The sequence below is a fragment of the Colius striatus genome, chromosome 3 (assembly GCF_028858725.1).
Source record: "Colius striatus isolate bColStr4 chromosome 3, bColStr4.1.hap1, whole genome shotgun sequence".
NCBI lineage: Eukaryota > Metazoa > Chordata > Aves > Coliiformes > Coliidae > Colius > Colius striatus.
The window spans coordinates 1-68321 of record NC_084761.1 but is presented as its reverse complement, the minus strand read 5'-3'; the positions used below and the strand labels follow the sequence as shown (position 1 = coordinate 68321).

Genomic DNA, 68321 nt, shown 5'->3' with positions numbered 1-68321 from the left:
AAGCAGTGAGCACACTGAGTGAAGGAATAATTAAAAGGCATCAAAGGGAAGAAAGTAAATGTAAAAATAAGGTTTTAAAAGTGAGGAGGGTGAGGTAATGGATAAAAAAACCAAAAACAAACTAAGAAGAGGGACAGCCAGGTTCAAAGTTCAGAGCTCACTCCTCCCCTGCTCAAGTGTGGGTGGTAAATGCCAGGTGTGACCAGGGGTATATGAGCCACAGCTGCTCCACTGGGAGTTCATTCTGCTCCTGGGACTCTTCTGGGTCTGTGTTCTGATGGTGGGTTTGGAGGCTTCCGAGTTGCATGTGCAGAATATTCTGAGCTCCAGTGAAAGCTGAGGTAAGAGCGTGGGTACGGAGCAATGTGGTGAGATGCGATTGGGCAGCGATTCTGATGTTCTTCATAGGGAAGATTCAAGCCAGATGTTTCTTTCCTTTTGGGATATTCTCACGTGTGAGACTATTCAAGTTGGAGTTGGGGAGAGCGAGGGTGCAGAATACTGGAGCATCCCATGGGGGCTCAGTTGAAGGCCGGAAAAAATCCGTGGGCATGAAGGCAGGTTCGGCATCACCCGGCCCTCCTGTTTTGTCACATTTTCTAGTTGTCCTGTTAGACTTCCCTTGGGGTTTTTTTTGGGTCTTGCACATCTACATTTTTGAAATATTTATGAATAGGTTTAGCTTGTGTAATAAAGGACCAATCGATTAGAGCGATATAATGTGTAAAAGTAACAAATAACCAATCCAGGTAAAGGGTAAATTTAATGAACAATTCTAAGCGGGCTTTTATGCAGAGTAATAAAGAAAAAAAGAATATTGAGGATAAATATTTGTTAATTCTAATACCTTGTCAGCCATTCTTTGGGAGTGATCCCCTCTCTCCAGTGTGCATCGTCAAATTAAGGATGTCTCTACTTTCTGACTTTGTGTAGATAAGTTTTTCTTCCCCAGCAGATTTTCAGCAGTTTTGGTGAGTCTGATAGAATACTGAGCTTAGTGTGTACATTTATCTTAAAGAATTTCTCTCTGATTGGAGAGAATTGGAGAACTACTGAATTTATTGTGTGCACATATCTACACCTTAAGGAATTTCTGTCTGATAGAATATTCCTTTTAATATATTATGTGCACAGAGTTAAAGATGTTACCTTAATGAGCGACAGTGCTCCAGATGTTATAAGACATTGGAGGAGTTCTTTCACAGTCCTTGGCATTCCGTGAGAGAGAAAAACTGATAATGACTCGGGACATATAACCAGTATAACACATACATTTCTAAACTTATGGGGTGTCAAACATACTACTGGAATCCCAGGCAATTCTACCAGTCAAGCCGTTATCGAATGTACTCATCAAGCTTTAAAAGGACTGCTAGAAAACAAAAAAAACGAGGGAAGAGGGGGTGAACCCTCAAGGTAGACTTATGAAAGCCATTAATACAATGCATCATCTAAGAATCGTGGCAAACCAGAATGAACCACCGGCATTAACACATTTTGCCCAAACAAGTCAGGATTAATAGATTTTACTAATAAACCTAAAGTTTGGTATAAGAATCCCACTACTGGAGAGTGGCAAGGACCTGCTGATCTGTTAATGTGGGGAAGAGGCTATGCTTGTATTGTTACAGATCAAGGTCCCTGGTGGAATCTGGCAAAGTGCATCAAGCCATATCAACCAAAAGGACTTAATGACTGTAAGACCAATGGAAAAAACAATCCCCTAAATGATCCACCCTCAATCCATCACCCTATTAAAATGTAAAACCTGTCAATGGTGGTACCACGTATGTTGTTGTAAATTCCTCTGGCAATCTGTATCTCATTAGAAGAATTGAAGAACTTAACAAGACAGCCAATGGAAACTTGAAAGCAAAAATGGTGTGTTTTTACAGATGTGTAATAAGTAATGGTAAAAATTGTTATTGTTGAGCAAATCGAGTGGGATTCAGTTGTGTTGTGCATGTTGTTATAAGCAATGACTCTGTTTGTGTAAGTTTTATTATGTCTTGTAATAGTAGTTAAGTGGTTAAGCCAACACCTGGGCAGCGCTGGGAAGGTGCAACAAAATAGCGAAACTTCAAAGGCAGGAACACCCAGCAACATTTTTCACCAATCTGGAGCTGGTAGATGAGCCAGGACGACGCGTGGACACTGCCAACTGACCAACCAGAGACCAACCTCGCAGTGTCCCAGCCCATGAAGGGGGGGGGAAAACATATATAAGGACATGCAAAGAATGAATGTGTGTGCCGTGGCGGAACTGTTGCAGTTCCCCCGGTCACCCAGCGCTGTTTGCCCTTTTATCGCTTGCTACAATTGGTTTAATAAAATTCCCTTTGGTTAAGAAAGCTTTAGAGGCTGATTCCTCTATAACAATTTGGTGCCGTGACTCGGATTCTCGAGCTTCGGCGGAGGACCCTCGCACATCGGGACGGCGCCTCGTCTTTTTTTTGACAATCCCGGGGTGAGTTGGGAACTCCTCGAGGCCCTTGAATTCTGAACCCTAAATTTCGATAATTGGGCAAAGAATTGGACCCCGTAAACTTTGTGCACGAAGAACCGGACGAAGACCCCAGGGAGGGTAAGGATTCCTCCAGAACCGGACGAAGACCCCAGTGAGGGTAAGGATTCCGTTCAGAACTGGACGAAGACCCCAGAGAGGGTAAGGATTCCGTTCGGTTGGGGTGGGTTTCCTGGAGTGTGCTTGAGTGAGACGCCCCCTTGGGGGAAGCGAAGCGAGTGTGGACCCTGCCGTGAGGCAGGGCGGGACTCTCTTGTAGTGCGGTTCTCATTGCCCGCGAGGGCGTGAGCCACGAACGAGGGGTGCGTGTGTGTGTGCGTAAGAAGGCACTCCGGAAGATGGGACAGAAGAAGAGCAAGCCTTCTGATCTCATGGGGAAGGGACCCAAGGAGAGGTTACCAGATATTCCCCAAGATTCCCCATTGGGCCTTATGCTCAGGCAATGGGAAGGTGCGCCTTGCACAAGAAACAAAAGTAGGGAAAAGATGGTTTATTATTGCATATGTGTCTGGGGAAACCAGCAAATTAGACCAGATCACTTGTGTTGGCCAATTTTTGGGACATATGACAATTGGATTTGTCAGGCTCTAAACCTTTATGTAAACGATAAGGAGCCCTTTAATTCTGAGGAGAGCGAGTATGCGCGCTGTTGGCTATCTTCTGCTACTCGTGCTAGGATTTTCGCTTTAGGTGAAAATAAATCTGGCCGTAAGAAGAGGGTCCCTGAGGAACCTCCACCCCCTCCCCCTCCCTATGATCCCCCGCCAGTAGAAAATCCAAGACCCCCCTCTCCTCCTGTGCCTTCGGCCCCTGAGGAGGATCCCGATTCTTCGGGGACAGTTGGGGGGACCCGAAGACTCACGAGGAGTCAGGCTAGACAGCAAATAACATCAGAAAAGGGGCTACAAACATCATCAAAAACAGGGCTATACCCACTAAGAGAAATAGCAATGGGAGGCCCACAACCCGGGATGGGGTTTGTGTCAGTGCCTTTAAACTCGGGAGATGTAAGAGAGTTTAAGAAGGAAATGGGGAGTTTGTTAGAGGATCCCTTAGGAGTTTCGGAAAGGATAGACCAGTTTCTAGGACCTAACCTATATACCTGGGATGAACTGCAAGCCATTTTAGGGATACTATTTACTGTGGAAGAGCGGGAGATGATCCGAAGGGCTGGGATGAGAGTCTGGGACCAGCAACACCAACAGGGGCCGGGTGCTGACATTAAGTGGCCTCAGCAGCGTCCTAATTGGGATAATCAAAACCCGGAACACAGGGGCCATATGGGAGATCTCCGCACTATAGTCGTACAGGGGATTAAGGAATCGGTCCCTCGAGGGCAGAACATAAATAAAGCCTTTAATGAACAACAAAAGAAAGATGAGACTCCCACAGAATGGTTAGAAAGATTAAGAAAGAGCTTGCAGCTTTATTCTGGGATAGACCCTGTGACACCGGTCGGGCAAGCCCTTCTAAAAACTCAGTTTGTGGCAAAGTCATGGCCGGATATTAGAAAGAAGTTAGAAAAGTTGGAAGATTGGCAGGAGAAAGGATTGGACGAGTTGTTAAGGGAAGCGCAGAAGGTTTATGTGAGGAGGGAGGAAGAGACCCAGAGGAAACAAGCTAAAATTTTAGTAGCGGCAGTTCGAGAAGGACAGAGGATGGCTCCGCAGAAGGGAGGGCCACCACGCATAGTGGGAATGGGCCACCTCAGGGAAGCCAAGTCGGACCGAAGGATTTAAGAGAAATAGAATGTTTTTACTGCCAGAGGAAGGGACATATGCGTAAGAATTGTAGGAAACGTATACAGGATGAAAAGATGTATCATGCGGAATAGGGGTGTCAGGGGCTCCATTTGCTGGGGACCTTTAAAACAATGGAGCCCTTGATAAAATTGAAGTTAGGTCCTCAGCGTCAGGAAATGGAATTCCTGGTGGATTCGGGGGCAGAAAGATCTACTGTCCAAACTGTGCCCCGGGGATGCACCCCGTCCTCGGAGAAAATACAAGTAATAGGAGCAAAAGGAGAACCCTTTTTTGTACCCGTAATTAAAAGAGTAAAAATAGAATCCCCATCCAGGATAGGGGAAGGGTCCTTCTTACTAGTACCTGAAGCCGAATATAACTTATTAGGAAGGGATTTAATCATAGAATTAAGAATTAGCTTGGAGGTAAAAGATCAAGAATTGAAAGTGAAACTGTACGCTTTAACAACCGAAGACGAAGCTAAGATCAATCCTGAAGTATGGTACACTCCCGAGTCAGTGGGAAAATTAGATATCCCACCGATTACAGTGACAATAACGAATCCAGAGGTACCGATACGTGTTAAACAATACCCTATATCACAGGATGGGAGACACGGGCTTCAACCTGTAATTGATCGATTATTACAACAGGGGCTGCTGGAACCATGCATGTCGCCCCATAATACCCCCATATTGCCCGTAAAGAAATCAGATGGGTCCTATCGTTTGGTGCAAGACCTCCGCGAAGTAAATAAAAGAACGGTAACTAGATTCCCAGTAGTGGCTAACCCCTATAACCTGATGAGCCAGTTGTCCCCAGAATTATCCTGGTATAGTGTAATTGACCTAAAGGATGCCTTCTGGGCCTGTCCATTGAGGGAGGAGTGTCGTGACTATTTCGCCTTTGAGTGGGAGAACCCTGATACCCATCGGAAACAACAACTTAGATGGACGGTTCTTCCACAGGGATTTACTGAATCACCAACCCTCTTTGGACAGGCTCTGGAACAAGTCCTGGAGGATTTTGAACCGGAACCTGGAGTAATTGTGGTACAATATGTAGATGACCTATTAATAGCAGGGAAAGACCAAGATAGCGTGCGAAGTACCAGCATTAAGTTATTGAATTTTTTTGAGTCTAAAAGGTTTAAAAGTATCAAAATCTAAACTGCAATTTACCGAGGAAGAAGTAAAATATCTAGGGCACTGGCTGAGTAAAGGGACTAAGAGACTAGATCCAGAGCGAGTAAACGCTATTCTGTCCCTCCAGCCTCCCAAGAATAAAAGGCAAGTGCGACAACTTTTAGGTCTTTTGGGCTACTGTAGACAATGGATTGAAAATTACAGCAACAAGGTTAAGTTCTTATATCAGAAGCTAGTGGGGGAAGGTCTGATGAAATGGAATACAGAGGACGAGCAATTAGAGAGTCTAAAAACTGATTTAGTAAATGCCCCAGTATTAAGTCTGGTGGATACCCGGAGGCCTTTCTATCTATTTGTTAACACGGAGGGTGGAACGGCCTTCGGGGTCCTAACGCAGGAATGGGCAGGTAACAAGAAACCCGTGGGGTATTATTCCAAGTTATTAGATCCAGTTAGTCGGGGTTGGCCTACTTGTTTACAGGCCATAGTTGCTACCGCCCTGTTAGTCGAAGAAGCTGGGAAAATAACGATGGGAGGAGAATTAAAGGTATACACCCCTCATAATATACGAGGAGTATTACATCAGAAAGCTGATAAATGGATTACGGATGCCAGGTTACTGAAATATGAGGGGATCTTATTGCACTCTCCCAAGTTAGAGCTTGAAACAACTAATTTGCAAAATCCAGCTCAATTTTTGTATGGAGAACCGAGCGAATCTCTTTCCCATGATTGTATCAGGGTAATAGAATATCAAACCAAGATAAGGGAGGATTTAGAGGAAGAGGAGTTGTTATGTGGAGAGAAATTGTTCGTAGATGGATCATCTCGGATAGTGAACAGGAAAAGGAAGTCAGGATACGCTATAATAGACGGGAGCAGTTGGACAATTAAAGAATCAGGCCCCCTTAATATAAGTTGGTCGGCACAAGCCTGCGAACTATTCACAGTATTGAGGGCATTACAGTTGTTAAAAGATAAGAGAGGAACAATATTTACAGATTCTAAATATGCATTTGGGGTAGTTCACACGTTCGGAAAAATTTGGGAAGAAAGGGGCCTAATGAATTCTCAAGGTAAGGGATTAATACATGAGACCTTAATAAAGCAAACTTTGGAGGCATTAAGAGGGCCCAAACAAATTGCGGTAGTTTATGTAAAGGGCCATCAAAAGGGAACCTCCACACAAATAAGAGGGAACAATTTAGCAGACGAGGAAGCTAAGAAAGCTGCGTTACTGGTGATAAAAGCAATTGAACAAGATCCTGTACAAACTAAGTATGCTATGAAATTCACAAATCAGGAAAAAGGAAAATTGGAGCAAATGGGAGTAGTTGAACGAGAAGGAAAGTGGTGGTTACCTGATGAGAGAGAAATGCTCCCGAAAGGAATAGCTTGGCGAGTTTTGAGAGAGTTTCATAGGCAAACCCATTGGGGAGTGCAGGCTCTAGTTGATCAATTTGCCAATAAATATATGACCCTGGGGGTGTATGATCTAGCAAAAAGAATTGTTGGAGAATGTTTAACATGTCAAAGGATAAATAAACAGCACCTTAGGGAAAGAGTCCCTGGGGGAAGGCAACTAGCCAAGAAGCCATTCGAAAGGATTCAGGTAGACTTCATGGAGTTACCGAAGGTAGGCAGATATAAGTATCTCCTAGTTTTTGTAGATCATCTAACTCACTTTGTAGAGGCCTTCCCAGTAGCTCGGGCCACTGCGAGGATGGTGGTAAAAATATTATTAGAACATATCATACCTAGATATGGAGTCATGTCAGCTATCGATTCGGACAGAGGGCCTCATTTTACTTCCAAAATAATTCAAGAAACGTTAGAAGCTCTGGGAACCAAATGGGAGTATCATACTCCTTGGCACCCCCAAAGCTCAGGGAAAGTTGAAAGGATGAACGGGGAAATTAAAAAGCACCTAACCAAATTAATGATAGAGACCAAAATGAGTTGGGTGAAGTGTCTCCCCTTAGCCCTCTTGAACATAAGGACACAACCCGAGGGCTGATACAGGACTTTCTTCCTTTGAAATGTTATACGGAGTGCCCTATGATTTGGAAAAACCAATAGAACATCCTAAAGTGGAAGAAAAGATGTTGCAAGAATACCTTATAGAGCTCATGAAAAGGAGGCAAGAACTGTTAAAGCGAGGCCTGGTGGTTCAAAGACCACCCTTAGATATAGCAATACATAGTATTAAACCAGGAGATCAGGTACTCATAAAGACATGGAAGGAATCATCATTAACCCCTCGCTGGGAGGGACCTTTCCTTGTTTTACTTACCACAGATACCGCAGTCCGCACCGCGGAAAGAGGCTGGACACACGCTAGTCGGATAAAGGGTCCTGTCCTGCACACAGACTGGGAGGTCACCGGGAAACCAGACGATTTGAAGCTGACTCTCAAGAGGAAACAGAGACGCGACGCATAGCCCTGGATACTAGGTTTCTTATGGACAATTGTAAAGAATCATATGAGTCGCACATCGCGTGTCATGTATGTAAGCAATGCAATTTGTGGGTATGTCACATGTGTAACGGGTGCGGGATACAGCAGTGAAAAAGCTTGAAACCTTAGATAACGAATACTGTAGAGGAGGTCGGTAGAAAACGGTTCCACAATTAGAGGAGGAATTTATAACTAGGGATATAGAGTGTAGCAAACTATTTAGGTACCTTCTAGACTATAAGTTCAGGCATTTGGGAGATAACCAAGAGAAAGTGTAAGAAGCGTTTTGGTAAGAAAAAGATACAGGGAACATTCCAAACTTTGTGGGGATTCGGGACGGTGACTAAGCCTTTGTATTCGAAAACAGCCCTATTGGGTTGAATATTGGAAAGTGGATTGTGGCAGAACAGGGAGAGAATTTAGGAGGCAGTCCCCTGAAGACTACAACTGCTGCCGAGAAGATAACTCACCCGGCTATTCTAAAGCAATGGAATAGGCCCAGGGTAAGGCAGAGGGGTATCCTTGTGGGGATCAGCAAGTGCCTCCGAAAACTTCTAAAATAAAGTAGCTCCATTAAATAGAACAACCCTCAACAAAATGAGCCTTCGCTGGCAGACTTTCAGCCAACCAGGGGCTGGGTCGCTCTCCCTAATCCTCCTTACCTTACCAGTAATAATAGCAATAAATCAGGAGAGTTCCCACCAACCTTTTAAATGGACCCTCTATTGTTGGGAAGACCAAACGATAATACAACAACAGACCACATCAGGATCACCCTCTTTTACTTCAACCTTATGCCAATTAGCTCGGATTAAGCCATGCCTTAACAAAATAGGGTTTTATATGTGTCCCAGTACAGGGCCATCATACTGTAATGCCCCAGGACACTATTATTGAGCTTACTGGGGATGTGAAACAATTGCCTCAAACTGGCCAATTCCTTCAGCAAAAACTGATAAGTTTTTAAGGGTCGGATGGGGACCTCCAGGATGTGCTCCCCCTACAGGAGTCCGGAGTCGGTGTCACCGTCATGCTTGCAAGCAAAACGAGCAAGAAAAGGACGGCAACTGTGAATATATATTCCTTAACTTAACAAATCCTGAGCATGGTGGGTGGCTTGTTGGAAAAACCTGGGGAATGCGGTATTATGAACCGGGAGATGATAGGGGAGGCATGTTCATCATAAAGAAGGAAGAAATTAAATTGACCCCTCGAGCTATAGGTCCCAATCCAGTAGTGAAATCCTCTTCCCCTCTGAGTAAGGATACAAAGGCAGTAGAAAAAGAGAATATGATAGTAAGAGAGGAAACTGTCACTGAAGTCCTGAAATTTCTAAATACTGAAGCCTCGGAATCTTTGAATCCTTTATGGGAAATTATTCAGGCTACTTATCAAACCCTAAATTATACTCAACCCAACCTAACCACTGGTTGCTGGTTGTGTTATAACGTTAATCCACCCTTTTATGAGGCTATAGGGGATAATCGTCTGTACACCATAAGCAAAGAGTCTGTGCCTAATCAATGTCTCTGGGAAAAGCAAAAAAGGGGAATAACTATGCAACATGTAGTTGGGATAGGAACTTGTATAGGTAAAGTACCAAATTCCAGGAGGTCACTTTGTGGGAATATCATACCAAGCCTTAATGAAACCACAGGATATATTATTCCCCCGAATGGAACAAAATGGATATGTTCCAGGACGGGACTTACCCCATGTGTATCTTTAAAAGTGTTTAATAGTTCCCGAGAGTATTGCATGTCAGTTACCATTATTCCAAAGATATTGTATCATCCGGAAGATGTGATGTATAGTATTTGGGAAACAGGGATCCATCATACCAAGCGGGAACCCATTACAGCCATTACCATAGCCACGTTGTTAGGGTTAGGAGCAGCTGGCGCAGGAACAGGGATAGCTTCACTTGTTCAGCAAAATCAAGGATTCAACTCCTTAAGAACTGCAATAGATGAGGACCTAGAGAGGATTGAAAACTCCATAACCGCCTTAGAGAGATCTCTAACATCACTATCTGAAGTGGTGTTACAAAACAGGAGAGGGATGGATCTCCTCTTCTTACAGCAAGGGGGATTATGCGCAGCCTTGAAAGAAGAATGTTGTTTTTATGCGGATCACACAGGGGTGGTCCGAGACTCAATGGCAAAATTAAGAGAGAGACTGGAACAGAGAAAAAGAGAAAGGGAAGCTGCAAAAGGGTGGTATGAGTCTTGGTTTACTCAGTTCCCGTGGTTAGCTACATTGTTATCCACAATAGCTGGACCTTTGATAATATTATTACTTATCCTAACCTTTGGACCCTGTATCCTAAATCGATTTATTGAACTAATTAAAAGTCGTATAGAGCAGGCACACCTTATGCTGCTACAGAAACGTGGTACTAATGAAGAAGCCGGAATGGCCTTATTAGCCCGAGACGCAGTAACTCAATTTGATCAACAAATAAAAGAGTAAAAAGGAAAGGGGGGAATTGTAATAAGTAATGGTAAAAATTGTTATTGTTGAGCAAATCGAGTGGGATTCAGTTGTGTTGTGCATGTTGTTATAAGCAATGACTCTGTGTAAGTTTTATTATGTCTTGTAATAGTAGTTAAGTGGTTAAGCCAACACCTGGGCAGCGCTGGGAAGGTGCAACAAAATAGCGAAACTTCAAAGGCAGGAACAGCCAGCAACATTTTTCACCAATCTGGAGCTGGTAGATGAGCCAGGACGACACGTGGACACTGCCAACTGACCAACCAGAGACCAACCTCGCAGTGTCCCAGCCGATGAAGGGGGTGGAAAACATATATAAGGACATGCAAAGAATGAATGTGTGTGCCGTGGCGGAACTGTTGCACTTCCCCCGGTCACCCAGCGCTGTTTGCCCTTTTATCGCTTGCTACAATTGGTTTAATAAAATTCCCTTTGGTTAAGAAAGCTTTAGAGGCTGATTCCTCTATAACAGATGAAGAGGTATTTCCAACTCACAGATAATGCTCACAGATAAGCACGCTAAAGAAGTTGAAGAAAAGTCCGAAATTGCATTCAGGAAACAGAAACATCAGTTGAAGTACAGAGAACTCATCCCTTCTCACCAGTAGGCGTCCCTCCTAGCAACAGATATCAGATTATGTTTATTTTGAATTTATAGATTTCTGTGTTATATTGTTCAGTGACGTAGCTGTTATGACTTTTTGTTGTAAACTAATGGCCATGGGTAAAAATACTTATAGTTTCTTCATGTACCTTTAATTTTGAAATGTGTTGCTGTCATAAATTGAGACCACAATGGATCATAAGCCAATTATAATTTTATTAATTGTAGCAAGTAGAAAAAGAGCAAAGACAGCGCTGGACGACAGGGGAGTCTGCGCTCCGCCAACTGCCGTACTGATTAGTTTAAACAGTCCTTTTTTATACATTTTGCATCCGTGGCCGTAAAGTAGGAGAACTGCTCTGCGCATGCTTCAGTTACTGTGAGGGGTCTTTTTTCTGTCTTTCGGTGCTTGCTGAGTAAGAAGTTTTCCTTCTTTGTTTTATAATTGATCCCTCACTTAGATAGAGTTGTTTTTCTTATCTTCGCCAGTCCCTTAGAACATCTTGTAGTCATCCTTGAGCAGTATCTCTCCTGTTTACACAAATGGTGTCTGGTATGTGAAGGCAATTGCAGTTATCTTATCTCACGAGTGATGTCCTGCAGCTGTTTGCATAAGCACTTTCCTTTCTTTTGTCGCTTAACCTTTACATTGGGCTTAACATAAATTTTAATAAACAATACCCTAATTCATAGTTTCTTACATTGCTGAAGGCTGGCTGGTCCAAAAAGAAAAAAGGGGGGAATTGTAGGTACAAATATGATTTTGACCAGCCAGCTTGAATCAACATGGTAGGGACAAATTAATGAAGCTGGCAAGCTACTTCCAGTTATCAGAAACAGGTGCTGCAAGTTAATCAGTTTGTTTCTGAGTGATCACATAGGTGGAAGCAGCATATAAGTAAGTAGCTAGCAAACGCAGGGTGGCTTTGAGTCAACTCTGTTGGTTGCACTATGTTGCCTGCATAAATCTCTGTATGTGCATTACCTAGCTTCTCTACATCTTTGAATGAATATTGCTTGCAACGTTACAACACATACAGCATTTCTGTGGGATAATTGGAGTAGTCTGCTGAATTTGTTGTGTGCACACAGTTAAATGTACAGAAATTTTTGTCTGAGATTTGGAGTAATGTAATTTATTATGTGCACATACCTGAAACTTAATGTTCTGTGTGAAAATTGGAGCACTCTGTTGAATATATTTTGAGCAAATCTGAAACTTTTACGACTTGTGCCTGATACAGGACTCCTTTGATATATTGTGTGTACAGAGTTAAACATGCAGCACTTCTGTCTGAAAATTGGAGCAGTCTGCTAACTTTCTTGTCTACATACATCTGGAGCCTAAAGGATTAGTCTGATAATTGGAGGACATGGTTGAATTTACTGTGTGCACATAATTAGACTGATAATTAGACATGTCTTCTGGCTTGATATCTGGTAGCTGTCTGAAACTGATAGAATGTGACTGAAAATTGGAGGAGTCTGTGGTATTTAATGTGTGCTTAGAGTTAAACAATCAGAATTTTTACGTGATAATTGGATCACTCTTCTGAAGTTAATGCTCGTATAGCAAAGAAACTGACATGATTTGACTGATAATCAGAGGACGCGGTTGATTTTATTCTGTGCAAACAGTGAAACATACAGAATATATATGCCTGAGAATTGGAGAACTCTTCTGAATTTATTTCAGGTAGATGCCTGAAACTGAAAGGATTAGACTGATAAATGGAGGATTTGGTTGAATTTGCTGTGTGCACAATAAAACGTAGAGACTTTACTGCTAACTAGTCCATTGTTCTGAACTTAATACTGGTAGGTATCGGAAAGTGAAAGGAGATAATTGGTAATTGGAGGACTTGAATGTTTTTACTATCTTTCCAGAGAATTGGAGTGTTCTTCTGAGTTTATTACAGGTAGATTTCTGAAACTAAAAGGATTTGACTGATAATTGGAAGACTTAATTGATTTTAAAGTATACACAGATTTAGACATACAGAATTAGTTCCTAGTGACTAGATAACTCCTGTGAAGCTAATGCTGGTATATATCTGAAAGTTACAGAATTTGGCTGATAATTGGATGGCTTGGTAAAATGTAATTTGTGCACACAGTATAAAGATAAACAATTCTTTCCAGAGAATTGGAGTATTCTTCTGAATTTATGACAGGTAGCTTTCTGAAACTGAAAGGATTTGACTGATAATTGGAAGACTTGATTGATTTTACAGTGTGCAGAGATTTACACATACAGAATTTGTGCCTGATAACTAGACTACTCCTCTGAATTTAATGTTGGTATATATCTGAAAGTTGAAGAATTTTGTCTGATAATTGGATGGCTTGGTAAAATGTAATTTGTGCACAGAGTATAAAGATAAACAATTGTTTCCAGAGAATTGGAGTATTCTTCTGAATTTATTACAGGGAGTTTTCTGAAACTGAAAGAATTTGACTGATAATTGGAAGACTTGATTGATTTTACAGTGTACACATATATAGACATACAGAATTTGTGCCTGATAAGTAGACTACTCTTCTGAATATAATGCTGTTATATATCTGAAAGTTGAAGAGTTTTGTCTGATAATTGGATGGCTTGGTAAAATGTAATTTGTGCACAGAGTATAAAGATAGAGAATTATTGTCTGAGAATTGGAGTATTCTTCTGAATTTATGACAGGTAGCTTTCTGAAACTGAAAGGATTTGACTGATAATTGGAAGACTTGATTGATTTTACAGTGTGCAGAGATTTACACATACAGAATTTGTGCCTGATAACTAGACTACTCCACTGAATTTAATGCTGGTATATATCTGAAAGTTGAAGAATTTTGTCTGATAATTGGATGGCTTGGTAAAATGTAATTTGTGCACAGAGTATAAAGATAAACAATTGTTTCCAGAGAATTGGAGTATTCTTCTGAATTTATTACAGGGAGTTTTCTGAAACTGAAAGGATTTGACTGATAATTGGAAGACTTGATTGATTTTACAGTGTGCAGAGATTTACACATACAGAATTTGTGCCTGATAACTAGAATACTCTTCTGAATATAATGCTGGTATATATCAGAAAGTTAGAGAATTTGGCTGAGAATTGGAGGGCTTGGTTGAATGTACTTTGTGCACAGAGTATAAAGATAGAGAATTATTGTCTGAGAATTGGAGTATTCTTCTGAATTTATTACAGGTGGCTTTCTGAAACTGAAAGGATTTGACTGATAATTGGAAGACTTGATTTATTATACAGTGTACACATGTATAGACATACAGAATTTGTGCCTGATAACTAGACTAGTCCTCTGAATTTAATGCTGGTATATATCTGAAAGTTAGAGAATTTGGCTGAGAATTGGAGGGCTTGGTTGAATGTACTTTGTGCACAGAGTATAAAGATACAGAATTATTGTCTGAGAATTGGAGTATTCTTCTGAATTTATGACAGGTAGCTTTTGGAAACTGAAAGGATTTGACTGATAGTTGGAAGACTTGATTGATTTTACAGTGTACAGAGATATACACATACAGAATTTGTGCCTGATAACTAGACTACTCCTCTGAATTTAATGTTAGTATATATCTGAAAGTTAGAGAATTTTGTCTGATTATTGGATGGCTTGGTAAAATGTAATTTGTGCACAGAGTATAAAGATAAATAATTCCTTCCAGAGAATTGGAGTATTCTTCTGAATTTATTACAGGGAGTTTTCTGAAACTGAAAGAATTTGATTGTTAATTGGAAGACTTGATTGATTTTACAGTGTGCAGAGATTTACACATACAGAATTTGTGCCTGATAACTAGACTACTAATCTGAATTTAATGCTGGTATATATCTGAAAGTTGAAGAATTTTGTCTGATAATTGGATGGCTTGGTAAAATGTAATTTGCGCACACAGTATAAAGATAAACAATTGTTTCCAGAGAATTGGAGTATTCTTCTGAATTTATTACAGGTAGCTTTCTGAAACTGAAAGGATTTGACTGATAATTGGAAGACTTGATTGATTTTACAGTGTGCAGAGATTTACACATACAGAATTTGTGCCTGATAACTAGACTACTCCTCTGAATTTAATGCTGGTATATATCTGAATGTTAGAGAATTTTGTCTGATTATTGGATGCCCTCGTAAAATGTAATTTGTGCACAGAGTATAAAGGTAAACAATTGTTTCCAGAGAATTGGAGTATTCTTCTGAATTTATGCCAGGGAGTTTTCTGAAACTGAAAGGATTTAACTGATAAGTGGAAGACTTGATTGATTTTACAGTGTGCAGAGATTTACACATACAGAATTTGTGCCTGATAAGTAGACTACTCCTCTGAATTTAATGCTGGTATATATCTGAAAGTTGAAGAATTTGGCTGATAATTGGAGAGCTTGGTTGAATGTACTTTGTGCACAGAGTATAAAGATAGAGAATTATTGTCTGAGAATTGGAGTATTCTTCTGAATTTATTACAGGTAGGTTTCTTAAACTGAAAGGATTTGACTGATAATTGGAAGACTTGATTGATTTTACAGTGTGCAGAGATTTACACATACAGAATTTGTGCCTGATAACTAGACTAGTCCTCTGAATTTAATGCTGGTATATATCTGAAAGTTGAAGAATTTTGGCTGATAATTGGATGGCTTGGTAAAATGTAAATTGTGCACAGAGTATAAACAATTGTTTCCAGAGAATTGGAGTATTCTTCTGAATTTATTACAGGGAGTTTTCTGAAACTGAAAGGATTTGACTGATAATTGGAAGACTTGATTGATTTTACAGCGTGCAGAGATTTACACATACAGAATTTGTGCCTGATAACTAGACTACTCTTCTGAATTTAATGCTGGTGTATATCTGAAAGTTAGAGAATTTGGCTGATAATCACAGGGCTTGGTTGAATGTACTTTGTGCACAGAATATAAAGATAGATAATTATTGACTGAGAATTGGAGTATTCTTCTGAATTTATGAAAGGTAGCTTTCTGAAACTGAAAGGATTTGACTGATAATTGGAAGACTTGATTGATTTTACAGTGTGCAGAGATTTACACATACAGAATTTGTGCCTGATAACTGGACTACTCCTCTGAATATAATGCGGGTATATATCTGAATGTTACAGAATTTGACTGATAATTGGAGGGCTTGGTGGAATATATTTTATGCACACAGCACTCGGCGCTGCCACCCAGTGGCGGAAATCGAGATCGTAGCCTGGGAGGCTCGACGCTGCCACCCAGTGGCGGAAAACGAGATGGCAGGCTTTAATCTGCGTTTCATGTGTTTGTTGTGGCTTTCTCTTCTACCTTTTCCCTACCGATTTTCTACCGGTTTTCTGCCTTTCTTCTGTATTTCTCCTGCCTTACTTCTTGCTTCCTGCCACGTTTTAGTGCCGTTGCTCAGCCTTTGAGCTGCCGTTTTTCCTGTCGTTTCAAAATTCGTTTCCAACGTTTTCTGTCTCTCTTCTGATATTTTTTTCCGCCGTTCTCCTGCCTCTCTTCTGTCCTCCCTCTGCCTTCTCTCAGCCTTTTCTCTGTGCGTTTTCTGCTTTTTTCCCGCGGTTTTCTATATTTTCCTGCCACTTTTCTGCCTTTCTTCGCCAATTTCTTCTCCCTGATCGCTCCCTCGCTTCCGCCTTTAATCTCCCTTGCTTCTGGGTTTTTTTTCTGCTTTTTTACTGCCGCTTCTTTGGGTTTTTTCTGCTTTTTTTCGAATGTTTTCGGCTTTTTTACCTGCCGGCCAATCGGAATCGCGCGTCGCCCGTTCCCGGTTCACGTGTCCGCCCGCGGCCAATCGGAAAGCGGCGTCGCTTCGTCCGCCATCTTGAATTTCTCGGCCAATGGGACTCGCGCGTCGGCGTCGCTTAGCAACGCCCTAGCCAATCGGAACGCCGCGTCTTTTCGCGGCCATCTTGCATTTTTCGGCCAATCGGAATCTCCCGTCGGCGTCGCTTAGCAACGCCCGAGCCAATCGGAAGGCGGCGTCCTCTCGCGGCCATGTTGGATTTTTCGGCCAATCGGAATCGCCCGTCGCCCGTTCCTGCTTCACGTGCCCGACCGCGGCCAATCGGAAAGCGCCGTCGTTTCGCCGCCATTTTGAATTTCGCGGCCAATCGGAATCGCGCGTCGTCGTTGCCCGGCAACGCTGCCGCCAATCGGAACGTTGCGCTCGCCGCTGCCACCCGGTGGCCAAAAGCCATACCGCAGCTTTTTTTAAGCTCTCTCTCCTGCCGGGTGCCGCGCGCGCCAGCAGCCAATCAGAAAATTCCCGCCGTTTTCGCCGCCATTTTGAACGCCATTTTCTCTTCTCGGCACGGGGGAGAGGAGACTTTCCCAGCCCGATCTGAACCGCAGCTGGACGCCTGAGAGGTACGGGCGTGTTGCTCCACCGACCGTCCCTCCGCTCGGGCTGGTGTGTGCTGATGGGCTCTGGCTGGTGGGATGCACCTGGCCGTGCTGCTGCCTGCTAGCATGCTCACATCTCCTCTCTTTCCAGAGCGGCAGCCGAAAGCTGATTCTTTCACCTAATTCAGGGACAGAAAAGCTCCTGTCCATTAGCCTGCTCCAAGCCAGGAGCTCTGTTCCCCAGAACGAGTTTTTCTACTTTTCTGAGGTGTTTTTTTTTTTTTTAAGCTTATTATCTAGTCAGTTAACATCTCGGCAGCAGCTTTTGTTGAGGTTTCCCCCTGAACTGAAGAGGGTCTTCCATAGAGTATTTTGAAAGGACTTAATGTCTCCTCAGTCCTCAGTTTGGTTCTTGTTCGCAACAAGGCTAGAGGTCGTAACAGAGGCCAGGCTAGTCCGGTTTCTCGGCACAATTTTTCAATCTGTCATTTAAGGAAGTGGTTCGTCTTCTTTACCTGGCCCGTTGCTTGGGGTCTTTAGGGAGTGTGCAACTGCCAGTCTATCCCCAGAACCCGACTAATTTGTTGGGTAATTTTGGTCACAAAATGAGGGTCTCTGTCTGAGGATATTACTGCAGGGATCCCAAATCTCGGTATTACTTCATGTAGTAAAGCCTTAGTTACCTCTTTAGCCTTGTTTGTTTGGCAAGGGAATGCTTCTGGCCATCCTGAAAAGGTATCAGTTAGTACAAGAAGATATTGGAACCGCCTTTTTCTTTCGAGTTCTGAAAAGCCAATTTGCCACCACTGTCCAGGGGAAGTACCCTTTCCAAATCTCACATTGTTGTGTTTCTTGTTTGATGGTTGTGTACAAGTTATAGGCGACAATGCGTTTGCTCAGATACTTACGTAGGGCTTTGACTCCTCAGTGAGACTTTCTATGTTCAACCAGGATTATAACCCAAAAGTAATGTGCTCGGCACCGCTACTGTCACCTGTGGTGGTGTAGCCCAACCGTTGTTCTCTGGTTTTCCCCCTAAATCCTGAATCGATTTCTGGTCTTCTTTTGAATGGTTAGGAATTTGGTTGATTGGGATTTTTCCATCCGGAATCAGAGAGGGTATCTCTGCTGTACCTTTTTCAGCTGCTGTCTTTGCTTCCTGATCTGCCGCCGAATTGGCTACCTCTTGTGCAGCTGTTCCGTTTTGGTGAGCTTTGCAATGCATAATCGCTACTTGCTTTGGTAACTTTAGCCATGCTAAAATATGCACGGTACCGGTACAGCAATTCTGCAAGCAATTATATACCACACACGTTGCCCCCGCTGTCCCAGCGAGGAGCGCCCAAGTTACCGTACCAGCGAACTCGCTAATTCCCCAGGGGCGAGCAGTATCGCTCCCTCACCCGGGCGCAAGGGGTACTTATACCCCCCTTTACAACTTACAGGGTCTTGGTGATCTCCACTACTCCCCGTCACAGCGTGAGGTGTCCCATACGCGGCTTATGGACTCATCCCCTCTACCCCTGCAGGCTTCCCAGTTTACGTTCCCGGCCCGCTCGGTCTCTTCCCCTGCAGCGATGGGATGGGGATGGGAGACTCTCTGGAGAAGCAGTCTGGTGGCGCACCCAGAATGTCCCACGCCCCACCCGGTCCAGCAGCCGGGCCGAGAGGGTCTCCTGCCTGGCTTGACAATTGACGTGCGGAACAAACTCTACCACACGGTGAAGGGTTATGAACCAGGTATGTATTGCGCCGGTGGGTGCGAGGGAGATAATTCTGCCCAGCTCGTGCACCTTATTGTATAACAAAGGGCTACGTACAGGGTACAGGTAGGGGTACGCAGAAGTGCCTATTACATATTTATGACCTATCCCCGCTTCGTATTGTGGTGTAAGGCTCCTTCCGGTTTGTACTTGTGCAGCGTCTCCGGTAGATTTCCATGCCACGGAGCAGAACGCAAGCAATTCTGTTTTCCACATTCCGAGTCCTTCTTATCTGCAGCTGTCTGCCCTCCAGCTTCTTTGTTTTCAGCATTCGGGGTCTTCAAGGCCTCTACTGGTTCGAATTCCAGTGAGCTGAGGTTTCTTATCATGGTGTTATTTTACAGTGAATCGTGTCTTTCTCAATTTCTGATTTTCCCTTTATTCTGAGTAATAATACTGAATCCTGCAGCAGCAGCGCTCGGAGGTCCTGACTCTGGCCAAGTCTTTGTTACGCTTGACTGTTTTTAACTGATTGCTGCCAGAAAGATGTTGGGAGCTGTGGGTACACGAGGCTGCGCAGGGCGGGAGCAGGGAGTGCTGCCTGGGGCAGGTGGGGGCAAGGAATGGCCAGGGGCTTGTGGCAGGGATGTGCCCTCCAGCTGTGGGGGCTGTAGGGTGCCCACGGAGGGATTTGGGGGAGAAAACAAGGGTCAGAGGAGCCCTTCTCGCTCTCTGCGACTACCTGAAAGGAAGCTGTAGCGAGGTGGGAGTGGGTCTGTCCTCCCCAGTAGCAAGCAATAGAACGAGAGGAGACGGCCGCAAGTTGCACCGGGGGAGGTTCAAGCTGGATCTGAGGAGGAATTTCTTTGCTGACAGGGTTGTCAGGCGTTGGAGCGGCTGCCCAGGGAGGTGCAGGAGTGACCGTCCCTGGAGGGATTTCAGAGCCGGGTGGATGTTGCACTACGGGAAGTGGGCTGGTGGGCGATAGGGCTGGGACAAAGGCTGCGCTCGACGAGCTTCAAGCTCTCTTCCAGCTGAAACCGTTCTGTGACTCCGTGCTGCTGGGTGTGGGGTGGGCAGAGGGGGGCTGGGCTGGGCTGTCCACTGGGACCCCCACCAATGGCTGGAGCGGTAGGACGTAGCCCAGGCTGTGGCTCTGACCGGGGTGGTTTGTCCTTCTGCTCCCCAGGGGAGGCCTGGCGCCTGGAGGATGACTGCACACATCCCCCCTGCGACCCCCAGCTCGGCACAGCCGTGCAGGACGCTCCCTTCAGCTGCTTCCGCACCTGCTCCTTCGAGGAAGAGCCCGTCTGTGGATAAGCAACCGCATGGGTGCCCTCAGCTACGCCCCGCACCCCGCTGAGAGCGAGGCCGAGCGCGTCAAAGCCAAGCTCGGGCGGCAGTTTGTGAGTATGAGGCTGTGCAGCCCCACTGCCTTCACACACACACACAAACACGCAGCTTCCTAACAGCACCCACAGGGCACAGCTCTCTTGATGTGCAACGTAACCTAAACAGCAGAAAAAGAGGCTTTTCCAGCTTGGTGGAGGAGCTGGAGGCAGCAGGTTGAGTTTGGTTGTGCTGTGGCAGAGTCCTGCCTGGCCTGGGGAGTGCCTGGCTGCCCACATCCCACCGGGCTGTGCTGGCGCTGACTGGCTCTTACCCAGCTGAGTGATGCCTGGGATCAGTGCCTTGCCTCCGAGTACTGCTCTCTAAGGTAGCAACCAAGTAGGAACTGAGTTTTCCTGTCCTTGTCCCCACGTATATGAGCAACTGAGTCTTTTCAAGGGTTCAAGCAGATTGGCTCAGTGAGGGGCAGGGGTGAGCAATGAGACCTTGGGGCAGCTCAGCCCTTTTTTGTCCCTTCAGGGCGTCTCGGTTGCAGGATGGGAGAGCCACGTCAGGCGTGTGCCACAGCTACAGGATACTGATCAATGTTCAGTGGGCTTTGCTTCTCCTCTTTCCCAGAGGCACCTGATCCGGGGATACACGTGGCTTTCCTCCTGCTGCGTTACTGGCCTCGGCCTTGTAATGAGGGCTCCGGTGTCCTGCTGCTGAAAAGAGCTCGGTGTTGGTTAAAAATGGTAACTAGACTACTCCTCTGACTTTAATGGTGGTATATATCTGAAAGTTACAGAATTTGGCTGATAATTCGAGTGCTTTATTGAATGTACTTTGTGTACACAGTATAAAAATACATATTTCTCGTCTAAGAATTGGAATATTCTTCTGAATGTATGAAAGGTAACTTTGTGAAACGGAAAGGATTTGACTGATAATTCGAGGACATGTTTGAATTTACTGTGTGTACACAATACAACATACAGAATTTGTGCCCGATAACTAGACTGCTCCTTTGAATTTAATGCAGGTATATATCTGAAAGTTATAGAATTTTCTGATACTTGGAGAGCTTGGTGGAATATAATTTGTGCACACAGTATAAACATACGGAATTCTCGTCCAAGGCTTGGAGTATTCTTCTGAATTTATTACGGGTAGCTTTCTTAAAGTGATAGGATTTGACTGATAATTGGAAGACTTGATTGGTTTTACAGTGTGCACACAATAAAACATACGGAATTTGTACGTGATAACTAGACTACTTTTGTGAATTTAATGCTGGTATATATCTGAAAGTCACAGGATTTGGCTGAGAATTGGAAGGCTTGGTGGAATGTACTTTGTGCACACAGTATAAAAGATAGAGAATTCTTTCCAGAGAATTGGAGTATTCTTCTGAATTTATGACAGGTGGCTTTCTGAAACTGAAGGGATTTACTGATAATTGGAAGCTTTGATTCATTTTGTAGTGTGCTGAGATTTACACATAAAGAATTTTTGCCTGATAACTAGACTACTCTTCTGAATGTAATGCTTGTATACGTCTTAAATTTGCAGAATTTGGCTGATAATTCGAGGTCTTGGTGGAAAATATTTTGTGTACACAGTATAAATAGATAGAATTCTTTCTAGAGAATTGGAGTATTCTTCTGAATTTATGACAGGTAGATTTCTGAAACTGAAAGGATTTGACTGATAATTGGAAGCTTTGATTCATTTTGTAGTGTGCTGAGATTTATACATAAAGAATTTTTGCCTGATAACTAGACTACTCTTCTGAATGTAATGCTTGTATACATCTTAAATTTGCAGAATTTGGCTGATAATTCGAGGTCTTGGTGGAAAATAGTCTGTGTACACAGTAGAAATAGATAGAATTCTTTCTAGAGAATTGGAGTATTCTTCTGAATTTATGACAGGTAGGTTTCTGAAAGTGAAATGATTTGACTGATAATTGGAAGCCTTGATTGATTTTACAGTTTGCACAGATTTAGACATACAGAAGTAGACTACTCCTCTGAATTTAATGCTGGTATATATCTGAAAGTTAAAGAATTTTTTGATTATTGTAGGTCTTGGTGGAATGTGCTTTGTGCACATAGTATAAAGATATAGAATTCATTCCAGAGAATTACAGTATTCTTCTGAATTTATGACAGGTAGCTTTCTGAAACGGAAAGGATTTGACTGATAATTGGAAGACTTGATTGGTTTTACATTATGCATATATTTAGACATACAGACTTTGTGCCTGGTAACTCGATTACTCCTCTGAATTTAATGCTGGTATGTATCTGAAAGTTGCAGAATTTGGCTGATAATTGGAGGGCTTGGTGGAATGTACTTTGTGCACACAGTATAAATATACAGAATTCTTTCCAGAGAATTTGAGTATTCTTCTGAATTTATGACAGGTAGCTTTCTGAAACGGAAAGGATTTGACTGATAATTGGAAGTCTTGATTGGTTTTACATTATGCATATATTTAGACATACAGACTTTGTGCCTGATAACTCGATTACTCCTCTGAATTTAATGCTGGTATATATCTGAATGTTACAGAATTTTGCTGATAATTGGAGAACTTGGTGGAATATACTTTGTGTACACAGTATAAAAGTACAGAATTGTTATCTAAGAATTGGAGTATTCTTAAGTTATTGCAGGCAGCTTTCTGAAACTGAAAGGATGTGACTGATAATTAAAAGACTTGATTGATTTGATAGTGTGCACAGATTTAGACATACAGATTTTGTGCCTGGTAACTAGACTACTCCTCTGAATATAATGCGGGTATATATCTGAATGTTACAGAATTTGACTGATAATTGGAGGGCTTGGTGGAATATATTTTATGCACACAGCACTCGGCGCTGCCACCCAGCGGCGGAAATCGAGATCGTAGCCTGGGAGGCTCGGCGCTGCCACCCAGTGGCGGAAAACGAGATGGCAGGCTTTAATCTGCGTTTCATGTGTTTGTTGTGGCTTTCTCTTCTACCTTTTCCCTACCGATTTTCTACCGGTTTTCTGCCTTTCTTCTGTATTTCTCCTGCCTTACTTCTTGCTTCCTGCCACGTTTTAGTGCCGTTGCTCAGCCTTTGAACTGCCGTTTTTCCTGTCGTTTCAAAATTCGTTTCCAACGTTTTCTGTCTCTCTTCTGATATTTTTTCCGCCGTTCTCCTGCCTCTCTTCTGTCCTCCCTCTGCCTTCTCTCAGCCTTTTCTCTGTGCGTTTTCTGCTTTTTTCCCGCGGTTTTCTATATTTTCCTGCCACTTTTCTGCCTTTCTTCGCCAATTTCTTCTCCCTGATCGCTCCCTCGCTTCCGCCTTTAATCTCCCTTGCTTCTGGGTTTTTTTTCTGCTTTTTTACTGCCGCTTCTTTGGGTTTTTTCTGCTTTTTTTCGAATGTTTTCGGCTTTTTTACCTGCCGGCCAATCGGAATCGCGCGTCGCCCGTTCCCGGTTCACGTGTCCGCCCGCGGCCAATCGGAAAGCGGCGTCGCTTCGTCCGCCATCTTGAATTTCTCGGCCAATCGGAACTCCACATCCTCTCGCGGCCATCTTCGATTTTTTGGCCAATCGGAATCGCGCATCGCCCGTTCCTGCTTCACGTGCCCGCCCGCGGCCAATCGGAAAGCGCCGTCGTTTCGCCGCCATTTTGAACGGCATTTTCTCTTCTCGGCACGGGGGAGAGGAGACTTTCCGAGCCCGATCTGAACCGTAGCTGGACGCTTGAGAGGTACGGGCGTGTTGCTCCACCGACCGTCCCTCCGCTCGGGCTGGTGTGTGCTGATGGGCTCTGGCTGGTGGGATGCACCTGGCCGTGCTGCTGCCTGCTAGCATGCTCACATCTCCCCTCTTTCCAGAGCGGCAGCCGAAAGCTGGTTCTTTGACCTAATTCAGGGACATAAAGGCTCCTGTCCATTAGCCTGCTCCAAGCCAGGAGCTCTGTTCCACAGAACCAGTTGAAGAAAGTTGAAGAATTTGTCTGATTATTGGATGGCTTGGTAAAATGTAATTTGTGCACACAGTATAAAGATAAATAATTCTTTCCAGAGAATTGGAGTATTCTTCTGAATTTATTACAGGGAGTTTTCTGAAACTGAAAGGATTTGACTGATAGTTGGAAGACTTGATTGATTTTATAGTGTACACATATATAGACATACAGAATTTGTGCCTGATAACTAGACTACTCTTCTGAATTTAATGCTGGTATATATCTGAAAGTTAGAGAATTTGGCTGATAATCACAGGGCTTGGTTGAATGTACTTTGTGCACAGAATATAAAGATAGATAATTATTGACTGAGAATTGGAGTATTCTTCTAAATTTATGACAGGTAGCTTTCTGAAACTGAAAGGATTTGACTGATGATTGGAAGACTTGATTGATTTTACAGTGTGCAGAGATTTACACATACAGAATTTGTGCCTGATAACTAGACTGCTGCTCTGAATTTAATGCTGGTATATATCTGAAAGTTGAAGAATTTTGTCTGATAATTGGATGGCTTGGTAAAATGTAATTTGTGCACAGAGTATAAAGATAAACAATTGTTTCCAGAGAATTGGAGCATTCTTCTGAATTTATTACAGGGAGTTTTCTGAAACTGAAAGGATTTGACTGATAATTGGAAGACTTGATTGATTTTATAGTGCGCAGAGATTTACACATACAGAATTTGTGCCTGATAACTAGACTACTCTTCTGAATTTAATGCTGGTGTATATCTGAAAGTTAGAGAATTTGGCTGATAATAGGAGGGTTTGGTTGAATGTACTTTGTGCACAGAGTATAAAGATAGATAATTATTGACGGAGAATTGGAGTATTCTTCTGAATTTATGACAGGTAGCTTTCTGAAACTGAAGGGATTGACTGATAATTGGAAGACTTGATTGATTTTACAGTGTACACAAATTTACACATACAGAATTTGTGCTTGATAACTAGACTACTCCTCTGAATGTAATGCTGGTATATATCTGAAAGTTAAAGAATTTTGTCTGATAACTTGAGGACTTGGTGGAATCTATTTTGTGCACACAGTATAAAAGATACAGAATTGTTTTCAGAGAATTGGAGTATTCTTCTGAATTTATGACAGGTAGCTTTCTGAAACTGAAAGGATTTGACTGATAATTGGAAGCTTTGATTCATTTTATAGTGTGCTGAGATTTACACATAAAGAATTTTTGCCTGATAACTAGACTACTCTTCTGAATGTAATGCTTGTATACATCTTAAATTTGCAGAATTTGGCTGATAATTCGAGGTCTTGGTGGAAAATAGTCTGTGTACACAGTAGAAATAGATAGAATTCTTTCTAGAGAATTGGAGTATTCTTCTGAATTTATGACAGGTAGGTTTCTGAAAGTGAAATGATTTGACTGATAATTGGAAGCGTTGATTGATTTTACAGTTTGCACAGATTTAGACATACAGAATTTGTGCCTGATAACTAGACTACTCACGTGAATTTTTTGCTGGTATATATCTGAAAGTAAAAGAATTTGGCTTGTAATTGGAGGGCTTGGTGGAATGTACTTTGTGCACAGAGTAGAAAGATACAGAATTATTGTCTGAGAATTGGAGTATTCTTCTGAATTTATTACAGGTAGCGTTTTGAAACTGAAAGGATTTGACTGATAATTGGAAGACTTGATTGATTTTACCGTGTGCACAGATTTATATATACAGAATTTGTGCCTGATAAGTAGACTACTCACGTGAATTTTTTGCTGGTATATATCTGAAAGTTAAAGAATTTTTTGATTATTGGAGGTCTTGGTGGAATGTACTTTGTGCACACAGTATAAATATACAGAATTCTTTCCAGAGAATTGGAGTATTCTTCTGAATTTATTACAGGTAGCTTTCTGAATCGGAAAGGATGTGACTGATAATTGGAGGACGTGGTTGAATTTACTGTGTGTACACATATATAGACATACAGAATTTGTGCCTGACAACTAGAGTACTCCTCTGAATTTAATGCTGGTATATATCTGAACGTTGCAGAATTTGGCTGATAATTTGAGTACTTTGTGGAATGTACCTTGTGCACACAGTATAAAGATACAGAATTTATTCCAGAGAGTTACAGTATTCTTCTGAATTTATGACAGGTGGCTTTCTGAAACTGAAAGGATTTGACTGATAATTGGAAGACTTGATTGATTTTACCGTGTGCACAGATTTATATATACAGAATTTGTGCCTGATAAGTAGACTACTCCTCTGAATTTAATGCTGGTATATATCTGAAAGTTAAAGAATTTTTTGATTATTGGAGGTCTTGGTGGAATGTACTTTGTGCACATAGTATAAATATACAGAATTCTTTCCAGAGAATTGGAGTATTCTTCTGAATTTATTACAGGTAGCTTTCTGAAACTGAAAGGATGTGACTGATAATTGGAAGACTTGATTGGTTTTACAGTGTGCAGAGATTTAGACATACAGAATTTGTGCCTGATAACTAGACTACTCCTCTGAATTTAATGCTTGTATGTATCTGAAAGTTACAGAATTTTGGCTGGTAATTGGATGGCCTGGTGGAATGTACTTTGTGCACACAGTATAAAAGATAGAGAATTCTTTCCAGAGAATTGGAGTATTCTTCTGAATTTATGACAGGTGGCTTTCTGAAACTGAAGGGATTTACTGATAATTGGAAGACTTGATTCATTTTGTAGTGTGCTGAGATTTACACATAAAGAATTTTTGTCTGATAACTAGACGACTATTCTGAATGTAATGCTTGTATACGTCTTAAATTTGCAGAATTTGGCTGATAATTCGAGGTCTTGGTGGAAAATATTTTGTGTACACAGTATAAATAGATGGAATTCTTTCTAGAGAATTGGAGTATTCTTCTGAATTTATGACAGGTAGATTTCTGAAAGTGAAATGATTTGACTGATAACTGGAAGCCTTGATTGATTTTACAGTTTGCACAGATTTAGACATACAGACTTTGTGCCTGTTAACTCGATTACTCCTCTGAATTTAATGCTGGTATGTATCTGAAAGTTTAAGAATTTTTTGATTATTGGAGGTCTTGGTGGAATGTGCTTTGTGCACATAGTATAAAGATATAGAATTCATTCCAGAGAATTGGAGTATTCTTCTGAATTTATGACAGGTAGCTTTCTGAAATGGAAAGGATGTGACTGATAATTGGAAGACTTGATTGGTTTTACATTATGCATATATTTAGACATACAGACTTTGTGCCTGGTAACTCGATTACTCCTCTGAATTTAATGCTGGTATGTATCTGAAAGTTGCAGAATTTGGCTGATAATTGGAGGGCTTGGTGGAATGTACTTTGTGCACACAGTATAAATATACAGAATTCTTTCCAGAGATATTTGAGTATTCTTCTGAATTTATGACAGGTAGCTTTCTGAAACGGAAAGGATTTGACTGATAATTGGAAGTCTTGATTGGTTTTACATTATGCATATATTTAGACATACAGACTTTGTGCCTGATAACTTGATTACTCCCCTGAATTTAATGCTGGTATATATCTGAATGTTACAGAATTTTGCTGATAATTGGAGAACTTGGTGGAATATACTTTGTGTACACAGTATAAAAGTACAGAATTGTTATCTAAGAATTGGAGTATTCTTCTTAAGTTATTGCAGGCAGCTTTCTGAAACTGAAAGGATGTTACTGATAATTAAAAGACTTGATTGATTTGATAGTGTGCACAGATTTAGACATACAGATTTTGTGCCTGGTAACTAGACTACTCCTCTGAATTTAATGCTGGTATATATCTGAAAGTTGCAGGATTTGGGTGATAATTGGAGGGCTTGGTGGAATGTACTTTGTGCACACAGTATAAAAGATAGAGAATTCTTTCCAGAGAATTGGAGTATTCTTCTGAATTTATGACAGGTAGCTTTCTGAAACTGAAGGGATTGACTGATAATTGGAAGACTTGATTGATTTTACAGTGTTCATATATTTACACATACAGAATTTGTGCCTGATAACTAGACTACTCCTCTGAATATAATGCTGGTATATATCTGAATGTTACAGAATTTGACTGATAATTGGAGGGCTTGGTGGAATATATTTTATGCACACAGCACTCGGCGCTGCCACCCAGTGGCGGAAATCGAGATCGCAGCCCGGGAGCCGCGCGGCTCTGCCACCCAGTGGCGGAAAACGAGATGGCAGGCTTTAATCTGCGTTTCATGTGTTTGTTGTGCCTTTCTCTTCTACCTTTTCCCTACCGATTTTCTACGGGTTTTCTGCCTTTCTTCTGTATTTCTCCTGCCTTACTTCTTGCTTCCTGCCACGTTTTAGTGCCGTTGCTCAGCCTTTGAACTGCCGTTTTTCCTGTCGTTTCAAAATTCGTTTCCAACGTTTTCTGTCTCTCTTCTGATATTTTTTCCGCCGTTCTCCTGCCTCTCTTCTGTCCTCCCTCTGCCTTCTCTCAGCCTTTTCTCTGTGCGTTTTCTGCTTTTTTCCCGCGGTTTTCTATATTTTCCTGCCACTTTTCTGCCTTTCTTCGCCAATTTCTTCTCCCTGATCGCTCCCTCGCTTCCGCCTTTAATCTCCCTTGCTTCTGGGTTTTTTTTCTGCTTTTATACTGCCGCTTCTTTGGGTTTTTTTCTGCTTTTTTTCGAATTTTTTCGGCTTTTTTACCTGCCGGCCAATCGGAATCGCGCGTCGCCCGTTCCCGGTTCACGTGTCCGCCCGCGGCAAATCGGAAAGCGCCGTCGTTTCGTCCGCCATCTTGAATTTCTCGGCCAATCGGAACTCCGCATCCTCTCGCGGCCATCTTGGATTTTTTGGCCAATCGGAATCGCGCGTCGCCCGTTCCTGCTTCACGTGCCCGCCCGCGGCCAATCGGAAAGCGCCGTCGTTTCGCCGCCATTTTGAACGGCATTTTCTCTTCTCGGCACGGGGGAGAGGAGACTTTCCCAGCCCGATCTGAACCGTAGCTGGACGCCTGAGAGGTACGGGCGTGTTGCTCCACCGACCGTCCCTCCGCTCGGGCTGGTGTGTGCTGATGGGCTCTGGCTGGTGGGATGCACCTGGCCGTGCTGCTGGCTGCTAGCATGCTCACATCTCCCCTCTTTCCAGAGCGGCAGCCGAAAGCTGGTTCTTTGACCTAATTCAGGGACATAAAGGCTCCTGTCCATTAGCCTGCTCCAAGCCAGGAGCTCTGTTCCACAGAACCAGTTGAAGAAAGTTGAAGAATTTGTCTGATTATTGGATGGCTTGGTAAAATGTAATTTGTGCACACAGTATAAAGATAAATAATTCTTTCCAGAGAATTGGAGTATTCTTCTGAATTTATTACAGGGAGTTTTCTGAAACTGAAAGGATTTGACTGATAGTTGGAAGACTTGATTGATTTTATAGTGTACACATATATAGACATACAGAATTTGTGCCTGATAACTAGACTACTCTTATGAATTTAATGCTGGTATATATCTGAAAGTTAGAGAATTTGACTGATAAAAACAGGGCTTGGTTGAATGTACTTTGTGCACAGAATATAAAGATAGATAATTATTGACCGAGAATTGGAGTATTCTTCTGAATTTATGACAGGTAGCTTTTTGAAACTGAAAGGATTTGACTGATAATTGGAAGACTTGATTGATTTTACAGTGTGCAGAGATTTACACATACAGAATTTGTGCCTGATAACGAGACTAATCCTCTGAATGTAATGCTGGTGTATATCTGAAAGTTAGAGAATTTTGTCTGATAATTGGATGGCTTGGTAAAATGTAATTTGTGCACACAGTATAAAGATAAACAATTCTTTCCAGAGAATTGGAGTATTCTTCTGAATTTATTACCGGGAGTTTTCTGAAACTGAAAGGATTTGACTGATAGTTGGAAGACTTGATTGATTTTATAGTGTACACATATATAGACATACAGAATTTGTTCCTGATAACTAGACTACTCTTCTGAATTTTATGCTGGTATATATCTGAAAGTTAGAGAATTGGCTGATAATCACAGGGCTTGGTTGAATGTACTTTGTGCACAGAATATAAAGATAGATAATTATTGACTGAGAATTGGAGTATTCTTCTGAATTTATGACAGGTAGCTTTCTGAAACTGAAAGGATTTGACTGATAATTGGAAGACTTGATTGATTTTACAGTGTGCAGAGATTTACACATACAGAATTTGTGCCTGATAACGAGACTAATCCTCTGAATGTAATGCTGGTGTATATCTGAAAGTTAGAGAATTTTGTCTGATAATTGGATGGCTTGGTAAAATGTAATTTGTGCACACAGTATAAAGATAAACAATTCTTTCCAGAGAATTGGAGCATTCTTCTGAATTTATTACAGGTAGATTTCTGAAACTGAAAGGATTTGACTGATAATTGGAAGCTTTGATTCATTTTATAGTGTGCTGAGATTTACACATACAGAATTTTTGCCTGATAACTAGACTACTCTTCTGAATTTAATACTTGTATACATCTTAAATTTGCAGAATTTGGCTGATAATTCGAGGTCTTTGTTGAAAATAGTCTGTGTACACAGTAGAAATAGACAGAATTCTTTCTAGAGAATTGGAGTATTCTTCTGAATTTATGACAGGTAGGTTTCTGAAAGTGAAATGATTTGACTGATAATTGGAAACCTTGATTGATTTTACAGTTTGCACAGATTTAGACATACAGAATTTGTGCCTGATAACTAGACTACTCACGTGAATTTTTTGCTGGTATATATCTGAAAGTAAAAGAATTTGGCTTGTAATTGGAGGGCTTGGTGGAATGTACTTTGTGCACAGAGTAGAAAGATACAGAATTATCACTTGAGAATTGGAGTATTCTTCTGAATTTATTACAGGTAGCGTTTTGAAAAGGAAAGGATTTGACTGATAATTGGAAGACTTGATTGATTTTACAGTGTGCAGAGATTTAGACATACAGAATTTGTGCCTGATAAGTAGACTACTCCTCTGAATTTAATGCTTGTATGTATCTGAAAGTTACAGAATTTTGGCTGGTAATTGGGTGGCCTGGTGGAATGTACTTTGTGCACACAGTATAAAAGATAGAGAATTCTTTCCAGAGAATTACAGTATTCTTTTGAATTTATGACAGGTAGCTTTCTGAATCGGAAAGGATTTGACCGATAATTGGAGGACATGGTTGAATTTACTGTGTGTACACAATACAACATACAGAATTTGTGCCTGACAACTAGAGTACTCCTCTGAATTTAATGCTGGTATATATCTGAACGTTGCAGAATTTGGCTGATAATTTGAGTACTTTGTGGAATGTACTTTGTGCACACAGTATAAAGATACAGAATTTATTCCAGAGAGTTACAGTATTCTTCTGAATTTATGACAGGTAGCTTTCTGAAACTGAAAGGATTTGACTGATAATTGGAAGACTTGATTGATTTTACTGTGTGCACAGATTTATATATACAGAATTTGTGCCTGATAAGTAGACTACTCCTCTGAATTTAATGCTGGTATATATCTGAAAGTTAAAGAATTTTTTGATTATTGGAGGTCTTGGTGGACTGTGCTTTGTGCACATAGTATAAAGATATAGAATTCATTCCAGAGAATTACAGTATTCTTCTGAATTTATGACAGGTAGGTTTCTGAAACTGAAAGGATTTGACTGATAATTCGAGGACCTGTTTGAATTTACTGTGTGTACACAATACAACATACAGAATTTGTGCCTGATAACTAGAGTACTCCTTTGAATTTAATGCAGGTATATATCTGAAAGTTATAGAATTTTCTGAGAATTGGAGAGCTTGGTGGAATATAATTTGTGCACACAGTATAAAAATACGGAATTCTCGTCCAAGGCTTGGAGTATTCTTCTGAATTTATTACAGGTAGCTTTCTTAAAGTGATAGGATTTGGCTGATAATTGGAAGACTTGATTGGTTTTACAGTGTGCACACAATAAAACATACGGAATTTGTACGTGATAACTAGACTACTTTTGTGAATTTAATGCTGGTATATATCTGAAAGTTGCAGGATTTGGCTGAGAATTGGAAGGCTTGGTGGAATGTACTTTGTGCACACAGTATAAAAGATAGAGAATTCTTTCCAGAGAATTGGAGTATTCTTCTGAATTTATGACAGGTAGCTTGCTTAAAGTGATAGGATTTTACTGATAATTGGAAGACTTGATTGATTTTACAGTGTACACAAATTTACACATACAGAATTTGTGCTTGATAACTAGACTACTCCTCTGAATGTAATGCTGGTATATATCTGAAAGTTAAAGAATTTTGGCTGATAACCTGAGGACTTGGTGGAATGTATTTTGTGCACACAGTATAAAAGATACAGAATTGTTTTCAGAGAATTGGAGTATTCTTCTGAATTTATGACAGGTAGCTTTCTGAAACTGAAAGGATTTGACTGATAATTGGAAGCTTTGATTCATTTTATCGTGTGCTGAGATTTACACATAAAGAATTTTTGCCTGATAACTAGACTACTCTTCTGAATTTAATGCTTGTATACATCTTAAATTTGCAGAATTTGGCTGATAATTCGAGGTCTTGGTGGAAAATAGTCTGTGTACACAGTAGAAATAGAATTCTTTCTAGAGAATTGGAGTATTCTTCTGAATTTATGACAGGTAGGTTTCTGAAAGTGAAATGATTTGACTGATAATTGGAAGCGTTGATTGATTTTACAGTTTGCACAGATTTAGACATACAGAATTTGTGCCTGATAACTAGACTACTCACGTGAATTTTTTGCTGGTATACATCTGAAAGTAAAAGAATTTGGCTTGTAATTGGAGGGCTTGGTGGAATGTACTTTGTGCACAGAGTAGAAAGATACAGAATTATTGTCTGAGAATTGGAGTATTCTTCTGAATTTATTACAGGTAGCGTTTTGAAACTGAAAGGATGTGACTGATAATTGGAGGACGTGGTTGAATTTACTGTGTGTACACATATATAGACATACAGAATTTGTGCCTGACAACTAGAGTACTCCTCTGAATTTAATGCTGGTATATATCTGAACGTTGCAGAATTTGGCTGATAATTTGAGTACTTTGTGGAATGTACCTTGTGCACACAGTATAAAGATACAGAATTTATTCCAGAGAGTTACAGTATTCTTCTGAATTTATTACAGGTGGCTTTCTGAAACTGAAAGGATTTGACTGATAATTGGAAGACTTGATTGATTTTACCGTGTGCACAGATTTATATATACAGAATTTGTGCCTGATAAGTAGACTACTCCTCTGAATTTAATGCTGGTATATATCTGAAAGTTAAAGAATTTTTTGATTATTGGAGGTCTTGGTGGAATGTACTTTGTGCACACAGTATAAATATACAGAATTCTTTCCAGAGAATTGGAGTATTCTTCTGAATTTATTACAGGTGGCTTTCTGAAACTGAAAGGATTTGACTGATAATTGGAAGACTTGATTGATTTTACCGTGTGCACAGATTTATATATACAGAATTTGTGCCTGACAACTAGACTACTCCTTTGAATTTAATGCAGGTATATATCTGAAAGTTATAGAATTTTCTGAGAATTGGAGAGCTTGGTGGAATATAATTTGTGCACACAGTATAAACATACGGAATTCTCGTCCAAGGCTTGGAGTATTCTTCTGAATTTATGACAGGTAGCTTTCTTAAAGTGATAGGATTTGACTGATAATTGGAAGACTTGATTGATTTTACAGTGTACACAAATTTACACATACAGAATTTGTGCTTGATAACTAGACTACTCCTCTGAATGTAATGCTGGTATATATCTGAAAGTTAAAGAATTTTGGCTGATAACTTGAGGACTTGGTGGAATGTATTTTGTGCACACAGTATAAAAGATACAGAATTGTTTTCAGAGAATTGGAGTATTCTTCTGAATTTATGACAGGTAGCTTTCTGAAACTGAAGGGAATGACTGATAATTGGAAGACTTGATTGATTTTACCGTGTGCACAGATTTATATATACAGAATTTGTGCCTGATAAGTAGACTACTCCTCTGAATTTAATGCTGGTATATATCTGAAAGTTAAAGAATTTTGGCTGATAACCTGAGGACTTGGTGGAATGTATTTTGTGCACACAGTATAAAAGATACAGAATTGTTTTCAGAGAATTGGAGTATTCTTCTGAATTTATGACAGGTAGCTTTCTGAAACTGAAAGGATTTGACTGATAATTGGAAGCTGTGATTCATTTTATAGTGTGCTGAGATTTACACATAAAGAATTTTTGCCTGATAACTAGACTACTCTTCTGAATTTAATGCTTGTATACATCTTAAATTTGCAGAATTTGGCTGATAATTCGAGGTCTTGGTGGAAAATAGTCTGTGTACACAGTAGAAATAGATAGAATTCTTTCTAGAGAATTGGAGTATTCTTTTGAATTTATGACAGGTAGGTTTCTGAAAGTGAAATGATTTGACTGATAATTGGAAGCCTTGATTGATTTTACAGTTTGCACAGATTTAGACATACAGAATTTGTGCCTGATAACTAGACTACTCACGTGAATTTTTTGCTGGTATATATCTGAAAGTAAAAGAATTTGGCTTGTAATTGGAGGGCTTGGTGGAATGTACTTTGTGCACAGAGTAGAAAGATACAGAATTATCACTTGAGAATTGGAGTATTCTTCTGAATTTATGACAGGTAGGTTTCTGAAAGTGAAATGATTTGACTGATAATTAGAAGCGTTGATTGATTTTACAGTTTGCAGAGATTTAGACATACAGAATTTGTGCCTGATAAGTAGACTACTCCTCTGAATTTAATGCTTGTATGTATCTGAAAGTTACAGAATTTTGGCTGGTAATTGGATGGCCTGGTGGAATGTACGTTGTGCACACAGTATAAAAGATAGAGAATTCTTTCCAGAGAATTACAGTATTCTTTTGAATTTATGACAGGTAGCTTTCTGAATCTGAAAGAATTTGACCGATAATTGGAGGACATGGTTGAATTTACTGTGTGTACACAATAACAGAATTTGTGCCTGATAACTAGAGTACTCCTCTGAATTTAATGCTGGTATATATCTGAACGTTGCAGAATTTGGCTGATAATTTGAGTACTTTGTGCACACAGTATAAAGATACAGAATTTATTCCAGAGAGTTACAGTATTCTTCTGAATTTATTACAGGTGGCTTTCTGAAACTGAAAGGATTTGACTGATAATTGGAAGACTTGATTGATTTTACCGTGTGCACAGATTTATATATACAGAATTTGTGCCTGATAAGTAGACTACTCCTCTGAATTTAATGCTGGTATATATCTGAAAGTTAAAGAATTTTTTGATTATTGGAGGTCTTGGTGGAATGTACTTTGTGCACACAGTATAAAGATATAGAATTCATTCCAGAGAATTGGAGTATTCTTCTGAATTTATGAGAGGTAGGTTTCTGAAACTGAAAGGATTGACTTATAATTCGAGGACATGTTTGAATTTACTGTGTGTACACAATATAACATACAGAATTTGTGCCTGACAACTAGACTACTCCTTTGAATTTAATGCAGGTATATATCTGAAAGTTATAGAATTTTCTAAGAATTGGAGAGCTTGGTGGAATATAATTTGTGCACACAGTATAAAAATACGGAATTCTCGTCCAAGGCTTGGAGTATTCTTCTGAATTTATGACAGGTAGCTTTCTTAAAGTGATAGGATTTGACTGATAATTGGAAGACTTGATTGGTTTTACAGTGTGCACACAATAAAACATACGGAATTTGTACGTGATAACTAGACTACTTTTGTGAATTTAATGCTGGTATATATCTGAAAGTCACAGGATTTGGCTGAGAATTGGAAGGCTTGGTGGAATGTACTTTGTGCACACAGTATAAAAGATAGAGAATTCTTTCCAGAGAATTGGAGTATTCTTCTGAATTTATGACAGGTAGCTTTCTGAAACTGAAGGGATTGACTGATAATTGGAAGACTTGATTGATTTTGCAGTGTACACAAATTTACACATACAGAATTTGTGCTTGATAACTAGACTACTCTGAATTTAATGCTGGTATATATCTGAAAGTTAAAGAATTTTGGCTGATAACTTGAGGACTTGGTGGAATGTATTTTGTGCACACAGTATAAAAGATACAGAATTGTTTTCAGAGAATTGGAGTATTCTTCTGAATTTATGACAGGTAGCTTTCTGAAACTGAAAGGATTTGACTGATAATTGGAAGCTTTGATTCATTTTATAGTGTGCTGAGATTTACACATAAAGAATTTTTGCCTGATAACTAGACTACTCTTCTGAATTTAATGCTTGTATACATCTTAAATTTGCAGAATTTGACTGATAATTCGAGGTCTTGGTGGAAAATAGTCTGTGTACACAGTAGAAATAGAATTCTTTCTAGAGAATTGGAGTATTCTTCTGAATTTATGACAGGTAGGTTTCTGAAAGTGAAATGATTTGACTGATAATTGGAAGCCCTGATTGATTTTACAGTTTGCACAGATTTAGACATACAGAATTTGTGCCTGATAACTAGACTAGTCACGTGAATTTTTTGCTGGTATATATCTGAAAGTAAAAGAATTTGGCTTGTAATTGGAGGGCTTGGTGGAATGTACTTTGTGCACAGAGTACAAAGATACAGAATTATCACTTGAGAATTGGAGTATTCTTCTGAATTTATTACAGGTAGCGTTTTGAAACTGAAAGGATGTGACTGATAATTGGAAGACTTGATTGATTTTACAGTGTGCAGAGATTTAGACATACAGAATTTGTGCCTGATAAGTAGACTACTCCTCTGAATTTAATGCTTGTATGTATCTGAAAGTTACAGAATTTTGGCTGGTAATTGGATGGCCTGGTGGAATGTACGTTGTGCACACAGTATAAAAGATAGAGAATTCTTTCCAGAGAATTACAGTATTCTTTTGAATTTATGACAGGTAGCTTTCTGAATCTGAAAGAATTTGACCGATAATTGGAGGACATGGTTGAATTTACTGTGTGTACACAATACAACATACAGAATTTGTGCCTGACAACTAGAGTACTCCTCTGAATTTAATGCTGGTATATATCTGAAAGTTATAGAATTTTCTGAGAATTGGAGAGCTTGGTGGATTGTACTTTGTGCACACAGTATAAAAATACGGAATTCTCGTCCAAGGCTTGGAGTATTCTTCTGAATTTATGACAGGTAGCTTTCTGAAACTGAAGGGATTGACTGATAATTGGAAGACTTGATTGGTTTTACAGTGTGCACAGAATAAAACATACGGAATTTGTACGTGATAACTAGACTACTTTTGTGAATTTAATGCTGGTATATATCTGAAAGTCACAGGATTTGGCTGAGAATTGGAAGGCTTGGTGGAATGTACTTTGTGCACACAGTATAAAAGATAGAGAATTCTTTCCAGAGAATTGGAGTATTCTTCTGAATTTATGACAGGTAGCTTTCTGAAACTGAAGGGATTGACTGATAATTGGAAGACTTGATTGATTTTACAGTGTACACAAATTTACACATACAGAATTTGTGCTTGATAACTAGACTACTCCTCTGAATTTAATGCTGGTATATATCTGAAAGTTAAAGAATTTTGGCTGATAACCTGAGGACTTGGTGGAATGTATTTTGTGCACACAGTATAAAAGATACAGAATTGTTTTCAGAGAATTGGAGTATTCTTCTGAATTTATGACAGGTAGCTTTCTGAAACTGAAAGGATTTGACTGATAATTGGAAGCTTTGATTCATTTTATAGTGTGCTGAGATTTACACATAAAGAATTTTTGCCTGATAACTAGACTACTCTTCTGAATTTAATGCTTGTATACATCTTAAATTTGCAGAATTTGGCTGATAATTCGAGGTCTTGGTGGAAAATAGTCTGTGTACACAGTACAAATAGATAGAATTCTTTCTAGAGAATTGGAGTATTCTTCTGAATTTATGACAGGTAGGTTTCTGAAAGTGAAATGATTTGACTGATAATTGGAAACCTTGATTGATTTTACAGTTTGCACAGATTTAGACATACAGAATTTGTGCCTGATAACTAGACTACTCACGTGAATTTTTTGCTGGTATATATCTGAAAGTAAAAGAATTTGGCTTGTAATTGGAGGGCTTGGTGGAATGTACTTTGTGCACAGAGTAGAAAGATACAGAATTATCACTTGAGAATTGGAGTATTCTTCTGAATTTATGACAGGTAGGTTTCTGAAAGTGAAATGATTTGACTGATAATTGGAAACCTTGATTGATTTTACAGTTTGCAGAGATTTAGACATACAGAATTTGTGCCTGATAAGTAGACTACTCCTCTGAATTTAATGCTTGTATGTATCTGAAAGTTACAGAATTTTGGCTGGTAATTGGATGGCCTGGTGGAATGTACTTTGTGCACACAGTATAAAAGATAGAGAATTCTTTCCAGAGAATTACAGTATTCTTTTGAATTTATGACAGGTAGCTTTCTGAATCTGAAAGGATTTGACCGATAATTGGAGGACATGGTTGAATTTACTGTGTGTACACAATACAACATACAGAATTTGTGCCTGACAACTAGAGTACTCCTCTGAATTTAATGCTGGTATATATCTGAACGTTGCAGAATTTGGCTGATAATTTGAGTACTTTGTGGAATGTACTTTGTGCACACAGTATAAAGATACAGAATTTATTCCAGAGAGTTACAGTATTCTTCTGAATTTATTACAGGTGGCTTTCTGAAACTGAAAGGATTTGACTGATAATTGGAAGACTTGATTGATTTTACCGTGTGCACAGATTTATATATACAGAATTTGTGCCTGATAAGTAGACTACTCCTCTGAATTTAATGCTGGTATATATCTGAAAGTTAAAGAATTTTTTGATTATTGGAGGTCTTGGTGGAATGTACTTTGTGCACACAGTATAAATATACAGAATTCTTTCCAGAGAATTGGAGTATTCTTCTGAATTTATGACAGGTAGGTTTCTGAAACTGAAAGGATTGACTGATAATTGGAAGACTTGATTGGTTTTACAGTGTGCATATATTTACACATACAGAATTTGTGCATGATAACTAGACTACTCCTCTGAATATAATGCGGGTATATATCTGAATGTTACAGAATTTGACTGATAATTGGAGGGCTTGGTGGAATATATTTTATGCACACAGCACTCGGCGCTGCCACCCAGTGGCGGAAATCGAGATCGTAGCCTGGGAGGCTCGGCGCTGCCACCCAGTGGCGGAAAACGAGATGGCAGGCTTTAATCTGCGTTTCATGTGTTTGTTGTGGCTTTCTCTTCTACCTTTTCCCTACCGATTTTCTACCGGTTTTCTGCCTTTCTTCTGTATTTCTCCTGCCTTACTTCTTGCTTCCTGCCACGTTTTGGTGCCGTTGCTCAGCCTTTGAACTGCCGTTTTTCCTGTCGTTTCAAAATTCGTTTCCAACGTTTTCTGTCTCTCTTCTGATATTTTTTCCGCCGTTCTCCTGCCTCTCTTCTGTCCTCCCTCTGCCTTCTCTCAGCCTTTTCTCTGTGCGTTTTCTGCTTTTTTCCCGCGGTTTTCTATATTTTCCTGCCACTTTTCTGCCTTTCTTCGCCAATTTCTTCTCCCTGATCGCTCCCTCGCTTCCGCCTTTAATCTCCCTTGCTTCTGGGTTTTTTTTCTGCTTTTTTACTGCCGCTTCTTTGGGTTTTTTCTGCTTTTTTTCGAATGTTTTCGGCTTTTTTACCTGCCGGCCAATCGGAATCGCGCGTCGTCCGTTCCCGGTTCACGTGTCCGCCCGCGGCCAATCGGAAAGCGGCGTCGCTTCGTCCTCCATCTTGAATTTCTCGTCCAATCGGAATCTCTCGTTGGCGTCGCTTAGCAACGCCCGAACCAATCGGAAGGCCGCGTCTTCTCGCGGCCATCTTGGATTTTTCGGCCAATCGGAATCGCGCGTCGCCCGTTCCTGCTTCACGTGCCCGCCCGCGGCCAATCGGAAAGCGCTTTGTTTCGCCGCCATTTTGAATTTCGCGGCCAATCGGAATTTCGCGTCGCCGTTGCCCGGCAACGCCGCCGCCAATCGGAACGTTGCGCTCGCCGCTGCCACCCGGTGGCCAAAAGCCATACCGCAGCTTTTTTTAAGCTCTCTCTCCTGCCGGGTGCCGCGCGCGCCAGCAGCCAATCAGAAAATTCCCGCCGTTTTCGCCGCCATTTTGAACGGCATTTTCTCTTCTCGGCACGGGGGAGAGGAGACTTTCCCGGCCCGATCTGAACCGCAGCTGGACGCCTGAGAGGTACGGGCGTGTTGCTCCACCGACCGTCCCTCCGCTCGGGCTGGTGTGTGCTGATGGGCTCTGGCTGGTGGGATGCACCTGGCCGTGCTGCTGCCTGCTAGCATGCTCACATCTCCTCTCTTTCCAGAGCGGCAGCCGAAAGCTGATTCTTTCACCTAATTCAGGGACAGAAAAGCTCCTGTCCATTAGCCTGCTCCAAGCCAGGAGCTCTGTTCCACAGAACAGTTTTTCTACTTTTCTGAGGTCTTTTGTTTGGTTTTTTTTTTTTTTAAGCTTATTATCTAGTCAGTTAACATCTCGGCAGCAGCTTTTGTTGAGGTTTCCCCCTGAACTGAAGAGGGTCTTCCATAGAGTATTTTGAAAGGACTTAATGTCTCCTCAGTCCTCAGTTTGGTTCTTGTTCGCAACAAGGCTAGAGGTCGTAACAGAGGCCAGGCTAGTCCGGTTTCTCGGCACAATTTTTCAATCTGTCATTTAAGGAAGTGGTTCGTCTTCTTTACCTGGCCCGTTGCTTGGGGTCTTTAGGGAGTGTGCAACTGCCAGTCTATCCCCAGAACCCGACTAATTTGTTGCGTAATTTTGGTCACAAAATGAGGGTCTCTGTCTGAGGATATTACTGCTGGGATCCCAAATCTCGGTATTACTTCATGTAGTAAAGCCTTAGTTACCTCTTTAGCCTTGTTTGTTTGGCAAGGGAATGCTTCTGGCCGTCCTGAAAAGGTATCAGTTAGTACAAGTAGATATTGGAACCCCCTTTTTCTTTCAAGTTCTGAAAAGTCAATTTGCCACCACTGTCCAGGGGAAGTACCCTTCCCAAATCTCACATTGTTGTGTTTCTTGTTTGATGGTTGTGTACAAGTTATAGGCGACAATGCGTTTGCTCAGATACTTACGTAGGGCTTTGACTCCCCAGTGAGACTTTCTATGTTCAACCAGGATTATAACCCAAAAGTAACGTGCTCGGCACCGCTACTGTCACCTGTGGTGGTGTAGCCCAACCGTTGTTCTCTGGTTTTCCCCCTAAATCCTGAATCGATTTCTGGTCGTCTTTTGAATGGTTAGGAATTTGGTTGATTGGGATTTTTCCATCCGGAATCAGAGAGGGTATCTCTGCTGTACCTTTTTCAGCTGCTGTCTTTGCTTCCTGATCTGCCGCCGAATTGGCTACCTCTTGTGCAGCTGTTCCGTTTTGGTGAGCTTTGCAATGCATAATCGCTACTTGCTTTGGTAACTTTAGCCATGCTAAAATATGCACGGTACCGGTACAGCAATTCTGCAAGCAATTATATACCACACACGTTGCCCCCGCTGTCCCAGCGAGGAGCGCCCAAGTTACCGTACCAGCGAACTCGCTAATTCCCCAGGGGCGAGCAGTATCGCTCCCTCACCCGGGCGCAAGGGGTACTTATACCCCCCTTTACAACTTACAGGGTCTTGGTGATCTCCGCTACTCCCCGTCACAGCGTGAGGTGTCCCATACGCGGCTTATGGACTCATCCCCTCTACCCCTGCAGGCTTCCCAGTTTACGTTCCCGGCCCGCTCGGTCTCTTCCCCTGCAGCGATGGGATGGGGATGGGAGACTCTCTGGAGAAGCAGTCTGGTGGCGCACCCAGAATGTCCCACGCCCCGCCCGGTCCAGCAGCCGGGCCGAGAGGGTCTCCTGCCTGGCTCGCCAATTGACGTGCGGAACAAAGTCTACCACACGGTGAAGGGTTATGAACCAGGTATGTATTGCGCCGGTGGGTGCGAGGGAGATAATTCTGCCCAGCTCGTGCACCTTATTGTATAACAAAGGGCTACGTACAGGGTACAGGTAGGGGTACGCAGAAGTGCCTATTACATATTTATGACCTATCCCCGCTTCGTATTGTGGTGTAAGGCTCCTTCCGGTTTGTACTGGTGCAGCGTCTCCGGTAGATTTCCATGCCACGGAGCAGAACGCAAGCAATTGTTTTCCACATTCCGAGTCCTTCTTATCTGCAGCTGTCTGCCCTCCAGCTTCTTTGTTTTCAGCATTCGGGGTCTTCAAGGCCTCTACTGGTTCGAATTCCAGTGAGCTGAAGTTTCTTATCATGGTGTTATTTTACAGTGAATCGTGTCTTTCTCATTTTCTGATTTTCCCTTTGTTCTGAGTAATAATACTGAATCCTGCAGCAGCGCTCGGAGGTCCTGACTCTGGCCAAGTCTTTGTTACGCTTGACTGTTTTTAACTGATTCCTGCCAGAAAGATGTTGGGAGCTGTGGGTACACGAGGCTGCGCAGGGCGGGAGCAGGGAGTGCTGCCTGGGGCAGGTGGGGGCAAGGAATGGCCAGGGGCTTGTGGCAGGGATGTGCCCTCCAGCTGTGGGGGCTGTAGGGTGCCCACGGAGGGATTTGGGGGAGAAAACGAGGGTCAGAGGAGCCCTTCTCGCTCTCTGCGACTACCTGAAAGGAAGCTGTAGCGAGGTGGGAGTGGGTCTGTCCTCCCCAGTAGCAAGCAATAGAACGAGAGGAGACGGCCGCAAGTTGCACCGGGGGAGGTTCAAGCTGGATCTGAGGAGGAATTTCTTTGCTGACAGGGTTGTCAGGCGTTGGAGCGGCTGCCCAGGGAGGTGCAGGAGTGACCGTCCCTGGAGGGATTTCAGAGCCGGGTGGATGTTGCACTACGGGAAGTGGGCTGGTGGGCGATAGGGCTGGGACAAAGGCTGCGCTCGACGAGCTTCAAGCTCTCTTCCAGCTGAAACCGTTCTGTGACTCCGTGCTGCTGGGTGTGGGGTGGGCAGAGGGGGGCTGGGCTGGGCTGTCCACTGGGACCCCCACCAATGGCTGGAGCGGTAGGACGTAGCCCAGGCTGTGGCTCTGACCGGGGTGGTTTGTCCTTCTGCTCCCCAGGGGAGGCCTGGCGCCTGGAGGATGACTGCACACATCCCCCCTGCGACCCCCAGCTCGGCACGGCCGTGCAGGACGCTCCCTTCAGCTGCTTCCGCACCTGCTCCTTCTACACGAGGAAGAGCCCGTCTGTGGATAAGCAACCGCATGGGTGCCCTCAGCTACGCCCCGCACCCCGCTGAGAGCGAGGCCGAGCGCGTCAAAGCCAAGCTCGGGCGGCAGTTTGTGAGTATGAGGCTGTGCAGCCCCACTGCCTTCACACACACACACACACACACAAACACGCAGCTTCCTAACAGCACCCACAGGGCACAGCTCTCTTGATGTGCAACGTAACCTAAACAGCAGAAAAAGAGGCTTTTCCAGCTTGGTGGAGGAGCTGGAGGCAGCAGGTTGAGTTTGGTTGTGCTGCGGCAGAGTCCTGCCTGGCCTGGGGAGTGCCTGGCTGCCCACATCCCACCGGGCTGTGCTGGCGCTGACTGGCTCTTACCCAGCTGAGTGATGCCTGGGATCAGTGCCTTGCCTCCGAGTACTGCTCTCTAAGGTAGCAACCAAGTAGGAACTGAGTTTTCCTGTCCTTGTCCCCACGTATATGAGCAACTGAGTCTTTTCAAGGGTTCAAGCAGATTGACTCAGTGAGGGGCAGGGGTGAGCAATGAGACCTTGGGGCAGCTCAGCCCTTTTTTGTCCCTTCAGGGCGTCTCGGTTGCAGGATGGGAGGGCCACGTCAGGCGTGTGCCACAGCTACAGGATACTGATCAATGTTCAGTGGGCTTTGCTTCTCCTCTTTCCCAGAGGCACCTGATCCGGGGATACACGTGGCTTTCCTCCTGCTGCGTGACTGGCCTCGGCCTTGTAATGAGGGCTCCGGTGTCCCGCTGCTGAAAAGAGCTCGGTGTTGGTTAAAAATGGTAACTAGACTACTCCTCTGACTTTAATGGTGGTATATATCTGAAAGTTACAGAATTTGGTTGATAATTCGAGTGCTTTATTGAATGTACTTTGTGTACACAGTATAAAAATACATATTTCTCGTCTAAGAATTGGAATATTCTTCTGAATGTATGAAAGGTAACTTTGTGAAACGGAAAGGATTTGACTGATAATTCGAGGACATGTTTGAATTTACTGTGTGTACACAATACAACATACAGAATTTGTGCCTGACAACTAGACTACTCCTTTGAATTTAATGCAGGTATATATCTGAAAGTTATAGAATTTTCTAAGAATTGGAGAGCTTGGTGGAATATAATTTGTGCACACAGTATAAACATACGGAATTCTCGTCCAAGGCTTGGAGTATTCTTCTGAATTTATGACAGGTAGCTTTCTTAAAGTGATAGGATTTGACTGATAATTGGAAGACTTGATTGATTTTACAGTGTACACAAATTTACACATACAGAATTTGTGCTTGATAACTAGACTACTCTTCTGAATTTAATGCTTGTATACATCTTAAATTTGCAGAATTTGGCTGATAATGCGAGGTCTTGGTGGAAAATAGTCTGTGTACACAGTAGAAATAGATAGAATTCTTTCTAGAGAATTGGAGTATTCTTCTGAATTTATGACAGGTAGGTTTCTGAAAGTGAAATGATTTGACTGATAATTGGAAGACTTGATTGATTTTACAGTGTACACAAATTTACACATACAGAATTTGTGCTTGATAACTAGACTACTTCTCTGAATTTAATGCTGGTATATATCTGAAAGTTAAAGAATTTTGGCTGATAACTTGAGGACTTGGTGGAATGTATTTTGTGCACACAGTATAAAAGATACAGAATTGTTTTCAGAGAATTGGAGTATTCTTCTGAATTTATGACAGGTAGCTTTCTGAAACTGAAAGGATTTGACTGATAATTGGAAGCTTTGATTCATTTTATAGTGTGCTGAGATTTACACATAAAGAATTTTTGCCTGATAACTAGACTACTCTTCTGAATTTAATGCTTGTATACATCTTAAATTTGCAGAATTTGGCTGATAATTCGAGGTCTTGGTGGAAAATAGTCTGTGTACACAGTAGAAATAGATAGAATTCTTTCTAGAGAATTGGAGTATTCTTCTGAATTTATGACAGGTAGGTTTCTGAAAGTGAAATGATTTGACTGATAATTGGAAACCTTGATTGATTTTACAGTTTGCACAGATTTAGACATACAGAATTTGTGCCTGATAACTAGACTACTCACGTGAATTTTTTGCTGGTATATATCTGAAAGTAAAAGAATTTGGCTTGTAATTGGAGGGCTTGGTGGAATGTACTTTGTGCACAGAGTACAAAGATACAGAATTATCACTTGAGAATTGGAGTATTCTTCTGAATTTATTACAGGTAGCGTTTTGAAACGGAAAGGATTTGACTGATAATTGGAAGACTTGATTGATTTTATAGTGTGCAGAGATTTAGACATACAGAATTTGTGCCTGATAAGTAGACTACTCCTCTGAATTTAATGCTTGTATGTATCTGAAAGTTACAGAATTTTGGCTGGTAATTGGATGACCTGGTGGAATGTACTTTGTGCACACAGTATAAAAGATAGAGAATTCTTTCCAGAGAATTACAGTATTCTTTTGAATTTATGACAGGTAGCTTTCTGAATCTGAAAGGATTTGACCGATAATTGGAGGACATGGTTGAATTTACTGTGTGTACACAATACAACATACAGAATTTGTGCCTGACAACTAGAGTACTCCTCTGAATTTAATGCTGGTATATATCTGAACGTTGCAGAATTTGGCTGATAATTTGAGTACTTTGTGGAATGTACCTTGTGCACACAGTATAAAGATACAGAATTTATTCCAGAGAGTTACAGTATTCTTCTGAATTTATTACAGGTGGCTTTCTGAAACTGAAAGGATTTGACTGATAATTGGAAGACTTGATTGATTTTACCGTGTGCACAGATTTATATATACAGAATTTGTGCCTGATAAGTAGACTACTCCTCTGAATTTAATGCTGGTATATATCTGAAAGTTAAAGAATTTTTTGATTATTGGAGGTCTTGGTGGAATGTACTTTGTGCACACAGTATAAATATACAGAATTCTTTCCAGAGAATTGGAGTATTCTTCTGAATTTATGACAGGTAGGTTTCTGAAACTGAAAGGATTGACTGATAATTGGAAGACTTGATTGGTTTTACAGTGTGCATATATTTACACATACAGAATTTGTTCATGATAACTAGACTACTCCTCTGAATATAATGCGGGTATATATCTGAATGTTACAGAATTTGACTGATAATTGGAGGGCTTGGTGGAATATATTTTATGCACACAGCACTCGGCGCTGCCACCCAGTGGCGGAAAACGAGATCGGAGCCCGGGACGCTCGGCGCTGCCACCCAGTGGCGGAAAACGAGATCGCAGCCCGGGAGCCGCGCGGCGCTGCCACCTAGTGGCGAGAAACGAGATGGCAGGCTTTAATCTGCGTTTCATCTGTTTGTTGTGCCTTTCTCTTCTACCTTTTCCCTACCGATTTTCTACCGGTTTTCTGCCTTTCTTCTGTATTTCTCCTGCCTTACTTCTTGCTTCCTGCCACGTTTTAGTGCCGTTGCTCAGCCTTTGAGCTGCCGTTTTTCCTGTCGTTTCAAAATTCGTTTCCAACGTTTTCTGTCTCTCTTCTGATATTTTTTTCCGCCGTTCTCCTGCCTCTCTTCTGTCCTCCCTCTGCCTTCTCTCAGCCTTTTCTCTGTGCGTTTTCTGCTTTTTTCCCGCGGTTTTCTATATTTTCCTGCCACTTTTCTGCCTTTCTTCGCCAATTTCTTCTCCCTGATCGCTCCCTCGCTTCCGCCTTTAATCTCCCTTGCTTCTGGGTTTTTTTTCTGCTTTTTTACTGCCGCTTCTTTGGGTTTTTTCTGCTTTTTTTCGAATGTTTTCGGCTTTTTTACCTGCCGGCCAATCGGAATCGCGCGTCGCCCGTTCCCGGTTCACGTGTCCGCCCGCGGCCAATCGGAAAGCGGCGTCGCTTCGTCCGCCATCTTGAATTTCTCGGCCAGTGGGACTCGCGCGTCGGCGTCGCTTAGCAACGCCCGAGCCAATCGGAACGCCGCGTCTTCTCGCGGCCATCTTGAATTTTTTCGGCCAATCGGAATCTCCCGTCGGCGTCGCTTAGCAACGCCCGAGCCAATCGGAAGGCCGCGTCCTCTCGCGGCCATCTTGGATTTTTCGGCCAATCGGAATCGCGCGTCGCCCGTTCCTGCTTCACGTGCCCGCCCGCGGCCAATCGGAAAGCGCCGTCGTTTCGCCGCCATTTTGAATTTCGCGGCCAATCGGAATCGCGCGTCGCCGTTGCCCGGCAACGCCGCCGCCAATCGGAACGTTGCGCTCGCCGCTGCCACCCGGTGGCCAAAAGCCATACCGCAGCTTTTTTTAAGCTCTCTCTCCTGCCGGGTGCCGCGCGCGCCAGCAGCCAATCAGAAAATTCCCGCCGTTTTCGCCGCCATTTTGAACGGCATTTTCTCTTCTCGGCACGGGGGAGAGGAGACTTTCCCGGCCCGATCTGAACCGCAGCTGGACGCCTGAGAGGTACGGGCGTGTTGCTCCACCGACCGTCCCTCCGCTCGGGCTGGTGTGTGCTGATGGGCTCTGGCTGGTGGGATGCACCTGGCCGTGCTGCTGCCTGCTAGCATGCTCACACCTCCTCTCTTTCCAGAGCGGCAGCCGAAAGCTGATTCTTTCACCTAATTCAGGGACAGAAAAGCTCCTGTCCATTAGCCTGCTCCAAGCCAGGAGCTCTGTTCCACAGAACCAGTTTTTCTACTTTTCTGAGGTCTTTTGTTTGGTTTTTTTTTTTTTTTAAGCTTATTATCTAGTCAGTTAACATCTCGGCAGCAGCTTTTGTTGAGGTTTCCCCCTGAACTGAAGAGGGTCTTCCATAGAGTATTTTGAAGGGACTTAATGTCTCCTCAGTCCTCAGTTTGGTTCTTGTTCGCAACAAGGCTAGAGGTCGTAACAGAGGCCAGGCTAGTCCGGTTTCTCGGCACAATTTTTCAATCTGTCATTTAAGGAAGTGGTTCGTCTTCTTTACCTGGCCCGTTGCTTGGGGTCTTTAGGGAGTGTGCAACTGCCAGTCTATCCCCAGAACCCGACTAATTTGTTGCGTAATTTTGGTCACAAATTGAGGGTCTCTGTCTGAGGATATTACTGCTGGGATCCCAAATCTCGGTATTACTTCATGTAGTAAAGCCTTAGTTACCTCTTTAGCCTTGTTTGTTTGGCAAGGGAATGCTTCTGGCCGTCCTGAAAAGGTATCAGTTAGTACAAGTAGATATTGGAACCCCCTTTTTCTTTCAAGTTCTGAAAAGTCAATTTGCCACCACTGTCCAGGGGAAGTACCCTTCCCAAATCTCACATTGTTGTGTTTCTTGTTTGATGGTTGTGTACAAGTTATAGGCGACAATGCGTTTGCTCAGATACTTACGTAGGGCTTTGACTCCTCAGTGAGACTTTCTATGTTCAACCAGGATTATAACCCAAAAGTAACGTGCTCGGCACCGCTACTGTCACCTGTGGTGGTGTAGCCCAACCGTTGTTCTCTGGTTTTCCCCCTAAATCCTGAATCGATTTCTGGTCGTCTTTTGAATGGTTAGGAATTTGGTTGATTGGGATTTTTCCATCCGGAATCAGAGAGGGTATCTCTGCTGTACCTTTTTCAGCTGCTGTCTTTGCTTCCTGATCTGCCGCCGAATTGGCTACCTCTTGTGCAGCTGTTCCGTTTTGGTGAGCTTTGCAATGCATAATCGCTACTTGCTTTGGTAACTTTAGCCATGCTAAAATATGCACGGTACCGGTACAGCAATTCTGCAAGCAATTATATACCACACACGTTGCCCCCGCTGTCCCAGCGAGGAGCGCCCAAGTTACCGTACCAGCGAACTCGCTAATTCCCCAGGGGCGAGCAGTATCGCTCCCTCACCCGGGCGCAAGGGGTACTTATACCCCCCTTTACAACTTACAGGGTCTTGGTGATCTCCGCTACTCCCCGTCACAGCGTGAGGTGTCCCATACGCGGCTTATGGACTCATCCCCTCTACCCCTGCAGGCTTCCCAGTTTACGTTCCCGGCCCGCTCGGTCTCTTCCCCTGCAGCGATGGGATGGGGATGGGAGACTCTCTGGAGAAGCAGTCTGGTGGCGCACCCAGAATGTCCCACGCCCCGCCCGGTCCAGCAGCCGGGCCGAGAGGGTCTCCTGCCTGGCTCGCCAATTGACGTGCGGAACAAAGTCTACCACACGGTGAAGGGTTATGAACCAGGTATGTATTGCGCCGGTGGGTGCGAGGGAGATAATTCTGCCCAGCTCGTGCACCTTATTGTATAACAAAGGGCTACGTACAGGGTACAGGTAGGGGTACGCAGAAGTGCCTATTACATATTTATGACCTATCCCCGCTTCGTATTGTGGTGTAAGGCTCCTTCCGGTTTGTACTGGTGCAGCGTCTCCGGTAGATTTCCATGCCACGGAGCAGAACGCAAGCAATTGTTTTCCACATTCCGAGTCCTTCTTATCTGCAGCTGTCTGCCCTCCAGCTTCTTTGTTTTCAGCATTCGGGGTCTTCAAGGCCTCTACTGGTTCGAATTCCAGTGAGCTGAAGTTTCTTATCATGGTGTTATTTTACAGTGAATCGTGTCTTTCTCATTTTCTGATTTTCCCTTTGTTCTGAGTAATAATACTGAATCCTGCAGCAGCGCTCGGAGGTCCTGACTCTGGCCAAGTCTTTGTTACGCTTGACTGTTTTTAACTGATTCCTGCCAGAAAGATGTTGGGAGCTGTGGGTACACGAGGCTGCGCAGGGCGGGAGCAGGGAGTGCTGCCTGGGGCAGGTGGGGGCAAGGAATGGCCAGGGGCTTGTGGCAGGGATGTGCCCTCCAGCTGTGGGGGCTGTAGGGTGCCCACGGAGGGATTTGGGGGAGAAAACGAGGGTCAGAGGAGCCCTTCTCGCTCTCTGCGACTACCTGAAAGGAAGCTGTAGCGAGGTGGGAGTGGGTCTGTCCTCCCCAGTAGCAAGCAATAGAACGAGAGGAGACGGCCGCAAGTTGCACCGGGGGAGGTTCAAGCTGGATCTGAGGAGGAATTTCTTTGCTGACAGGGTTGTCAGGCGTTGGAGCGGCTGCCCAGGGAGGTGCAGGAGTGACCGTCCCTGGAGGGATTTCAGAGCCGGGTGGATGTTGCACTACGGGAAGTGGGCTGGTGGGCGATAGGGCTGGGACAAAGGCTGCGCTCGACGAGCTTCAAGCTCTCTTCCAGCTGAAACCGTTCTGTGACTCCGTGCTGCTGGGTGTGGGGTGGGCAGAGGGGGGCTGGGCTGGGCTGTCCACTGGGACCCCCACCAATGGCTGGAGCGGTAGGACGTAGCCCAGGCTGTGGCTCTGACCGGGGTGGTTTGTCCTTCTGCTCCCCAGGGGAGGCCTGGCGCCTGGAGGATGACTGCACACATCCCCCCTGCGACCCCCAGCTCGGCACGGCCGTGCAGGACGCTCCCTTCAGCTGCTTCCGCACCTGCTCCTTCTACACGAGGAAGAGCCCGTCTGTGGATAAGCAACCGCATGGGTGCCCTCAGCTACGCCCCGCACCCCGCTGAGAGCGAGGCCGAGCGCGTCAAAGCCAAGCTCGGGCGGCAGTTTGTGAGTATGAGGCTGTGCAGCCCCACTGCCTTCACACACACACACACACACACAAACACGCAGCTTCCTAACAGCACCCACAGGGCACAGCTCTCTTGATGTGCAACGTAACCTAAACAGCAGAAAAAGAGGCTTTTCCAGCTTGGTGGAGGAGCTGGAGGCAGCAGGTTGAGTTTGGTTGTGCTGCGGCAGAGTCCTGCCTGGCCTGGGGAGTGCCTGGCTGCCCACATCCCACCGGGCTGTGCTGGCGCTGACTGGCTCTTACCCAGCTGAGTGATGCCTGGGATCAGTGCCTTGCCTCCGAGTACTGCTCTCTAAGGTAGCAACCAAGTAGGAACTGAGTTTTCCTGTCCTTGTCCCCACGTATATGAGCAACTGAGTCTTTTCAAGGGTTCAAGCAGATTGACTCAGTGAGGGGCAGGGGTGAGCAATGAGACCTTGGGGCAGCTCAGCCCTTTTTTGTCCCTTCAGGGCGTCTCGGTTGCAGGATGGGAGGGCCACGTCAGGCGTGTGCCACAGCTACAGGATACTGATCAATGTTCAGTGGGCTTTGCTTCTCCTCTTTCCCAGAGGCACCTGATCCGGGGATACACGTGGCTTTCCTCCTGCTGCGTGACTGGCCTCGGCCTTGTAATGAGGGCTCCGGTGTCCCGCTGCTGAAAAGAGCTCGGTGTTGGTTAAAAATGGTAACTAGACTACTCCTCTGACTTTAATGGTGGTATATATCTGAAAGTTACAGAATTTGGTTGATAATTCGAGTGCTTTATTGAATGTACTTTGTGTACACAGTATAAAAATACATATTTCTCGTCTAAGAATTGGAATATTCTTCTGAATGTATGAAAGGTAACTTTGTGAAACGGAAAGGATTTGACTGATAATTCGAGGACATGTTTGAATTTACTGTGTGTACACAATACAACATACAGAATTTGTGCCTGACAACTAGACTACTCCTTTGAATTTAATGCAGGTATATATCTGAAAGTTATAGAATTTTCTAAGAATTGGAGAGCTTGGTGGAATATAATTTGTGCACACAGTATAAACATACGGAATTCTCGTCCAAGGCTTGGAGTATTCTTCTGAATTTATGACAGGTAGCTTTCTTAAAGTGATAGGATTTGACTGATAATTGGAAGACTTGATTGATTTTACAGTGTACACAAATTTACACATACAGAATTTGTGCTTGATAACTAGACTACTCTTCTGAATTTAATGCTTGTATACATCTTAAATTTGCAGAATTTGGCTGATAATGCGAGGTCTTGGTGGAAAATAGTCTGTGTACACAGTAGAAATAGATAGAATTCTTTCTAGAGAATTGGAGTATTCTTCTGAATTTATGACAGGTAGGTTTCTGAAAGTGAAATGATTTGACTGATAATTGGAAGACTTGATTGATTTTACAGTGTACACAAATTTACACATACAGAATTTGTGCTTGATAACTAGACTACTTCTCTGAATTTAATGCTGGTATATATCTGAAAGTTAAAGAATTTTGGCTGATAACTTGAGGACTTGGTGGAATGTATTTTGTGCACACAGTATAAAAGATACAGAATTGTTTTCAGAGAATTGGAGTATTCTTCTGAATTTATGACAGGTAGCTTTCTGAAACTGAAAGGATTTGACTGATAATTGGAAGCTTTGATTCATTTTATAGTGTGCTGAGATTTACACATAAAGAATTTTTGCCTGATAACTAGACTACTCTTCTGAATTTAATGCTTGTATACATCTTAAATTTGCAGAATTTGGCTGATAATTCGAGGTCTTGGTGGAAAATAGTCTGTGTACACAGTAGAAATAGATAGAATTCTTTCTAGAGAATTGGAGTATTCTTCTGAATTTATGACAGGTAGGTTTCTGAAAGTGAAATGATTTGACTGATAATTGGAAACCTTGATTGATTTTACAGTTTGCACAGATTTAGACATACAGAATTTGTGCCTGATAACTAGACTACTCACGTGAATTTTTTGCTGGTATATATCTGAAAGTAAAAGAATTTGGCTTGTAATTGGAGGGCTTGGTGGAATGTACTTTGTGCACAGAGTACAAAGATACAGAATTATCACTTGAGAATTGGAGTATTCTTCTGAATTTATTACAGGTAGCGTTTTGAAACGGAAAGGATTTGACTGATAATTGGAAGACTTGATTGATTTTATAGTGTGCAGAGATTTAGACATACAGAATTTGTGCCTGATAAGTAGACTACTCCTCTGAATTTAATGCTTGTATGTATCTGAAAGTTACAGAATTTTGGCTGGTAATTGGATGACCTGGTGGAATGTACTTTGTGCACACAGTATAAAAGATAGAGAATTCTTTCCAGAGAATTACAGTATTCTTTTGAATTTATGACAGGTAGCTTTCTGAATCTGAAAGGATTTGACCGATAATTGGAGGACATGGTTGAATTTACTGTGTGTACACAATACAACATACAGAATTTGTGCCTGACAACTAGAGTACTCCTCTGAATTTAATGCTGGTATATATCTGAACGTTGCAGAATTTGGCTGATAATTTGAGTACTTTGTGGAATGTACCTTGTGCACACAGTATAAAGATACAGAATTTATTCCAGAGAGTTACAGTATTCTTCTGAATTTATTACAGGTGGCTTTCTGAAACTGAAAGGATTTGACTGATAATTGGAAGACTTGATTGATTTTACCGTGTGCACAGATTTATATATACAGAATTTGTGCCTGATAAGTAGACTACTCCTCTGAATTTAATGCTGGTATATATCTGAAAGTTAAAGAATTTTTTGATTATTGGAGGTCTTGGTGGAATGTACTTTGTGCACACAGTATAAATATACAGAATTCTTTCCAGAGAATTGGAGTATTCTTCTGAATTTATGACAGGTAGGTTTCTGAAACTGAAAGGATTGACTGATAATTGGAAGACTTGATTGGTTTTACAGTGTGCATATATTTACACATACAGAATTTGTTCATGATAACTAGACTACTCCTCTGAATATAATGCGGGTATATATCTGAATGTTACAGAATTTGACTGATAATTGGAGGGCTTGGTGGAATATATTTTATGCACACAGCACTCGGCGCTGCCACCCAGTGGCGGAAAACGAGATCGGAGCCCGGGACGCTCGGCGCTGCCACCCAGTGGCGGAAAACGAGATCGCAGCCCGGGAGCCGCGCGGCGCTGCCACCTAGTGGCGAGAAACGAGATGGCAGGCTTTAATCTGCGTTTCATCTGTTTGTTGTGCCTTTCTCTTCTACCTTTTCCCTACCGATTTTCTACCGGTTTTCTGCCTTTCTTCTGTATTTCTCCTGCCTTACTTCTTGCTTCCTGCCACGTTTTAGTGCCGTTGCTCAGCCTTTGAGCTGCCGTTTTTCCTGTCGTTTCAAAATTCGTTTCCAACGTTTTCTGTCTCTCTTCTGATATTTTTTTCCGCCGTTCTCCTGCCTCTCTTCTGTCCTCCCTCTGCCTTCTCTCAGCCTTTTCTCTGTGCGTTTTCTGCTTTTTTCCCGCGGTTTTCTATATTTTCCTGCCACTTTTCTGCCTTTCTTCGCCAATTTCTTCTCCCTGATCGCTCCCTCGCTTCCGCCTTTAATCTCCCTTGCTTCTGGGTTTTTTTTCTGCTTTTTTACTGCCGCTTCTTTGGGTTTTTTCTGCTTTTTTTCGAATGTTTTCGGCTTTTTTACCTGCCGGCCAATCGGAATCGCGCGTCGCCCGTTCCCGGTTCACGTGTCCGCCCGCGGCCAATCGGAAAGCGGCGTCGCTTCGTCCGCCATCTTGAATTTCTCGGCCAGTGGGACTCGCGCGTCGGCGTCGCTTAGCAACGCCCGAGCCAATCGGAACGCCGCGTCTTCTCGCGGCCATCTTGAATTTTTTCGGCCAATCGGAATCTCCCGTCGGCGTCGCTTAGCAACGCCCGAGCCAATCGGAAGGCCGCGTCCTCTCGCGGCCATCTTGGATTTTTCGGCCAATCGGAATCGCGCGTCGCCCGTTCCTGCTTCACGTGCCCGCCCGCGGCCAATCGGAAAGCGCCGTCGTTTCGCCGCCATTTTGAATTTCGCGGCCAATCGGAATCGCGCGTCGCCGTTGCCCGGCAACGCCGCCGCCAATCGGAACGTTGCGCTCGCCGCTGCCACCCGGTGGCCAAAAGCCATACCGCAGCTTTTTTTAAGCTCTCTCTCCTGCCGGGTGCCGCGCGCGCCAGCAGCCAATCAGAAAATTCCCGCCGTTTTCGCCGCCATTTTGAACGGCATTTTCTCTTCTCGGCACGGGGGAGAGGAGACTTTCCCGGCCCGATCTGAACCGCAGCTGGACGCCTGAGAGGTACGGGCGTGTTGCTCCACCGACCGTCCCTCCGCTCGGGCTGGTGTGTGCTGATGGGCTCTGGCTGGTGGGATGCACCTGGCCGTGCTGCTGCCTGCTAGCATGCTCACACCTCCTCTCTTTCCAGAGCGGCAGCCGAAAGCTGATTCTTTCACCTAATTCAGGGACAGAAAAGCTCCTGTCCATTAGCCTGCTCCAAGCCAGGAGCTCTGTTCCACAGAACCAGTTTTTCTACTTTTCTGAGGTCTTTTGTTTGGTTTTTTTTTTTTTTAAGCTTATTATCTAGTCAGTTAACATCTCGGCAGCAGCTTTTGTTGAGGTTTCCCCCTGAACTGAAGAGGGTCTTCCATAGAGTATTTTGAAGGGACTTAATGTCTCCTCAGTCCTCAGTTTGGTTCTTGTTCGCAACAAGGCTAGAGGTCGTAACAGAGGCCAGGCTAGTCCGGTTTCTCGGCACAATTTTTCAATCTGTCATTTAAGGAAGTGGTTCGTCTTCTTTACCTGGCCCGTTGCTTGGGGTCTTTAGGGAGTGTGCAACTGCCAGTCTATCCCCAGAACCCGACTAATTTGTTGCGTAATTTTGGTCACAAATTGAGGGTCTCTGTCTGAGGATATTACTGCTGGGATCCCAAATCTCGGTATTACTTCATGTAGTAAAGCCTTAGTTACCTCTTTAGCCTTGTTTGTTTGGCAAGGGAATGCTTCTGGCCGTCCTGAAAAGGTATCAGTTAGTACAAGTAGATATTGGAACCCCCTTTTTCTTTCAAGTTCTGAAAAGTCAATTTGCCACCACTGTCCAGGGGAAGTACCCTTCCCAAATCTCACATTGTTGTGTTTCTTGTTTGATGGTTGTGTACAAGTTATAGGCGACAATGCGTTTGCTCAGATACTTACGTAGGGCTTTGACTCCTCAGTGAGACTTTCTATGTTCAACCAGGATTATAACCCAAAAGTAACGTGCTCGGCACCGCTACTGTCACCTGTGGTGGTGTAGCCCAACCGTTGTTCTCTGGTTTTCCCCCTAAATCCTGAATCGATTTCTGGTCGTCTTTTGAATGGTTAGGAATTTGGTTGATTGGGATTTTTCCATCCGGAATCAGAGAGGGTATCTCTGCTGTACCTTTTTCAGCTGCTGTCTTTGCTTCCTGATCTGCCGCCGAATTGGCTACCTCTTGTGCAGCTGTTCCGTTTTGGTGAGCTTTGCAATGCATAATCGCTACTTGCTTTGGTAACTTTAGCCATGCTAAAATATGCACGGTACCGGTACAGCAATTCTGCAAGCAATTATATACCACACACGTTGCCCCCGCTGTCCCAGCGAGGAGCGCCCAAGTTACCGTACCAGCGAACTCGCTAATTCCCCAGGGGCGAGCAGTATCGCTCCCTCACCCGGGCGCAAGGGGTACTTATACCCCCCTTTACAACTTACAGGGTCTTGGTGATCTCCGCTACTCCCCGTCACAGCGTGAGGTGTCCCATACGCGGCTTATGGACTCATCCCCTCTACCCCTGCAGGCTTCCCAGTTTACGTTCCCGGCCCGCTCGGTCTCTTCCCCTGCAGCGATGGGATGGGGATGGGAGACTCTCTGGAGAAGCAGTCTGGTGGCGCACCCAGAATGTCCCACGCCCCGCCCGGTCCAGCAGCCGGGCCGAGAGGGTCTCCTGCCTGGCTCGCCAATTGACGTGCGGAACAAAGTCTACCACACGGTGAAGGGTTATGAACCAGGTATGTATTGCGCCGGTGGGTGCGAGGGAGATAATTCTGCCCAGCTCGTGCACCTTATTGTATAACAAAGGGCTACGTACAGGGTACAGGTAGGGGTACGCAGAAGTGCCTATTACATATTTATGACCTATCCCCGCTTCGTATTGTGGTGTAAGGCTCCTTCCGGTTTGTACTGGTGCAGCGTCTCCGGTAGATTTCCATGCCACGGAGCAGAACGCAAGCAATTCTGTTTTCCACATTCCGAGTCCTTCTTATCTGCAGCTGTCTGCCCTCCAGCTTCTTTGTTTTCAGCATTCGGGGTCTTCAAGGCCTCTACTGGTTCGAATTCCAGTGAGCTGAAGTTTCTTATCATGGTGTTATTTTACAGTGAATCGTGTCTTTCTCAATTTCTGATTTTCCCTTTGTTCTGAGTAATAATACTGAATCCTGCAGCAGCGCTCGGAGGTCCTGACTCTGGCCAAGTCTTTGTTACGCTTGACTGTTTTTAACTGATTCCTGCCAGAAAGATGTTGGGAGCTGTGGGTACACGAGGCTGCGCAGGGCGGGAGCAGGGAGTGCTGCCTGGGGCAGGTGGGGGCAAGGAATGGCCAGGGGCTTGTGGCAGGGATGTGCCCTCCAGCTGTGGGGGCTGTAGGGTGCCCACGGAGGGATTTGGGGGAGAAAACGAGGGTCAGAGGAGCCCTTCTCGCTCTCTGCGACTACCTGAAAGGAAGCTGTAGCGAGGTGGGAGTGGGTCTGTCCTCCCCAGTAGCAAGCAATAGAACGAGAGGAGACGGCCGCAAGTTGCACCGGGGGAGGTTCAAGCTGGATCTGAGGAGGAATTTCTTTGCTGACAGGGTTGTCAGGCGTTGGAGCGGCTGCCCAGGGAGGTGCAGGAGTGACCGTCCCTGGAGGGATTTCAGAGCCGGGTGGATGTTGCACTACGGGAAGTGGGCTGGTGGGCGATAGGGCTGGGACAAAGGCTGCGCTCGACGAGCTTCAAGCTCTCTTCCAGCTGAAACCGTTCTGTGACTCCGTGCTGCTGGGTGTGGGGTGGGCAGAGGGGGGCTGGGCTGGGCTGTCCACTGGGACCCCCACCAATGGCTGGAGCGGTAGGACGTAGCCCAGGCTGTGGCTCTGACCGGGGTGGTTTGTCCTTCTGCTCCCCAGGGGAGGCCTGGCGCCTGGAGGATGACTGCACACATCCCCCCTGCGACCCCCAGCTCGGCACGGCCGTGCAGGACGCTCCCTTCAGCTGCTTCCGCACCTGCTCCTTCTACACGAGGAAGAGCCCGTCTGTGGATAAGCAACCGCATGGGTGCCCTCAGCTACGCCCCGCACCCCGCTGAGAGCGAGGCCGAGCGCGTCAAAGCCAAGCTCGGGCGGCAGTTTGTGAGTATGAGGCTGTGCAGCCCCACTGCCTTCACACACACACACACAAACACGCAGCTTCCTAACAGCACCCACAGGGCACAGCTCTCTTGATGTGCAACGTAACCTAAACAGCAGAAAAAGAGGCTTTTCCAGCTTGGTGGAGGAGCTGGAGGCAGCAGGTTGAGTTTGGTTGTGCTGCGGCAGAGTCCTGCCTGGCCTGGGGAGTGCCTGGCTGCCCACATCCCACCGGGCTGTGCTGGCGCTGACTGGCTCTTACCCAGCTGAGTGATGCCTGGGATCAGTGCCTTGCCTCCGAGTACTGCTCTCTAAGGTAGCAACCAAGTAGGAACTGAGTTTTCCTGTCCTTGTCCCCACGTATATGAGCAACTGAGTCTTTTCAAGGGTTCAAGCAGATTGACTCAGTGAGGGGCAGGGGTGAGCAATGAGACCTTGGGGCAGCTCAGCCCTTTTTTGTCCCTTCAGGGCGTCTCGGTTGCAGGATGGGAGGGCCACGTCAGGCGTGTGCCACAGCTACAGGATACTGATCAATGTTCAGTGGGCTTTGCTTCTCCTCTTTCCCAGAGGCACCTGATCCGGGGATACACGTGGCTTTCCTCCTGCTGCGTGACTGGCCTCGGCCTTGTAATGAGGGCTCCGGTGTCCCGCTGCTGAAAAGAGCTCGGTGTTGGTTAAAAATGGTAACTAGACTACTCCTCTGACTTTAATGGTGGTATATATCTGAAAGTTACAGAATTTGGTTGATAATTCGAGTGCTTTATTGAATGTACTTTGTGTACACAGTATAAAAATACATATTTCTCGTCTAAGAATTGGAATATTCTTCTGAATGTATGAAAGGTAACTTTGTGAAACGGAAAGGATTTGACTGATAATTCGAGGACATGTTTGAATTTACTGTGTGTACACAATACAACATACAGAATTTGTGCCTGACAACTAGACTACTCCTTTGAATTTAATGCAGGTATATATCTGAAAGTTATAGAATTTTCTAAGAATTGGAGAGCTTGGTGGAATATAATTTGTGCACACAGTATAAACATACGGAATTCTCGTCCAAGGCTTGGAGTATTCTTCTGAATTTATGACAGGTAGCTTTCTTAAAGTGATAGGATTTGACTGATAATTGGAAGACTTGATTGATTTTACAGTGTACACAAATTTACACATACAGAATTTGTGCTTGATAACTAGACTACTCTTCTGAATTTAATGCTTGTATACATCTTAAATTTGCAGAATTTGGCTGATAATGCGAGGTCTTGGTGGAAAATAGTCTGTGTACACAGTAGAAATAGATAGAATTCTTTCTAGAGAATTGGAGTATTCTTCTGAATTTATGACAGGTAGGTTTCTGAAAGTGAAATGATTTGACTGATAATTGGAAGACTTGATTGATTTTACAGTGTACACAAATTTACACATACAGAATTTGTGCTTGATAACTAGACTACTTCTCTGAATTTAATGCTGGTATATATCTGAAAGTTAAAGAATTTTGGCTGATAACTTGAGGACTTGGTGGAATGTATTTTGTGCACACAGTATAAAAGATACAGAATTGTTTTCAGAGAATTGGAGTATTCTTCTGAATTTATGACAGGTAGCTTTCTGAAACTGAAAGGATTTGACTGATAATTGGAAGCTTTGATTCATTTTATAGTGTGCTGAGATTTACACATAAAGAATTTTTGCCTGATAACTAGACTACTCTTCTGAATTTAATGCTTGTATACATCTTAAATTTGCAGAATTTGGCTGATAATTCGAGGTCTTGGTGGAAAATAGTCTGTGTACACAGTAGAAATAGATAGAATTCTTTCTAGAGAATTGGAGTATTCTTCTGAATTTATGACAGGTAGGTTTCTGAAAGTGAAATGATTTGACTGATAATTGGAAACCTTGATTGATTTTACAGTTTGCACAGATTTAGACATACAGAATTTGTGCCTGATAACTAGACTACTCACGTGAATTTTTTGCTGGTATATATCTGAAAGTAAAAGAATTTGGCTTGTAATTGGAGGGCTTGGTGGAATGTACTTTGTGCACAGAGTACAAAGATACAGAATTATCACTTGAGAATTGGAGTATTCTTCTGAATTTATTACAGGTAGCGTTTTGAAACGGAAAGGATTTGACTGATAATTGGAAGACTTGATTGATTTTATAGTGTGCAGAGATTTAGACATACAGAATTTGTGCCTGATAAGTAGACTACTCCTCTGAATTTAATGCTTGTATGTATCTGAAAGTTACAGAATTTTGGCTGGTAATTGGATGACCTGGTGGAATGTACTTTGTGCACACAGTATAAAAGATAGAGAATTCTTTCCAGAGAATTACAGTATTCTTTTGAATTTATGACAGGTAGCTTTCTGAATCTGAAAGGATTTGACCGATAATTGGAGGACATGGTTGAATTTACTGTGTGTACACAATACAACATACAGAATTTGTGCCTGACAACTAGAGTACTCCTCTGAATTTAATGCTGGTATATATCTGAACGTTGCAGAATTTGGCTGATAATTTGAGTACTTTGTGGAATGTACCTTGTGCACACAGTATAAAGATACAGAATTTATTCCAGAGAGTTACAGTATTCTTCTGAATTTATTACAGGTGGCTTTCTGAAACTGAAAGGATTTGACTGATAATTGGAAGACTTGATTGATTTTACCGTGTGCACAGATTTATATATACAGAATTTGTGCCTGATAAGTAGACTACTCCTCTGAATTTAATGCTGGTATATATCTGAAAGTTAAAGAATTTTTTGATTATTGGAGGTCTTGGTGGAATGTACTTTGTGCACACAGTATAAATATACAGAATTCTTTCCAGAGAATTGGAGTATTCTTCTGAATTTATGACAGGTAGGTTTCTGAAACTGAAAGGATTGACTGATAATTGGAAGACTTGATTGGTTTTACAGTGTGCATATATTTACACATACAGAATTTGTTCATGATAACTAGACTACTCCTCTGAATATAATGCGGGTATATATCTGAATGTTACAGAATTTGACTGATAATTGGAGGGCTTGGTGGAATATATTTTATGCACACAGCACTCGGCGCTGCCACCCAGTGGCGGAAAACGAGATCGGAGCCCGGGACGCTCGGCGCTGCCACCCAGTGGCGGAAAACGAGATCGCAGCCCGGGAGCCGCGCGGCGCTGCCACCTAGTGGCGAGAAACGAGATGGCAGGCTTTAATCTGCGTTTCATCTGTTTGTTGTGCCTTTCTCTTCTACCTTTTCCCTACCGATTTTCTACCGGTTTTCTGCCTTTCTTCTGTATTTCTCCTGCCTTACTTCTTGCTTCCTGCCACGTTTTAGTGCCGTTGCTCAGCCTTTGAGCTGCCGTTTTTCCTGTCGTTTCAAAATTCGTTTCCAACGTTTTCTGTCTCTCTTCTGATATTTTTTTCCGCCGTTCTCCTGCCTCTCTTCTGTCCTCCCTCTGCCTTCTCTCAGCCTTTTCTCTGTGCGTTTTCTGCTTTTTTCCCGCGGTTTTCTATATTTTCCTGCCACTTTTCTGCCTTTCTTCGCCAATTTCTTCTCCCTGATCGCTCCCTCGCTTCCGCCTTTAATCTCCCTTGCTTCTGGGTTTTTTTTCTGCTTTTTTACTGCCGCTTCTTTGGGTTTTTTCTGCTTTTTTTCGAATGTTTTCGGCTTTTTTACCTGCCGGCCAATCGGAATCGCGCGTCGCCCGTTCCCGGTTCACGTGTCCGCCCGCGGCCAATCGGAAAGCGGCGTCGCTTCGTCCGCCATCTTGAATTTCTCGGCCAGTGGGACTCGCGCGTCGGCGTCGCTTAGCAACGCCCGAGCCAATCGGAACGCCGCGTCTTCTCGCGGCCATCTTGAATTTTTTCGGCCAATCGGAATCTCCCGTCGGCGTCGCTTAGCAACGCCCGAGCCAATCGGAAGGCCGCGTCCTCTCGCGGCCATCTTGGATTTTTCGGCCAATCGGAATCGCGCGTCGCCCGTTCCTGCTTCACGTGCCCGCCCGCGGCCAATCGGAAAGCGCCGTCGTTTCGCCGCCATTTTGAATTTCGCGGCCAATCGGAATCGCGCGTCGCCGTTGCCCGGCAACGCCGCCGCCAATCGGAACGTTGCGCTCGCCGCTGCCACCCGGTGGCCAAAAGCCATACCGCAGCTTTTTTTAAGCTCTCTCTCCTGCCGGGTGCCGCGCGCGCCAGCAGCCAATCAGAAAATTCCCGCCGTTTTCGCCGCCATTTTGAACGCCATTTTCTCTTCTCGGCACGGGGGAGAGGAGACTTTCCCGGCCCGATCTGAACCGCAGCTGGACGCCTGAGAGGTACGGGCGTGTTGCTCCACCGACCGTCCCTCCGCTCGGGCTGGTGTGTGCTGATGGGCTCTGGCTGGTGGGATGCACCTGGCCGTGCTGCTGCCTGCTAGCATGCTCACACCTCCTCTCTTTCCAGAGCGGCAGCCGAAAGCTGATTCTTTCACCTAATTCAGGGACAGAAAAGCTCCTGTCCATTAGCCTGCTCCAAGCCAGGAGCTCTGTTCCACAGAACCAGTTTTTCTACTTTTCTGAGGTCTTTTGTTTGGTTTTTTTTTTTTTTTAAGCTTATTATCTAGTCAGTTAACATCTCGGCAGCAGCTTTTGTTGAGGTTTCCCCCTGAACTGAAGAGGGTCTTCCATAGAGTATTTTGAAGGGACTTAATGTCTCCTCAGTCCTCAGTTTGGTTCTTGTTCGCAACAAGGCTAGAGGTCGTAACAGAGGCCAGGCTAGTCCGGTTTCTCGGCACAATTTTTCAATCTGTCATTTAAGGAAGTGGTTCGTCTTCTTTACCTGGCCCGTTGCTTGGGGTCTTTAGGGAGTGTGCAACTGCCAGTCTATCCCCAGAACCCGACTAATTTGTTGCGTAATTTTGGTCACAAATTGAGGGTCTCTGTCTGAGGATATTACTGCTGGGATCCCAAATCTCGGTATTACTTCATGTAGTAAAGCCTTAGTTACCTCTTTAGCCTTGTTTGTTTGGCAAGGGAATGCTTCTGGCCGTCCTGAAAAGGTATCAGTTAGTACAAGTAGATATTGGAACCCCCTTTTTCTTTCAAGTTCTGAAAAGTCAATTTGCCACCACTGTCCAGGGGAAGTACCCTTCCCAAATCTCACATTGTTGTGTTTCTTGTTTGATGGTTGTGTACAAGTTATAGGCGACAATGCGTTTGCTCAGATACTTACGTAGGGCTTTGACTCCTCAGTGAGACTTTCTATGTTCAACCAGGATTATAACCCAAAAGTAACGTGCTCGGCACCGCTACTGTCACCTGTGGTGGTGTAGCCCAACCGTTGTTCTCTGGTTTTCCCCCTAAATCCTGAATCGATTTCTGGTCGTCTTTTGAATGGTTAGGAATTTGGTTGATTGGGATTTTTCCATCCGGAATCAGAGAGGGTATCTCTGCTGTACCTTTTTCAGCTGCTGTCTTTGCTTCCTGATCTGCCGCCGAATTGGCTACCTCTTGTGCAGCTGTTCCGTTTTGGTGAGCTTTGCAATGCATAATCGCTACTTGCTTTGGTAACTTTAGCCATGCTAAAATATGCACGGTACCGGTACAGCAATTCTGCAAGCAATTATATACCACACACGTTGCCCCCGCTGTCCCAGCGAGGAGCGCCCAAGTTACCGTACCAGCGAACTCGCTAATTCCCCAGGGGCGAGCAGTATCGCTCCCTCACCCGGGCGCAAGGGGTACTTATACCCCCCTTTACAACTTACAGGGTCTTGGTGATCTCCGCTACTCCCCGTCACAGCGTGAGGTGTCCCATACGCGGCTTATGGACTCATCCCCTCTACCCCTGCAGGCTTCCCAGTTTACGTTCCCGGCCCGCTCGGTCTCTTCCCCTGCAGCGATGGGATGGGGATGGGAGACTCTCTGGAGAAGCAGTCTGGTGGCGCACCCAGAATGTCCCACGCCCCGCCCGGTCCAGCAGCCGGGCCGAGAGGGTCTCCTGCCTGGCTCGCCAATTGACGTGCGGAACAAAGTCTACCACACGGTGAAGGGTTATGAACCAGGTATGTATTGCGCCGGTGGGTGCGAGGGAGATAATTCTGCCCAGCTCGTGCACCTTATTGTATAACAAAGGGCTACGTACAGGGTACAGGTAGGGGTACGCAGAAGTGCCTATTACATATTTATGACCTATCCCCGCTTCGTATTGTGGTGTAAGGCTCCTTCCGGTTTGTACTGGTGCAGCGTCTCCGGTAGATTTCCATGCCACGGAGCAGAACGCAAGCAATTCTGTTTTCCACATTCCGAGTCCTTCTTATCTGCAGCTGTCTGCCCTCCAGCTTCTTTGTTTTCAGCATTCGGGGTCTTCAAGGCCTCTACTGGTTCGAATTCCAGTGAGCTGAAGTTTCTTATCATGGTGTTATTTTACAGTGAATCGTGTCTTTCTCAATTTCTGATTTTCCCTTTGTTCTGAGTAATAATACTGAATCCTGCAGCAGCGCTCGGAGGTCCTGACTCTGGCCAAGTCTTTGTTACGCTTGACTGTTTTTAACTGATTCCTGCCAGAAAGATGTTGGGAGCTGTGGGTACACGAGGCTGCGCAGGGCGGGAGCAGGGAGTGCTGCCTGGGGCAGGTGGGGGCAAGGAATGGCCAGGGGCTTGTGGCAGGGATGTGCCCTCCAGCTGTGGGGGCTGTAGGGTGCCCACGGAGGGATTTGGGGGAGAAAACGAGGGTCAGAGGAGCCCTTCTCGCTCTCTGCGACTACCTGAAAGGAAGCTGTAGCGAGGTGGGAGTGGGTCTGTCCTCCCCAGTAGCAAGCAATAGAACGAGAGGAGACGGCCGCAAGTTGCACCGGGGGAGGTTCAAGCTGGATCTGAGGAGGAATTTCTTTGCTGACAGGGTTGTCAGGCGTTGGAGCGGCTGCCCAGGGAGGTGCAGGAGTGACCGTCCCTGGAGGGATTTCAGAGCCGGGTGGATGTTGCACTACGGGAAGTGGGCTGGTGGGCGATAGGGCTGGGACAAAGGCTGCGCTCGACGAGCTTCAAGCTCTCTTCCAGCTGAAACCGTTCTGTGACTCCGTGCTGCTGGGTGTGGGGTGGGCAGAGGGGGGCTGGGCTGGGCTGTCCACTGGGACCCCCACCAATGGCTGGAGCGGTAGGACGTAGCCCAGGCTGTGGCTCTGACCGGGGTGGTTTGTCCTTCTGCTCCCCAGGGGAGGCCTGGCGCCTGGAGGATGACTGCACACATCCCCCCTGCGACCCCCAGCTCGGCACGGCCGTGCAGGACGCTCCCTTCAGCTGCTTCCGCACCTGCTCCTTCTACACGAGGAAGAGCCCGTCTGTGGATAAGCAACCGCATGGGTGCCCTCAGCTACGCCCCGCACCCCGCTGAGAGCGAGGCCGAGCGCGTCAAAGCCAAGCTCGGGCGGCAGTTTGTGAGTATGAGGCTGTGCAGCCCCACTGCCTTCACACACACACACACAAACACGCAGCTTCCTAACAGCACCCACAGGGCACAGCTCTCTTGATGTGCAACGTAACCTAAACAGCAGAAAAAGAGGCTTTTCCAGCTTGGTGGAGGAGCTGGAGGCAGCAGGTTGAGTTTGGTTGTGCTGCGGCAGAGTCCTGCCTGGCCTGGGGAGTGCCTGGCTGCCCACATCCCACCGGGCTGTGCTGGCGCTGACTGGCTCTTACCCAGCTGAGTGATGCCTGGGATCAGTGCCTTGCCTCCGAGTACTGCTCTCTAAGGTAGCAACCAAGTAGGAACTGAGTTTTCCTGTCCTTGTCCCCACGTATATGAGCAACTGAGTCTTTTCAAGGGTTCAAGCAGATTGGCTCAGTGAGGGGCAGGGGTGAGCAATGAGACCTTGGGGCAGCTCAGCCCTTTTTTGTCCCTTCAGGGCGTCTCGGTTGCAGGATGGGAGGGCCACGTCAGGCGTGTGCCACAGCTACAGGATACTGATCAATGTTCAGTGGGCTTTGCTTCTCCTCTTTCCCAGAGGCACCTGATCCGGGGATACACGTGGCTTTCCTCCTGCTGCGTGACTGGCCTCGGCCTTGTAATGAGGGCTCCGGTGTCCCGCTGCTGAAAAGAGCTCGGTGTTGGTTAAAAATGGTAACTAGACTACTCCTCTGACTTTAATGGTGGTATATATCTGAAAGTTACAGAATTTGGTTGATAATTCGAGTGCTTTATTGAATGTACTTTGTGTACACAGTATAAAAATACATATTTCTCGTCTAAGAATTGGAATATTCTTCTGAATGTATGAAAGGTAACTTTGTGAAACGGAAAGGATTTGACTGATAATTCGAGGACATGTTTGAATTTACTGTGTGTACACAATACAACATACAGAATTTGTGCCTGACAACTAGACTACTCCTTTGAATTTAATGCAGGTATATATCTGAAAGTTATAGAATTTTCTAAGAATTGGAGAGCTTGGTGGAATATAATTTGTGCACACAGTATAAACATACGGAATTCTCGTCCAAGGCTTGGAGTATTCTTCTGAATTTATGACAGGTAGCTTTCTTAAAGTGATAGGATTTGACTGATAATTGGAAGACTTGATTGATTTTACAGTGTACACAAATTTACACATACAGAATTTGTGCTTGATAACTAGACTACTCTTCTGAATTTAATGCTTGTATACATCTTAAATTTGCAGAATTTGGCTGATAATGCGAGGTCTTGGTGGAAAATAGTCTGTTGTACACAGTAGAAATAGATAGAATTCTTTCTAGAGAATTGGAGTATTCTTCTGATTTATGACAGGTAGGTTTCTGAAAGTGAAATGATTTGACTGATAATTGGAAGACTTGATTGATTTTACAGTGTACACAAATTTACACATACAGAATTTGTGCTTGATAACTAGACTACTTCTCTGAATTTAATGCTGGTATATATCTGAAAGTTAAAGAATTTTGGCTGATAACTTGAGGACTTGTGGAATGTATTTTGTGCACACAGTATAAAAGATACAGAATTGTTTTCAGAGAATTGGAGTATTCTTCTGAATTTATGACAGGTAGCTTTCTGAAACTGAAAGGATTTGACTGATAATTGGAAGCTTTGATTCATTTTATAGTGTGCTGAGATTTACACATAAAGAATTTTTGCCTGATAACTAGACTACTCTTCTGAATTTAATGCTTGTATACATCTTAAATTTGCAGAATTTGGCTGATAATTCGAGGTCTTGGTGGAAAATAGTCTGTGTCACACAGTAGAAATAGATAGAATTCTTTCTAGAGAATTGGAGTATTCTTCTGAATTTATGACAGGTAGGTTTCTGAAAGTGAAATGATTTGACTGATAATTGGAAACCTTGATTGATTTTACAGTTTGCACAGATTTAGACATACAGAATTTGTGCCTGATAACTAGACTACTCACGTGAATTTTTTGCTGGTATATATCTGAAAGTAAAAGAATTTGGCTTGTAATTGGAGGGCTTGGTGGAATGTACTTTGTGCACAGAGTACAAAGATACAGAATTATCACTTGAGAATTGGAGTATTCTTCTGAATTTATTACAGGTAGCGTTTTGAAACGGAAAGGATTTGACTGATAATTGGAAGACTTGATTGATTTTATAGTGTGCAGAGATTTATACATACAGAATTTGTGCCTGATAAGTAGACTACTCCTCTGAATTTAATGCTTGTATGTAATCTGAAAGTTACAGAATTTTGA

The 68321-nt window shown here is 43.7% G+C and overlaps 3 long non-coding RNA genes across 3 annotated transcripts; all 3 read left to right on the top strand.

Annotated features, from left to right (window-relative positions):
* Positions 1 to 49621: 49621 nt before the first annotated feature.
* Positions 49622 to 52133, top strand: LOC133625169 (uncharacterized). Its single transcript, XR_009818477.1, has 3 exons — positions 49622 to 49826; positions 50974 to 51195; positions 51766 to 52133. It is a non-coding gene; the product is annotated as an uncharacterized LOC133625169 (long non-coding RNA).
* A 4915-nt stretch (positions 52134 to 57048) lies between these two features.
* Positions 57049 to 59556, top strand: LOC133625168 (uncharacterized). Its single transcript, XR_009818476.1, has 3 exons — positions 57049 to 57253; positions 58403 to 58624; positions 59189 to 59556. It is a non-coding gene; the product is annotated as an uncharacterized LOC133625168 (long non-coding RNA).
* Positions 59557 to 64472: 4916 nt separating this feature from the next.
* LOC133625170 (uncharacterized) lies at positions 64473 to 66923 on the top strand. Its single transcript, XR_009818478.1, has 3 exons — positions 64473 to 64677; positions 65827 to 66048; positions 66613 to 66923. It is a non-coding gene; the product is annotated as an uncharacterized LOC133625170 (long non-coding RNA).
* Positions 66924 to 68321: the final 1398 nt, after the last annotated feature.